Source organism: Setaria viridis, chromosome 9, assembly GCF_005286985.2.
Source record: "Setaria viridis chromosome 9, Setaria_viridis_v4.0, whole genome shotgun sequence".
NCBI classification, from domain to species: Eukaryota; Viridiplantae; Streptophyta; class Magnoliopsida; order Poales; family Poaceae; genus Setaria; species Setaria viridis.
In genome coordinates this window covers 36,054,532-36,124,290 of record NC_048271.2, presented here as the reverse complement: position 1 = coordinate 36,124,290, position 69,759 = coordinate 36,054,532, and the positions used below count along the sequence as shown (strand labels likewise).

The 69,759-nt window shown below is 47.8% G+C and overlaps 6 protein-coding genes and 1 pseudogene across 7 annotated transcripts in view; 6 read left to right on the top strand and 1 right to left on the bottom strand.

The window, feature by feature from the left end:
* LOC117838871 (uncharacterized) overlaps positions 1-3,505 on the top strand; it is a 3,677-nt gene extending 172 nt beyond the window's left edge. The window contains exons 1-6 of one of the 2 annotated variants that reach the window (XM_034719058.2): positions 1-17; positions 1,334-1,380; positions 1,498-1,636; positions 2,050-2,276; positions 2,431-2,688; positions 2,930-3,505. The exon at positions 1-17 is cut by the window's left edge and continues 172 nt beyond it. In XM_034719058.2, the coding sequence (XP_034574949.1) occupies positions 1,336-1,380; positions 1,498-1,636; positions 2,050-2,276; positions 2,431-2,688; positions 2,930-3,253 (993 nt within the window). In that variant the 5' untranslated portion in view covers positions 1-17; positions 1,334-1,335 and the 3' untranslated portion in view covers positions 3,254-3,505. Of the gene's footprint in view, positions 18-1,279; positions 1,381-1,497; positions 1,637-2,049; positions 2,277-2,430; positions 2,689-2,929 lie in introns of both variants that reach the window. The other variant, XM_034719057.2, reaches the window with a different exon arrangement.
* A 679-nt stretch (positions 3,506-4,184) lies between these two features.
* Positions 4,185-6,697, bottom strand: LOC117838870 (O-fucosyltransferase 30). Its single transcript, XM_034719056.2, has 2 exons — positions 6,132-6,697; positions 4,185-5,677 (listed from the first exon to the last, which is right to left on the bottom strand). Exons 1-2 carry the CDS (start codon positions 6,563-6,565, stop codon positions 4,609-4,611), a joined length of 1,503 nt encoding a protein of 500 aa, XP_034574947.1. The 5' UTR covers positions 6,566-6,697; the 3' UTR covers positions 4,185-4,608.
* Positions 6,698-10,193: 3,496 nt separating this feature from the next.
* Positions 10,194-12,249, top strand: LOC117837375 (GDSL esterase/lipase At4g10955). The gene is made up of 2 exons (XM_034716991.2): positions 10,194-11,126; positions 11,253-12,249. The coding sequence occupies exons 1-2, from the start codon at positions 11,062-11,064 to the stop codon at positions 11,989-11,991; spliced, it is 804 nt and encodes a 267-aa protein (XP_034572882.1). The 5' UTR covers positions 10,194-11,061; the 3' UTR covers positions 11,992-12,249.
* Positions 12,250-22,748: 10,499 nt separating this feature from the next.
* LOC117841049 (protein EFFECTOR OF TRANSCRIPTION 2) lies at positions 22,749-26,054 on the top strand. The gene is made up of 3 exons (XM_034721618.2): positions 22,749-23,026; positions 23,239-23,601; positions 24,513-26,054. Exons 1-3 carry the CDS (start codon positions 22,937-22,939, stop codon positions 25,782-25,784), a joined length of 1,725 nt encoding a protein of 574 aa, XP_034577509.1. The 5' UTR covers positions 22,749-22,936; the 3' UTR covers positions 25,785-26,054.
* Positions 26,055-26,178: 124 nt separating this feature from the next.
* Positions 26,179-27,354, top strand: LOC140221424 (uncharacterized). Its single transcript, XM_072291020.1, has one exon. The coding sequence runs from the start codon at positions 26,585-26,587 to the stop codon at positions 27,140-27,142; it is 558 nt and encodes a 185-aa protein (XP_072147121.1). The 5' UTR covers positions 26,179-26,584; the 3' UTR covers positions 27,143-27,354.
* A 21,250-nt stretch (positions 27,355-48,604) lies between these two features.
* On the top strand, positions 48,605-51,339 carry LOC117836614 (hexose carrier protein HEX6). The gene is made up of 3 exons (XM_034716081.2): positions 48,605-48,852; positions 49,519-49,838; positions 50,105-51,339. The coding sequence occupies exons 1-3, from the start codon at positions 48,717-48,719 to the stop codon at positions 51,194-51,196; spliced, it is 1,548 nt and encodes a 515-aa protein (XP_034571972.1). The 5' UTR covers positions 48,605-48,716; the 3' UTR covers positions 51,197-51,339.
* Positions 51,340-52,737: 1,398 nt separating this feature from the next.
* On the top strand, positions 52,738-56,662 carry LOC117837221 (hexose carrier protein HEX6-like; annotated as a pseudogene).
* The last annotated feature ends 13,097 nt before the right edge of the window (positions 56,663-69,759 follow it).

Genomic DNA, 69,759 nt, shown 5'->3' with positions numbered 1-69,759 from the left:
AGCACGGCGACGATCTGGTCAGTGCTCCTCCCCCTTCCATTGATTCCGTCGATTTGGTTCAAGCATCAAGTGTTGAATCATGGAATGGCCGAATGGGTAATGGAATTTACTCGTGTTGCGATTCCATATCGCCACGGCTTGCTACTGTCTCGTCTCCTCGCCGCGCATCCACCTCCTCGATGGACACGGATGCTGAGAAGAAGCCGCTCAGTCTCAGAGCACACTGGCCCGGTCTCTAGGTGTTTTTTAGTGGAGTTTTAGCGTATGATGTCCAAGTTACATTGCTAGACTAGAACTGGCCAGAAAGAGCATGCCCTCGGATTTGGTGATAACTTCGGCATAAGCACAAACCATCATTCCATCCCTCATGTTGGTTGAATGCTCGAGTTACACATTGGTGGCTATTTGGACACTCAGATGGTAACTATTTAGGTTTCTCTACAGCCAAATCCTGCAATTCAGTATTATGCTGCTTAGAAATTGGAGTTATACCTTGTTTCACACTGACGAAAGCATTGAAACAAGGTATAAATCACAACAGTGTGATAGGGTAAGATTTCAATGGGCTAGTTTTTGTCAACTATGTCAGTTCAGAACACCAATGGTGGGCTGGTGGCTCACTGTTTGTTAGGTCTGTACCGTTTACATGCCTGCAACTCTGCAAGCGACCTAGACATCAGATAATCATGATGGTTCTTAGTCGGAAAGATAGTTTTATGACATATCCTAATGCTTGGCTTTTTTATGTTAACACTAAAGCTAATATTATACGGAGTAGGAATTTCTGACTCTCAGCTTCTTGATTTTTTCACACGCAAGCAAGGCACTAAATCACTGTCAGTATAATGCTTACCTTTATAGAATTATAGGTTTAAGTATTTTTTAATTACAGTTTATTTGAATATATGACTATCATTTCAGCATATTGCTTTCTCAGGCCATAAAGGTCGTTTAGTTAATCACTTGAGAAAAGTGGTTTCTTTGAAATCATTATCGTACCATTGTTTTCCTGCGTTGAACAGTAGCTAGTTGTATTTTAACTTTTAAGTGCTGGAATATTGTGCTAAGCAATTCTGCCAATCAATGTCATCATCTTATAAAATTGCTGGCCTGAAGCAGTGTCAAGAAGTCATACAAATTGTAGCAGAAGCTCCAGACCATAAAATAAGTGATCCTTTACTAGTTTTATGAAACAACAAAAGTGTTATATATATCACACAATATGCCAGATCCATATTACCATCCTGAATACTATGCTGACACAAAATCACCAAACCAGGTCTTGGAGTTTTATTCAAGTACATGAGACTCTGTTAGTTCTGACTGTTTCCAGGGATGTGGGTGAAGGCAATAAGAGTCCACGAGCTTGGTGACCCAAAAGTAAGTGTTCTGCTAAAATATGCACCATTTAATTCCTGACTCTTGGCACTCTTGTCCCAGATCCTTGTGTAAGTGAATATTTCAGATTTAAGAGTTTTTCTCTTGATGATTTAATAGGTACTAAGTTGGGAAGAGGTTGAGATTGGGGAACCCAATGAAGGAGAAATCCGGATCAAGAACAAGGCCATTGGAGTCAACTATGTCGATATATATTACCGTACCGGATTACATCGAGCACCTCTTCCATTTATTCCTGGTACAGACTTTTCTACTAGTTTGTCTCTTGATTAGTGGTCCATATGAAACTCATTTTGGTGCTGCTATAAAACAGTTTACTTAACCCCTTAGATTCCCAAAACCAGTTCATTTTCTATAGATGGCACCTGACCTGGGTCAGCAGCAAAACTTCTCTTACTGTTCACTAATTGGAATTTTCTTTTATCACAGAATAGTCCCAGTTAAACCCCTGTAATTCCTATCTAGGATTTCTTACTTCGCAAGTGCCAATTACCAATTGCAAATGAACTCAGACCTAGTAAGATAAATATTTATGCTCCTTGAGTTGTTTGAAGTATCTGCATACTGTAATTTGTGACTGATCATCTAATATTCCTGGTCAGCATTGATCTTATGCTTACCTTCTTGAAACATGGACACCTGTTCATCCAGGCAAGGAAGCAGTTGGTGTTGTGTCTGCTGTGGGTCCTGGGGTTACTAGCTTCAAAGTCGGCGATGTTGTTGGCTATGCTGATAATCCAATGGGTTCTTATGCTGAAGAGCAGATCATCCCGGCAAGTGTGGCCATTCCTATACCCCCTGCAATAGACTACAAAACTGCAGCATCTGTTTTACTGAAGGGAATGACTGCATATGTCCTTGTGCGACAAGCCTTTAAGGTTAATTGCCTTTTTCTTTCATAAATGTCTTACTCTCTTGTCTTATGCAGAAATATAACCATGTAAACGAATACTATTTTTCTGCAACCTTGCAGAAAGCCGAAAAAAAGAGTATGCAGCTTAGAGAGACATTCTTTTTTCCTGTTTTTTGCAGGTCCAGAGAGGCCACACTGTTCTAGTTCATGCTGCTGCTGGTGGAGTTGGCTCTCTCCTCTGCCAGTGGGCAAATGCCCTTGGCGCCACCGTCATTGGCACTGTTTCAACTGAAGAGAAGGCTGCCCAAGCAACTCAAGATGGATGCCAACATGTGATAGTGTACACGATGGAAGATTTCGTTACCCGGGTTACTGAGATCACGTCAGGGTTAGGTGTTCATGTTGTCTACGATGCGGTCGGGAAGGACACATTCAAGGTACAGACAAGACCCTCTTGCAACTCTTCCCTTTTGCCGTTCTTGATGGAGCCTTGCTATGGAATCTCAGATCAACAATTGACTGTTGTTTTACATGAAGCGGAGCAGTTTCTTGCGTTCTTGCTGATGCTAAAAGTGACTACTTCTCCCTATGGAACACAATATTTCAGTCCTGCAAGAAATGAATTGTTTCCTATGAAATCATCACGTCGTAATCAGGTTCTGCAACTTTGTTGAGCAGGGGTCGTTGGCGTGCTTGATGCCACGGGGTTGCATGATCTCCTATGGCCAGTCTTCAGGCAGCAGGCCAGACCCTGTCCGGTTGAGCGATCTCGCACCAAAATCGTTGATCCTTGGCAGGCCAGGACTCATGCATTACACCACCAACCGCAACGAGCTGCTGCTGGCCGCCAGTGAAGTCTTTGCCAGTGTCATGGCTGGGGTGCTGCAGGTGCGCGCCAACCACGTGTACCTGCTGTCAGAGGCTGCCCGCGCGCACACAGATCTCGAGGCCCGGAGAACATCCGGCTCCATCGTGCTGGTACCTGACAGCCAATGGTTGTAGGAGAACGCATGTGGTAGCCGTGGCCTCTGGTTCCGCGTTGCCATATTCAGAGTTTGTGCATTATAATGTTGCTCTGGGATGCACTCTGCTAAACAGTATATGTTTAACTGTTGTGAGGTACTGTGAGATTTCATAAAATTTTACCAGATTGTCTTGGTGGATGAATTCACCATTCGATGCAACCACTCTTGTTTACCTGACATGTGACATGTTTTGCTGATAAATTACTGACGAATTCGGATGGTTTCTGGATATCATACTGAAACGAGAGGTTGTGATGAAAGAGACAAGAAAATCGATTCCAGAATGTTGTGAGAAGCTATCACTGTTCTAAATACAGAAAGCACGAGAACTTGAGGTGGGAAGATGAAAACACAGAATGATTGAGGCACAGCACACAATGATGAACTGTACCTTTCTGTATTGTATTAGAAAAAAAAAAAGGGCGACGGCTTGCCTTGATGCTCTTCAGCCCTCAGGATCAGGGACGGTGTCACGCAACACGGACGTCGAATCATCGACAACCTCGACCAGCGGTGCATCAGTATGCGTCAGGTCAGACCAGGATCCTCACCCGCACGCCGGCTGCCGGTGAAGTATTCGTGTAAATTAATTACTATGCGACTTTCGTTCAACAAAACTTTATGAGACTGTCTGGGACTCTTGGATGATGCTTGATGCATGAATCCATCATGTGATGCTACAACTACAACCTACGCTAATCTGTCAACTGACATTTTCATGCTGATGTACTACGTGAACCTCAAGGAATATCTTCTATCCGAATCCCCCGAGTACGCAGCGTGTATCATTTCATTAGACCTGAAAGAATATCATAACGGCAAAAGCTCAGAGCAATATGGTTTGCCAATCTGGTTTGTTTGGTGGAAGCAATATGTGTTCCTAGTTTTCACAAACAATGACATGCATATACAATCAGAAAGACAGAAACTAGTACAATGATATCTAGTTCCAGTACCTTATTTTCAGAAGCTATCACTTCCTTCACAAGTCAGAAGTGCGCGGATAGAGCAATAGAGGATACCCTACGAACAGGAAAATAAATGCACTACTACAAAACTCGAGAATTACATAGTCAAAATGATCCAGGGCTCCAGGCAATACAAAAATGAACCTGATCTTTCTATACAGTTAGAAAAAAAAAATGGTGCAACTGTTCACTCTACAGTCAATTCTACCCCGAAAGAGAAATGAGCTCTTGCAGGGTCATGCTTGCATGTGTGTGCAAAACATACGATGCTTCAGCCCTCTATATCATATTGGCTCCCACTCTGCTATAACACATCAATCAGCTGGTTAGGTTTTCATGCACCTACTCAAAGGATGCTGTTTGCCTACCATTTACAGACATTGTTCTTTCTCATTGTTTCTATGCTTCCTGCTATGGTTGATCCAACTGTCCCAACAAATCCTAGTGATGCGCAGCTACAAACAGATTCTTCAACATACAGCAGAATTTCTGGTAGTTGAACAGGGCCACAATCCTTGTCCGTGTTCTCTATGGCTTTTGGAAGGAATCCAGACCGTACACCATGTTCTGCAGCCATAAGCCTTTCTGCAGTCTGCGGCACTAATTCATCACTTTCCTTCAGGGTGTACAATCTGTATCGCTCATCTTTTGCAACATTTGCAAGATAGGTTTTGGTCCAGTTTGCTGGTGGAAGATCGGTCATGATGAACATGTGAACAGGACCACTATTCTTGTTTCTCTTCATTTCCAATTCAACAGCTTTCAACTTCTCTTTGAGGGCAGAAAATGTAGCTTTCCAGTGATTTTTGAATTGACCGTCTAGCAATCTTAGTTGCGCACAAAGAAATGGCTCCTTGATCTTGTTCTTAGCAAATTCCCTCCCTGCAGCCATGATCTCTGGGGCAAAAGGAAGAAACTCAATCTTCTCGAGTACAGTCTGTATTCTTTGATCTTTTGGTGACTCATGGATATCAAAATAAGACTCTGATCCCTTGTATGGTCCTGAGAAGAGTGTCCCAAATGCCAACAAGGTAGCATCCTCAGCTTGTGAACCAGGCCCTAAAGCCTTGTATATATCTCTGCGCCTCCGAACATATGAGATCTTCTTCCTTCTTTTCAACTCTTCATCTGGTTGAAACTGATCCAAGGCCCCATCATTGTTCTGTTGATACGTCCAGACTGTTGTTCTACAATCATCTTGTACAGGATACACACAGCCTTTTTCACTGCCTCCTAGACCAGACAGCAAAGCTCGGCATCTATTGTAGTCAGCTGGCATAGAGCTACCACCAGAAACAGAACAGCACAACCCAGAAAAGCAAGTCTTCCGCATGTCTACACCGCACCACAGCGAGACAAAAACCCTGAAGTCAATGGTCCCAACCATAGATTTGATTGGGGATAGATCAATTATGTCACCCATCGAAACATACCTGGAAGTTAAACAAATTAGCATTAGTAATTGATCTTCTGAATATCATGTGCACAGTCCACAATGAGTTCAGAATTCTATTATACACAATGTGAAAGTGGGTACTCTAGGTGTGCAACATAGAATACTTCTCTATATCTTCCTACTGGAAACAATTTCGCTATATTTCCATCAATAAGGAAACTGAGGAATGCAATGATAGCCTAGCACTAGCATAGAAGATGCTTCTACTGTCTTCATTGCTTTGCAGGCACTGTCAAGCATCTTAAGGGGTTCTGAACTTCTGATTAGTACATTGTGGTTGCCACAATGTTCCGAACTGCTATAATCATTTGTCATTCCACGATAAGCGAGCTGCAAGCAAAAGGTGTAGAACACATTCGAATCCAAGCAGCCTCTGCGACAGCAAAGACCAAACAAACCCGGCCAAATTGAATGCTAGGTGCCGCATTTACCTCCCCTCCCGAAGGAGCTGCATGGTGTGGTCCCAGACAGCGGCGCGCAGCGAGGCTGGGTCGGTGACCCTGAACTTGGGGCAGCTCCCGAGGACGACGGCGTGGTGGTCGAGCACGGGGGGCACGACGAGAGTGCGGTTCAGCAGCGCGGCGGCCACCGCGGCGTTCCGGAGCTCGCCCACCTGGTTGCTGAACCCGCTGTGCGGCGCGTACCAGAGGAACCTCTCTCCCTCGAGCTCCACCGAGCCCCCGCACTGGGGCACGCCGCCGGAGGCGGCGGAGTGGAAGGGGAGGAGGGCACGGAGCATGGTGGAGGAGCCGGATGAGAAGAGTAGCAAGGTCGGGAGGAGGAGCACGAGGACGGCCACGACAACGGGCAAGTGCGACCGGGCGCTCCGCCTGCGCCACCGGCCGCGGCTCGCCGGCAAGTCCATGTCGCCGCCGGCAACTGGAGATCGGATCTGACGGTTAGATCAGTGCCGCCCAGCCAGGCAGCCAATACTAGAGAATCCAGTCTCATAAGGGCCAAATTGTTGAGCCCATTTTAGTCGACTCAAAGCCTAATTCAGGTGGGCCGTTGTGAGACATCCTAATTTGGGCTTTGGCTAGTAAATCCACACAAAAATCAGGATTTGCTTTTTCATTCGTAGAGAGCCATCTTTGGCACTTACAAGTGTACTCCATCCGTCCCAAATTACTATTCGTTTTAGCTTTTCTAATATAAAAAATATCTAGACATATAAAAAAAATATTTTAATTTTTCTAGATGCATAATTTTTACTACGCATCTAGACATACATATATCTAGGTTCATAGTAAAAGTTAAGTATTTAGAAAAACTAAAACGAATAATAATTTGGGACGGATGGAGCAATTATCCATTACCTATGCAATTGAAATCATCGACGCTCTTTTATCACTATAGTTTCTTTTGTTCTCTGGTTGGTACTTATTTCATTGATTCACGTAGTTGCTTTGCTGATTTTTGGTAAACTTAATGGGTTCAATATATATGATACGCAAAATCAGTTAAACTTTACCGGTGCTCAGATTGTGTATCCCGAAAACAAAGATCGATCACTCATTGAAACAGGGGGGTAACAGCACTGAAATGGTTGCTAGTCACTACACACTAGGGGTGTGTATTGGCAAGGTAAACTTTGACAGTTTGACATGCATAATTGCTGCTGAGTAGTAAACGAAAGTGACGTTTAAAGGTCCATTAAGAAATGATAGATGGCTTACACGAGGTTCATGTGAAATTTCAAAAAGGGGTGAGCGTCGACATGTACCACTAAAGAATAAAATCCTCTCCAACAAAAATAATCAGATCTTGAGACTTGCGTAGGTCACTCGCCCGGAGAGGACTTTCAATGATATTTCAAGATGCAGTGATTTCAATACCTATGATACACAACTTCAGGGAAATTTTACTGATACTCAAATCATTTACTATAAAGTATCAATATCACGAGAGATAAATAAATAACAGAAGTAGTGAATATCATAAGAAATAGCCCCTCCAAATTTAGAAGTCCTGTACAGAGTTACGTTGCTGGTTTTTTTTAAAAAAAAAAGGGTGAGCGTTGACATGTACTCCCTCCGTTCCAAAAAGAATAACTCTCTGGGATTTTTCAGACAGATTAGGGGTAAATGAAAAAGACACATATACCCTTAGGTAGTTCAGTTTGCATATAGAAAATGGAGAAAATATGTTCCATTTAATCATGCATAAACAAGATCAGCACGCCAAATTATGCATGCATAAAATTTAAATTATAGAACGTCATATTTTTTGGGACAAATTTTGAATGCCAAAATATCATTCTTTTTAGGATAGAGTGAGTACCTACACAAAATCATTCAAGAAAAAGGATTTATCTGTATAATTCAGTTGCATCCACTTGAGACCCGGATCAACTATGGATAAAAAAACCTCAAAACACACTTGAGAGCCGGATCAAACTGTGTATTGAAAAAAAAATCAAAATACTTGGTTGTAATGAAGCTGCATGAGTGTGATATGTGATGTATGTAAATTGCGAAGTATCTTAGAAAGGTTCATTTGATAACTTGCTTGGACCGCTTTTTGCTCAAATTGTGATCGCCCAAATGAAAACTAGTCAGATCTTTTAGCTTGCCAATCGAGGTCACTAGCCCGGTGTGGACTCCGCGAATACGCACACGTCAGCACCCACCGGAATACGTGACTGTTTTAATAACAAATTAACCGGAATGCTGGACTAGCTAGCAACTAGGTCCCGTTTGGGAAAGAGCCCCGCAGCTAATTGAGTAGAATTCATTGATCCTGTTGTGCTACAGTAAATATGAGCTAATTAATTAGCTATGACTTATGAAATTAGTTTTGCAATTAGCTCATATTTAATTATTTTAATTAGCATCTAAATATCAAACTAATTTTTAGTCCGTAGTCTTCGAATGGACCATCGCCGTGGTCCGTCCGTCCGCTCCCGCTGCGCGCAGCCTGGATGCAACTACTGACTGGCGTGCGCTCACGTTGGCTTTGGCTGCCATACATCCACTGATCCTTCCGCACCAGCGCCCCGGTCCAGAGCTAGCTTTAGCTTAGCTTGCGGATCGATCGCCCGGTCCGATTCAGTCCAAGTCCTCGAACTGAAAAGGAAGGGACAGGGGTGTCTCTGCTCCGATCGCGCTTTGTTCTGGCGCGTCCGCCTTTATTCCCGGCCGATTAAAAAAATAGATCTTTACCATACACAATACTACCTTATACTAATGTTTGAAAAAGAACTTGTATGTAAGGATCCCACTGTTGAAATTAATTGTATACTACTACAACCTTAAGCTATAGTATAAGTAGTATGCATGAGTAGTATGGGTAGTATATGTTAGACTTAATCTTGTTGTACGTGTTGGTTTATATTCAGTGCATCGTTGAGTTCAAGTTAAGGCCCCGTTTGGTAGAGCTTCGGCTTCTCATAAAACGGCTTCGGCTTCGACTTTTTCGGTGGAGTGGCTTTTTTAGTGAAGCTGAAGCCGTTTTGCAAAACATTTGGTAAAACGGCTTCTCAATGGCAATATATGTAATTTTATGATCACTTAATGCTTGGAGAGGGAGGAGAAGCCGGTGAAGCCACTTTTTTCGGCTTCTCCTCTCTAGTGTAAGTCGTTTTGCGGCTTCTCCCCGACTTTGGTGGTGAAGCCGTTTTGAAATTGACCCTTTGGTAGAGCTTCACCAAAAAGTCGGTGGAGAAGCACTTTGAGAAGCCCTACCAAACGGGGCCTTAGTAGTGTTCGTGTCTGTCGTGCAGCATGGCGTAGTGGCCAGGACCTGCAAGTGCAAGCAGATCGGCAGCCATGACGTGAGTGTGAGTATGTGTTGTGGTGTGCGGCCAGGTGCCTGGTCGAGACATGGCGAGTGCTTAGGAGAAAATCAGCAGATGCATGTGTTTGTTAGTCTGATCAGTCATGCAGGCGCACGTTGGCTTGGAGTTGTGGCCAAGTCTAAGTGAACGAGTCATGGCGAGAAAAGTGGATCAGATAGCTCATGCATGTAGTCGTTAGTGGTGATCTGCATGTAGAGAGATGTGCCTTGCATGTAGGAAGGTGATTAGTGACCACGGGAGAGTTTGGTCGGGTCGTACGGCCAGACGTGGCTCAACCAGTGTGTGCGTGCGTGTTTATTTAAGTCGTTGTAATCACCGCGTTCATCAGGCTGTGGTGAAGAGAATAGAGGAGCTGTGGGCGCTGGTGTGCAGTGCCGTGAAAAAGAGACTCCTCGTGTGTGCCTCTGCTTGTGAATGTGTACGTGTTTACCATACACAGAGTGATCATAAGAGTTTCGCGAGTTCGTGAGGAGATTGATAGATTTGGTCATTTCCAACAGTACAGGGGTATAATTGAAAATATGTAAAATGGCATTGTTAGAATATATCAAATACTCCTCGTCTTAATTATCCTCATCTTCTTACCTTTCACTCCTCGTCTCTTCGTTTCCAATCGCTCGCACGCACACTGGGCTGGCGGCGGCGACTCCGTGGGGGCGGCGGCGACGCGGCGGCGACTCCGCAGCTGGAGGCGGTGAGGAAGAAGGAGGTCAGGTACGAGAAGATCCGGACCATCGAGAAGGGCCACCGGCGGCACTTCCACGACGACATCACCGTCGTCGTGCTGTTCCTCGACAGGTGCAGGTCCGGATCGGAGGACATCGACGGCACCTACGCGCCCGTCGACGTCTTCTCCTGCAGCCCCGCCGGCGACCACGAGGACCCGACCAGGCCCGTCCTGCGTTGAGGTTGGTCTCGGATTCTCGGCTGGTGCTCCTCGTGCTATCCAGAGATTGATGAACATACTGTTCTTTCTTTCTTTCGGTGCTTGATCCGATCGCTCTCTAAACGAGAGGTACACGTGAATCGAGCCGTTTCCCGTTCAAGGAGAATTTGCCTGCAAAGAAATGCTATTATCGAATCGAACATACTGTGTCGTAAACGTACTGTCATCCTTCATCAGTTCCTTCTTTCGTTTTAAGAGAATGTGAATGTTCTACTGCACTCCAACGATCCTGCTTTCTAGTATCTGTTCTTCCCGGTGTTTTTCATAGCCGCCGGCGGCGAGCTCCTTGAGACGAGTGAGCAGCGAAAATATATGTCGTGCTAATTATAATTTTACCCGTACAAAAAATAGTCTATACTCTATACTACCACCAGATAGTATTGTGCACGTAAAATAGCTCAAAAAAGGCAAAGCTTTGCCCCACTAGCTAAGCAAATTCGGCGTAATCCTGCGCCACCCCCGGGGTCGGGGGTATATATCGGGCGCCTCCCCTGCCAGACCTTCCCTACGACATCGACGGCAGCTGAAACACACAGAGGCACAGGGAGATCGATCGATCGGTGTTCAAGAGAAAGAGTCAGTGGTTGGCTTGGTTGGTTTCTGATTATTCTTGGTGGCCATGGCAATGGCACAGCAAGCGAGCTTGTCCTGCTCGACTTGGAGAGAGCTCACCAACACGAGCTGGTGAGTGCTCGATCCCAACGCGATCGATCGATCGATCGATAGATCACTTGTTAGCTGTGTTGATTCTTGATGCAGCTCGATCCAGGAATGTCTGTTCTGATCCAGATAATTGCATTCTTATCGCAGGAGGGACGACGACTACAGGCGCATGGTGATGGCGTACCTGATCGAGGCGGTGTACCTGCTGGAGCTGGAGCGGCAGGAGCGCCGGGACGCGGCGGCGGTGGCGCAGCAGTGGTGGAAGCCGTTCCAGTACCGCCTGGCGCACGAGCTGGTGGACGACCGCGACGGCGCCATCTTCGAGCGCGACCACCACGCGGACGCCGCCGGCCGGCCCAGCCCCAGCGGCGCCCCGAGCGCCGTCGTCGCGTTCCGGGGCACGCTCCTGCGCGCGCCCACCATCCGCCGCGACGTCGAGGACGAGCTCCGCCTCCTGGCCCGGAACAGCCTCCGGGGCTCCGCGCGCCTCGCGCGCGCCCTGCAGGCGCTCAGGGCCACCATCGACAGGTTCGGCTCCGAGAACGTGTGCGTCTGCGGCCACTCCCTGGGCGCCGGCTTCGCGCGCCAGGTCGGCCGGATGCTCACGGCCTCGTCGCCGCGGCACCCGCGCCAGCACCAGCAGCAGCAGCAGCAGGCGGCCGCCGCCGCCGCCGCCGCGTCGGTCGAGTTCCACCTCTTCAACGCGCCCTACCTGTCCCTGCCCATGGGTGTCAGGAGCGTGGTCAAGACGGCGGACTGCCTGCTCAAGGCGCTCCGCTCCGGCGCCGCCACCGTCGGCAGGTGGCACGGCAAGGCGCTCCGCAACGTGGCCTACGCCAACTGCATCCTCGGCTACACCAGGCTCGAGAGCAGCAGGAAGTTGTGACTTGTGAGGATCGGATGCGATGCCGATGCTGACCTGACCCCGTTGCACGAACCAAACTGTACCTACGCGATCAAGACCTGTGTGTGTGTGTATGAATCTGATCATCATCTTGTAGAAATTCAATTCTAGGAGACGAATAAGCATCTGTCCGGAGGATATGCAAGGCTTTGCATGCGTGCTTTGCTTTGTACGGCGTAAGAAAAAAAAATCGACAGTCTGAGAATTGTGAATTATTAATAGTAGCAGATATGTTCTTCATGGATGTGCCCCCAAACTGTCGTGTTTGCAAGTAAAATCGATTGCTGAAAACCGGAGGAAATCATGGGTAAACTGTGATCAGAACAAACGTAGGAGTAAAGGACTAGCGAACATGATTTCTTCTACCAAAAATTCCTTTTTGATTGGTTTGTAGAGCGATGGGCCTAACTTTTTTTTTCACAGGCACTTATTTCATTAAGAGGAAAGAAATAAGTTTACATAGAAGGACAATCTGTCATCCAGGAATGATGACATGCCCCATGTACAGGAAACATTGTTAGCTAATTACATGTGCACCATTGTGCGACCAAATTGCTACATCATTTGTGGGTGGTTCGTTCTGCATAAAAGGCAAAAGGTTTTTTATCGTCCAGCGATCCATGTCCAGGCTTCCTCCGTTATCTTGTGAACCAGCTGCGTCACTGTTCTGTCCTCTCTGTTGAAAGTCCTTGCATTTCGCTCTAGCCAGATGCACCAGGCGATCAAGATGACAGCCGAGTCCAGGGACTTTCCATCTGCTTTGTTGACCTGCTTCCTTGATGTCATCCACCAGTCTGCCAAAGTTGTATCTGCTATCAACGGTGCCCTCGAGCCAGTCCTGGATAATATGCAATACCACACCTATCTAGAATAAGAGCAACCGATGATCAGGTGGTTGATCGTCTCCGGTTCTTGTCCGCAGAGAGTGCAGGCGTCATCATCCTGTAGGTTGTGTCTCTTTCATCTTGAGGCCGTCCAGCAGCGACCATGTAGAGCGAGCCACAAGAAGAACTTACATTTGGCGGGTGCTCTCGTCTTCCAGAGTTTTCACTCTAGGGATCGCATACTGACCAATGAAAAACGCCTTATATGCTGAAGCTGTGGTGAAACATTGGTCTGCTGTCCATTTCCAGAGTACTCTGTCCTGAACATTGTCATGAAGTGTGATCCCTCTCAGTCTCCCCCAGATGTTTAGGTAATCAAGCAACACTTGGACCGTGAGATCTCCCGTGATGTCCCTGACACATCTTTGTTCTTGAAGGCCCTCATGAACAGTTCTTCGCTTCTGTAGTCTGGGCCAAACAGCTTGAAGTAAGCAAGGAGCAATTTCGGCTATTCATAGGCCATCAATCCACCTATCGACCCAAAATAGTGCTTGCTTGCCATTTCCAATTTGTGTGGTTGTGGAATAGAAGAACATACGCTATACCAGTGGTTCCACCGCCTCAGGCAAGGCAGCCCAGACTCTTGAATTATTCACCTTCTTTAACCAGAGCCATCTCATTCGGAGAGCATATCCCATAATTTGTAGGTTTGTGATCCCGAGACCGCCAATATCAAGAGGTCGGCAAACTTTTGGACAAGCTAGAAGACACTTTCCCCCTGCAACCATTTCAGTGTCGTTCCACAAGAATGCCCTTCTGCGTCTATCAATGCATTGATGGCCCATGGAGATATAGATATCACAATGGCTGTGTGCATGGGAACTGCGGACATCTTAACTTTCACCATCACTGCATGATCGGCCTTATTCATCATCTTTGCTTTCCACATTGGTAGGCCTTCGCTTACCTTGTCAATTAGGGACACAAGATCATTTTTGTGCAGGCTCTTAGGAGATAAAGGAATTCCAAGATACTTGCAAGGAAAAGCCTGTAGGCAACCAGGAAAAAACCTTAGCAACGTAGTTGTATTCGGGAGGTCACATTGGATAGGAGAGATAAGGCACTTGTCCATATTTGTACACAACCCAGACGCTGCACCAAATAGGTCCAGAACTACCCCTGTGGCCACCAGGTCTTGCTGCACTAGAGAGATGAATAGAACGACATCATCTGCGTAGAGAAAGGCTCTTTGTTGAATGCTGGTATTGCCAAGAGGTGACAGGATGCCTTCTGTATCAGTCGATGTGATCATAGAATTGAGAGCTTCCATTGCAAGAACAAACAACATGGGGGAGAGTGGGTCGCCCTATCTCAACCCCCTGGCATGACAGATCCTTCTCCCAGGCGAGCCATTTACAATAATTCTAGAACTAGCTTTGGAAAGGATCAAACTAATCCAATTTAGCCAGCGTCTTGTGAACCCCATGTGTTTCAAAATTCACAGCAAGAAGGTCCAGTTTACAGAGTCAAAAGCTTTGGAGATGTCAAGCTTGACCAAGGCACATGGTGTCTTTCGTTGATGAAGGAGCTTAGCTGATAGCTGCACCTCTCGAAAGTTGTCATGTAACAAGCGACCTTTAATGAAAGCACTTTGATTTACCCGAACTAGATCATGTAGCTTTGGTGCTAATCTGTTGGCTAGGACCTTGGTGAAGAGTTTGGAGAAACTATGTATCAACCTGATGGGGGCAGTGATCTCCAACTCGCAAAGCATCCGGCTTCTTGCGAATGAGGACCAGATAAGCCTGATTTAGAAGATGAAGGTTGCTGCTATCAAGAGTCCATAGGGCATGGAAGGCACGCATCACATCATGTTTAATGATTGGCTGGGCTGTTTTGTAGAAGAATCCCGTAAAGCTATCAAGTTCAGGGGCCTTGTCTGGTGGAAGTTCCTGAATCGTTCTCCAGACTTCTTCCTCTGAAAAATAGAAACCAGCGGTAGCCAAGTCAACCGAGGGGATGCCCAAGCATTGGAAGTCTAGAGAGACCATTGGGGTGGTGGCCATCACAAGCAGGTCATCGAAGTGCTGAAAGACAACCGCAACCTTGTCTTCTTCGTGAATCATGTCTAGATCCCCTACTTTGAAAGACTGAATGTAGCTCTTCTTGTTACGATGACATGCTTGCATGTGAAAGAACTTTGTACTTGTGTCGTCTTCTGCTATGAAAGAAATACGTGATCTTTGACGGGTGATTGTCCGTAGCAGGGAGGCAAGGCCAAGGCATTTAAGCTTCATCTTGTTGCGCAATGTTCTTTCATGAGGCGCTAGGGTTCTAGATTCCTGGGCCACATCAAATCTAAGCACCAGTTCTTTGGCAATTGCCATTTGTAGTCGGATACTCCCCACATGCTTAGCACTCCATCTCTTCAAGACGACCGTTGTGCTCCGCAGTTTATGATTTAGTGTCCGAAAAGCATCAGCTTCTAACCAGGGTAGTGGGCGCATCCATGCTTCTTCGATTGTTTGCATGTATCATTCATATCTCGGCCAGATGGATTCAAAGCGAAAGCATTTGAAGATGTTGGGGACACTATCAGTCTGCAGGAGCAATGGGGTGTGATCCGAGCACTGTGTAGAGAGGGCTCGTAGACTATGATCTGTAAAGCGCGACGCCCAATCCTCAAACACGAATACCCTATCAATTCTTTCCATGGTTGGATCTATTATTTCATTGCTCCATGTGAATAATCGACCTTATAGGTGTAGTTCTTGGAGCTCAAGATTGTCAAGAAAGCGTCTAAAACGACCCATCATTCTTCTATCCAGACGAGAGTTGTTTTTATCTTCAGCTTTATAAATAAGGTTGAAGTCTCCACACAACATCCATCTACCTGTGCAGCCATTTTTGATGTCATGAAGATCAGAGAGGAATTGTATTTTTTCTTAATCAGATTGTGGGCCATAGACACATGTGATCCACCAGTCATCATATGTTGTCAGCAACCTAACCTTTGTTGTCACTGAGTTGGGCTGAAAAATTGGACAAGACACTTCCCAGGTCTGTCATCTCCAAGCTAAAAGCACACCCCCAGAAGTATTTGTTGCAGGTAGAGCATGGAAATCAAAATCCGGTCCCAGAAGATCTAAAACCAGCGCCTCACTACAATCCTCAAGCTTAGTTTCTTGTAGGGTTACAAGGGAAACATGCTCTTGAGCAACCAGATCATGTACCACGTTTTTTCTAGCTCTTGAGTTGAGCCCACATACATTCCAGATTAACAGGTTTTCACCAATCATTTTAACAAGTTGTGCGACCAGAGGAGTTACAACCAAAAGGGCAGAGCTCATGGCTTGACCTCCGCTGCTGCCGCGCTAAAAAGTGGCCGACCATCAGGAATTAACTCATCTAACGCTTCACATTGTGAAACTAGCAGGGTGTTGGTGAAGACTTGGAGGAATTGTTCGAAGGCCGCAGCATCTAGAGGCCCTGAGGCCGATGAGATACCCAACTTCTTCATGAGAATGTTCTGCGTGTGAAGCGTTGGATTTGTCGCTCGATGCCTTGATTTCTTAGCCAACCTTTCGCTCCTCCTGATCGTTGAGGCAGGAGATTGGGATGGCATGCGGGCTTTGCGCCGCGGGGGCTGCTGCTCCAGCATGACCGGCGACCGCACCCTGCAAATGGAATTTGCGAAATCAGCGATGGCGTTTTTTACTGGTGTAGATGTGTCTGGTGGAAAGTGGAAAGGCGATGTTTGGGAGGAGCCTCTGGTGACAGTGACAAAAGTATCATGTGGTGAAGCTGGCAAATCAGGGAGCGGGGAATCATCAAACTGTATCGCTTCGAGGTTGGCACGGTCATGATCTGTTTCATTTTCAGTGATGTCCCTTGATTGCGACCCCACCTGGATAGGTGGCTGAGGAGTGCTTGAATCAACACCCATCTCATGCAGTTGCGGCATTGAATTGAGCACATCGCATGTTGGAGCACGATCAGTATTAAAAGGCCCAAGGGAGGCATCAGGTAGAGGCGTTGGTCCCCCCTATTCGGTCGCCAGCGCAGCAGGTTGCATGTGCCTGGTTAAAGCACCATGGGGCTATCGTGAGGAGGGGTCCTGGATGTCTTGCAGTCCCCCCTCTTGCGACCCAAACTGATTTTTTTGCATCGAGTGCAGGCTCACATCAGGATGTAGAATCAATTTTTCTGCATGTTTTTTAGACACAGACATTGTTTCCCACATTATCGGGTCAGAGTCAAAGCTTCTCACATAGCAATCGTTGTTCTGAACAATACAGTAGAAAGCAGTATCACTGATCTTTCCATCCAGAGCCTTTGCCTTACTATCATCATGCCTAGGCGAGGCTTAGCGGCCCTCCTTTGGCTGCAGGAATTTGCCTTCATCTTCAGAATCTAGTTCTGTGGAGGATTTCTTTTACAGCGACCAAAGCGAAGTAGAGAAGGCAGGGACCAGACCCTAGGTGGCTAGGTAGCCACCACCATGGAAAATGGTGGTCCCCACCCGGGGCCAAGGGCGAGGCCTCCACATGTGCCATCAGACGCATTTGGGAACCTTGTTTTCCTCGGCCATGGGTACTTCCTGCTGCGATGACTGAACCTCAGATAATCCTCATCTTCAGAGCTGTCAAAATTATCTGGAGGCATGCCGTCGTCTGAGGAGTCGGTGTAGTTGTTCCAATCTTGCAACTCAACAATCCAAATGGCAACTCTGTACCATAGACTATCATTGTTTGGAATGAATAAGCTCTTCTAGCTTCAGGAAAAGACCACATTCAACATATGGGGATGGTAGTTCTGGTATAAAAATTAATTTCTCTTTTGGAATGATATCTGCGTGGATACACCAGCAGGCAATGAACATGGAAGCCAGATTCTTCCCTGCTAAGTTAGCATGGGCTTCTACCAAATCAAAGCAGGCCGAGGCAAGAATGCTTTGAGCAGTGTCTATGTTGCGAGCGTGTGCTGGGATGCCTCTAAGCTCAACGAGAACTCTAAACCGCAGGGAAGCAAAACCTGTTGTTGCCTGGCGTCGCCATCATCTCCAAATTAGCTGGAAAGGCGCTTCAGGGGGGAGGTCTGAATGTAGGATTCTCTCCGCAACCATTGGTGTACTGAACTCCACCAGGAAGTCTTCTGGTTCAGTCCGGTTGATTGAGTGTTCTTCCAAAATGACATTGAGAAATTTCTCAAGCACACGACCAAGCTGCATCATTGTTACCTTTAGGCGCGCCCCCCAATCATCGCGACCAATGCACAGGATGACAGGCGAGCCTCACGGCTGTCAATCCTCTACGACCTTGGGATGACGCACATTTCAATTGCAAGCTAGTGAGATGGGTCACCAAAAGGCCTTGGTGACGGCGGAGGAGAGACTGACATGCCTTCCGGGCCTAGAGAAGGAGGTGCGCAGACTACCGGCGGAGGGGAGTCTCGGTGACCAGTAGATTGCGAGTGCGCCGATCTTGTGGCGTTTGAGCAAGTTGAGCGACCACGCCCCTGGCCAACCTGTGCTTGGGGACGACCTGGAACTGGAGGCCGCCGTTGGGGAGGTGGCGGAGTGCGCCTGCGAGGCTACGGCGGAGAGCGGCCTCGCTTGCAGTGACACAACCGGTGGCCCTCTCGCTTGCAACGGATGCATCTGGAGGGGTTTCTACAAGCCGCGGGGACGTGTTCTGTAGCAAAGCAGTTAAAACAGCGGTCGACCAAACCCGTCGGCGCCGGTCGTGAAGCTGGGGTGTCAAAGGAGCATTAGCAGGCAACCTTCTGACGCGCATTAGCAGGCGACCTTGCCAGGGAGTCTTGGCCTTCTGAGGAAGGTGAAGAAGATGCACTGTAGCGCAGCCAATCTGAGGTCCCTCCTGGCGGCGCAGCCAATCTGAGGTCCCTCCTGGCGGCGCATCCATCCGCCGCTCGTAGGGAGTGGCCAAGGGGTTGAGGAGGAGGGAGTAGGAGAATGCGGCGCTGGGGAACTTGGCGCTGGGGTGTCAAAGGTGCTTGCTGGAGGAGGGCCCTCTTCGTCGCTGAGCTCCTCTCCGGATTTGGGTGCACCGGTGGGGGGGGGGGGGGGGGGGGGGGGGGCGCCGGGTGGAGGTGGACGTCGGGACATGGCTGGCACTGGCGATTTAGGGTGGGGAAGGGGGTGGACGCCGGGGCCGGTTGGGGCGTGGGGCTTAGAGAGAGAAATTAGAGAGAGGTTTTTTCTGAGCTGTGCGATGGGCCCAACTTTGCAGCATTAATCTCAAGGCATGTCTCGACGGCATCAAGATTCAGTCCTCGATCTCCATGATGTTAAGCCTTTTGGAGTTACTAGCAGCCGGACATTCGATAATTTTTTTATATCGGACGGTCCATTGCAACACCGAAACAAACTACGTGCAACATTAGAATTTTATATTTGCAACATCAAAAGAAACATTCAAAAAATAGCTCTTTCTGTTCAGAGAAAAATTCCACCACAACATCAAGTATATGTTTCGTGCAACATTTTAAAGCAGATAACAGTCAAATTTGAGCTCATATGAGTGAAACATCAAAAAATAGAGTCTGCAACATAAGAAATCAACATTTGCAATATCAAAAATCAGCGATCGATGCATGAAACAAATCTCAAAATCATCCAAAATCGCGGCTGCAATATTGCGTAATCGGACCTGCAACATCACGAGATCAAAACCACAACATGGTGGAGGAGCATCGGTGCCAGCCGTGCAGCCGCCGCCCAATCCTTCCCCGCTCGGATCTCGCCAGGGTCGGGGAGAGGGCCACCGGATCCGGGAGCGTTGGGCGCTCCCAGTTGGTTGAGGACGCCGGAGTGGGGGGAGGGGCGCCGCCAGGGTGGGGGACGAGGTTCCCGGAGTGGAGGAGCGCGCCGCCACCGGGGTGGACGAGGAGGACGCCGTGGTAGGGGAGCGCGCCGCCGTCGGGGTGGGGGACGAGGCCACCGGGGTGCGGGACGAGCCTACCAGGGTTGGGGAGCATGCCGCCGCCGGGATGGATGAGGCATACGTCGGAATGGAAGGTTGAAGAAGAAAAGGGATGGGGAAGAAAAAAACGGTAGAAACAGATAAGGAACAGAGCGGTGGGGAGCGTCCGACCGTCCAGACGCCCTGACCATAGCGTTTTCGTAAGCCTTTTCGAATTAGAAAGATGATGCCCGTTACAAACAGATACCACACTCACACTGCCCTGATCACATTTCTATCACACGATCTCCAGATCGCTTTGAGTCCAGTCGATGTGCCTGGCAACAAGCCTCAGCATGTCGGACAAAGCTGTCGGATCTCATCGGTCGATCGGCAGACGGTCGTGGCGGGGTAGCATCCTATTGTTATGTCGCGTGAGGGTCTATTTGGCAATAAGGTGTTAAAGTTTAACACCCGTCACATCAGATGTTTGGATGCTAATTAGAAGTATTAAACATAGGCTAATTACAAAACTAATTGCACAGATGGAGTGTAATTTGCGAGACGAATCTATTAAGCCTAATTAGTCCATAATTTAACAATGTGGTGCTACAGTAACCATTTGCTATTTCAAGCAGCTATCATGGGACGGGGGCCATATGCAGACTATTATGGACCTCTCTTTTTCATTCTTGTTTTCTTTTGTTTTCCAGTTTTGCGATAATTCTTCGTTCAAATTTCCTTGAACCTTGCTTGGCTTTTCAATCTCCCAATACTCCCCTGAACACGTTTTTTGTTGTAAAAACTTGGAACGATGAAATTTCACATTTGAAACTTGGGTGAAAAATACCAAAGTATCTTTTTAGAAACTCGGCCTGAAACTTACTGTTTATCTTTTCATATTCATTTTGAAACTTCTATGAAACATGAGATTATTTCCCCTGAAACCCCAGAGTCTCAGAACTTGTCTACCTAGAACTTTCTCGAAACTTTCCGGAACGTGCCCATGGAAACTTCGGACTGAACTCAACCGCCATACCGTTGGAACGGGAGACCCGTAGTCGCCCTCACATTTGACACGAGCATTATCACCGCCAAAAGACAACACGCCTTTTAGACCGACCGGCCCCGCCTGCTGACCCCACGTCGGTGAGCACACTACGCTTGGCCTTCCACCTGAGTAAGTGGGTGGGGACACGGCGACTCCTTTTGGCTGCCAACGCGAGCTCAGTCCGGGCCTCCGGGGTCCATCGTCCATGCGCTCACATGCAGCGCACCCACGGCGCGCGACCACGAAGATGGCCGGCGAAAGCAACGACAACCCCCGCCCGCATGAGACACAGGAGGAACGTACGGAGAAGCGCGACGAAGCAACCCGCAACCGGTGGCCGTGGCCGGTGCGGGGGCAGCCGCGGGCGCACGCGGCGGGAACGCAGGCCAGGACAGCGCCGCCGGCACGAGGGGGCTCTGCTTGCTTGCCTTTTGTTGGGTCATTGGGTGATTGATCGCCTGATTGGGCGGTGGGTGCGTGTGGCGCTTGCCGCCTTGCGCGTTTCTGGGAGACAACAGGGCGTTCCTGCCTGAGATTAGATGTCATGGCTGGGCTGGCTGGCGCCGGTGGAGGACAGAACAGGACAGGAACGGGTGCGGCGGATACAGCGTAGCGGTGATGACATGGAGTGGCCAACAGCTACGAGCAACCCAAAAAGAATTTGCAGTGACAGCCGGGTGAAACGTAACGGCTTTGTTCGTGTTCGTTGCATGCAGAGCCTTCACCCTGTTTTGGGTTGCCGTTGCTGCATTGGTCAAATGGACAGTGCTTGTCTCGGAGGACCCCTCTGTCCCTCTGTCACCATCTAGAATGTCTTCTCGCTTCTGGAAATCCCACTCTGAATCTGTCCTCTCTTTCTGTTTGCCGAGAACACCCGGCGGGAGCCTGCCCACTGCCCAGCAACATGCTGCACAGGAACACCTCTCATCGCGACGGATCCCAAGGGGAAGGGCCGTCCACGTCCACGTCGCTGTGTCCACGAGCAGGTCGCCTTCCGGAAGCAGCAGTACGTGCTCTGAATCGATCGAGCCCCAACAGCATGTTTCCCATCTGCTGATCTGCGCACCCAAGTCCATTCATCTGATCCTGTAGCGTCCGTTTGCAATGTGTCCGCAAGACAGGCGGCGCCGATGACGCCTCCGTCGGCGACGGCGCCGCGCGAGCCCCCGGAGCCTCCGGCGGAAAGGCGCGGCTTCGTGGTCGGATTGTAAGGCCACAACGGAGCTACCACCACCGACCTCATTCGGATTAATTTGTTGATGCCGAGAATGAAACAAAAAAAAAATTGTGGCACTGTTATTCTGACGACGACGCCGTTTTTCTTGCCATGTGATGCACCGTCATGGCGGTGTGCTGCTGCCGCCTCGCCGACGAGATGATCATGTGACACGGGGTATCATATCTCTGTACATTTTCATCGGTGGTTGTACATAATAATTTGAATGACGGATGATCGTGTTGAAAACGTGTACGCTAGGATTAGGCTGCATTTTCCCATCGCAGCTACGTCTCGCCTGTGCTCAGAACATCTGCTAATGAAAACCAAACGACAAATCCCCAAACCATACGCATCGTCAACTTTCTCTATCTGGTCCCATTCAAACACTTTCTGATCCCACTTTTCTCATCACGCCTCTCCCTAAGACTAAGGTCAAAAGTCCAACGAAGTTGTCCAAAGACACGAATGTTGATGTCAGTCGAAGCACCCCGAGAGTTCAAATGCTGGACGGAAAGAAACAGACAGTGCTACTTGAGATTTGAGACCTCGCGGTTCTGAATGAAAAATGCCCTGTTTCCCACCGCGTTCAATCTGGACAGTGGATCGTCCATCCAACGGTGCAGGCGCCACCCAGCTGTTTGCCACGAGCACGCGGTGCCTGGAGCCGCGGAAGTCACGGAACGCGGAAACCGACAAAGCCCGGCTCGGGTCCGGAACCCACCCGGGCCCGCCCTGTGAGGTGTGAGCGCACGGCCCGCCCCGTCCCGTCCCACGAGCCCGGGATTTTCAAAACACGACACGAGCCCGCTCCCGGCGGCGATGCCGGTGGTGCGGCAGCGGCGGCGCTGAGGGGAGCCCGACCCCCAACCCACCCACCGTGGGAGCAGGTCCGGCAGGGCCCGGCCGAGCGATGCCTGGGATCACCGGCCCCGTAACTTCCAGGCTGAAGCGGGAGGACTGCCCCCGCACCAAGCACGACTCCCTCTTCTCCCCATGGAAGGTGCGCGCCCACTCTCCTCTTCCCCTCGCTATCTGCTCATGTTGCCGTCGCGAGCTGGCCAAGCGGACGATGCGCTCCGTAGGATCTGGCTCATGGCGTCCGATTGGACTGCCAATTCGCCGTCTCGCTTCTAATCCTCGTGACCAATCTGGTGTTGGGGTCTTTACACGAACCCGATCTGCTTTTCCAGCTCTCACCTCTCCCATTTCCAGGTTCTCGTGGGTCCGTCGGACTGGGAGGACCACTCCGCCGGCAAGGAGGGGGTCCAGCGCTACCGCATCCGCAACCTCCCCGACAATTTCCCCGGTCTCTACGAGCTGGGTGTCGCCGGCGCAACCGACGACGGCGTCAGGTCCCGGAGGCGTGATTCGCGAGGTGTCATTGTGGTGTACCTCGGGCAGGCCGACAGTGTCAGGGCGAGGCTGCAGCAGTATGGCCGCTCGGGGTCGCACCTGGACACTGGGAATTCGTTAGGCTCTGCTGGTAAAGCTGAGGTGAATGCGCTCGCCGCAGGGCCTGGATTGTTCAGAGAAGTGTTCTCTCGAGGCTATTCTGTTGTGTTTCGATGTGCCCAGGTGAGAGTTCTTGGTGATTCTTTCCCTTTCTATGATTTTGGGCGGCTGTACTGTAGTATTATACAAGTGTGCATCAACATGCCAATGGTGTCTGAATTCTGAATGAGAGTCTGGTCTGAAGTTTTCTGAACTGCGAGGATGGCTATGATTTAGATGTCCACAATAGTTAAGTAGCCTCTGATCCACAGTTAGCATTATGTTCTGCTGATACAATGAGATTTTATCTATAAATGTGTTCTATAATTTCTTGAAATTCTTCTGTTAAAGCTTGCGATGTTCACATCTTTTGGGGGTGACAAAGGTTATGTTTGCTCATATTCATTGTACATTGTTTCTTGCTGAATGTACACTTGGGTTCAGTTTTTAATAATAATTCTATTTCTAGTTCTACTGTTGAATTGCTGGATGGGTTTGGTGCAGATAATCTTAGCTTGTGTATATGTACAGTTAGCAATACTTCCTCCTAAAGGTTTCTGTTCTTACCTTCACTGCTTCCTGCAGTATTACGTTCAGAATTGCATTTAGCTACAGTTGACACTATCACTATGCAGTTCCACATGAGCGACTACCTAATTCCAATGCACTTGTTCGTGGAAATGTACTTGGATGTAATATTTGTATAGTGGCATTTCATGACTAGAATGGTGTAAGATTTAGGATCAAGATGATTCCTCTTCCATCACTCTAATGGATGTAGGGGAACCCCTCAATATTTCTTTAGTTGCTTTTGTAAAAACAGAAAGTGTCAGTTGTCCTTTTCACTCTAATGAATTTTCAGCTGTTCTTTTTGTTCTAATGAATTTTCATTGTCCTTTTCATCTTCAGCGTTTAACATTGTAATTTGGTTATTCTCTGAATGCATTTAACATTTTCCATTCCTATGTGTCTTTTCTTCTATTGGAAACAAACAGATGGATAATAAACAAGAAGCTGAGAAGACTGAGGCACAGCTGCTGAGAGTATTTGATTATGCATGGAACAAGCTTCAGAATGGTGCTTGTCGCCGTGAAGAAATACTGCTCAAGTTAGAACAGGGAGCAACCAGCCGTAGATCATCTCTACTTAGCAGAGTACGCCACTTGAAACAAGATATATTTGGAGTAAAAGCGGGTATAAAGATAAAAGGAAGTGGGTCAGTTAACACCCCGCCTGGTATTATGAAAAGTATGCTCCCAAGAGTTCGTACATTTGTTGGTTTCAGACCTCAGCCAGTTAACTCAGAGGACAGTGGAGGCGAGGCAACTGATATTCCCTGGAAGAAAATATCTGGCATTCCCTGTGGTAATAGACAAGCACATAGAAGGAGGTCCGGAGGGCACAGAATAAAAAAGGTCGATGTTGCAAAACGGAGAACTGTGCCGATACAAGATTCTAACTCTTTTTGTGGAGTGGTGCTAGAAGATGGTTCTTCTTGTCTGGAGCACCCAGTTGAAGGAAGAAAGAGATGCAGCTTACACAAAGGTAGAAGAGTCAAAGGCAGCCCTAAATGCTCATCTACTAGCTATCCTTGCCAAGCTGAGATTCCAATACCTTACGTAACTGAAGATTTAGACAACTCAGATCAAACACGGGAGATTATTGAATCCATACCTCGCCTAACTGAAGATTTGGACAGCTCAGATCAAACACAGGAAAGTAAAATATCGCCCAAAAATATCTCTAAAACTGTGGAGGAATCCCCAAGACAAAGCAATAACATCAAAGTAGAGGAGGTGAAAACTAGAGAAGCTCCTACAGAAGATGGAACACATGACGCCTCCAGGGATGCTTGTATCTGTGACTGTGAAGAGAAGGCTTCCCATGCTGAACCTGAGTCCCAGGAGCCGCAGCCTTCTGGGAGAATGTGGTTTGAGCTGCTCAAAGCACGGAAGAAATTGGCAAGTGCGGACTCATCAAGAGGGTCAGGATCTCAGACAAGAGATTATGCAGCGCCCATCTGTGGAGCAATGGCAGATAATGGGTCCAGCAAAATGGTGCCAAATGCTGGAAGAGAAATATGCGAGAAAGACAGTCGAATAGAGGTCGCTGGTGCTTCGTTTTCCAGAAGCTCAGGATGGCCGTGTATATGTGGTGCTCGTACAGCAGACGGTTCACCCTGTATGAATAAGCCTGTCGAAGGGAGGAAGAGATGTGCATTACACAAAGGTCAAAGAGCATCATGCACACCTACACCATCAGTTTAATACAGGACGGTTTCGTTTCTTTTTCTTTTTCATTCAGCTGCTGTTTTCGTGCTGCAGTTAGAAAATTGAAACATACAAAGCCAGCGCTTTTTGGGGTGGGGTTTATATTAAGCTGCTTCACCCCAGGATGATTCACCATTCATATTTCTTTTCTTTAAAGTTCATCATTCACATTTCTTGTGCCTCCAAAACACTACATATTTTTTGTGATTGTATTTTGATGTATTTGCACAGAGCTGAAGAATGAATATCTTATACCGATGTTCTGAACATTGCAGTTCGATGAATTTTCATGCCAAATTTTGATGTTTCGCACTTAAATCAAGGCTGCAGAAATGTACCATCGTTACCCTTTTAACCTTTTCCTTTTCTTTTGAAAGTTCACCCATGCTTTCCTGGAGCATCTACGAGCGTGGTGGAGTTCATAGTTCTGAACCAGAATCACCACTCAATGGAAAATGCATAAATAATGTTCTTTTATTCATATTCTTAGCTGTCTAAATTCCCCAAGAAGCAATCGTCTAATGATTGGCCGGATGCCCAGATCAATGCCAGATGCAGCCATGTAGGTTCTTGTAGCCCCGTTTGAAAATCAGAAAAAATCCACGAATTTTACAGAATCTAAATTGTTCCCTATAATATTCACGTGTTCGTATGGATGCAAATTTGAAAGCGTCCTCTTCCTCCCGCACCCCCTCTGCCCGATTGGAGCGTCCGCATTGGCCACCGGAAAAACACCGAGACGATTCCAGCCTTGGCCTCGCTCCACCCATCCATCGCCGCGCGCTCGCACGAGCACGATGCTCCAGCCCCAGCTCCTCGGACCCCCGCGCCTCTCCGTCGCTGACACCGTCTCCACCGCCATCAGCTGCCGCCGTGGCGCCGCCCACGGCGGCCGCCGCCGCCACCGCGGCGCGAAGCCCAAGCCAATCGCATTCCCGCCAAAGCCCGTGCGCCGCCTCCTCTCCACCTCCCTTCGCCGCCTTCTTCCCCGCCCGCGCCCCCTCACGGTCGTCGTCCCCGGCGGCGGCGGGTGGTTCAGGCTGGGTAGGAGGAGGAGGAAGACGCCAGCCGAGGACCTCGCGGCGGTCGCGCTCTCCCTGGCGCTCGGCGGGGCCAGGCTCGCGGCGCTCGCGGAGGCCTGGAACGCGTCCGGCCTCGGCCAGGCGCTCGGCATCTTGGCCGCGGTGTTGGGGAGGGGCCGGAGGACGCGAGGCGGCGGGTTCCGGCGGCTTGTGGCGTTCCTGCTCGGGGTCGCGTTCTGCGCGCTCGTCTGCCACCTGAGGGGCGCGGCGCTCTTAGACGGGCTCCAGAAGTCCGGCGGCGGCCGGAGGTTACTTCGAATTTTTCTGCATTGATGGATTTTTCTCATTTCCTGTTCGTTTGCGTGAGATGCGTTCAACAACAGAGTTTTAGGTTCTTTCATAATTCATACGGATGGATCGTGTTCCCGTTCTTGGGACGCCGATTTTGAGATGTTGAATTGTTGATGAATGGATGCCGATTTTGAGATAGTGAATTGTTCATACGATTTGATAGTTCTGGATTTACTTTGGATTCTTGTTTCCTATCGGCTATGTAGCTTGTCCTTGCCGCAGAGCTTGTACTGAATGACAGAATGGAAGAGGAAACTAATTAATGAGCTTTTATTCTCGCAAAATGACGCATCATTCTGACTTCGTCTTCCAGTAATTTGCTTTTGAATTGGTTGTAGTCTGATCTGGTGTACTAGGAGAGACATAGGAAAGACCAATCTTTTTTTCAAAAACGTGCCTAGCACATATTTCATTAGGAATTATCGACCTGTTTATCTTCCAACGAGATGCTAAAAGAATTAGACCCCGTTTGGTAGGGCTTCTCAAAGTGCTTCTCCACCGACTTTTGGTGAAGCCCTACAAAAGGTCAATTTCAAAACAGCTTTACCATCAAAATCGGGGAGAAGCCGCAAAACGGCTTACACTAGAGAGGAGAAGCCGAAAAAAGTGGCTTCACGGGCTTCTCCTCTCTCTCCAAGCATTAAGTGATCATAAAATTACATATATTGCCATTGAAAAGTTATTTTATTAAACGTTTTGCAAAACGGCTTCAGCTTCATAAAAAAGTTACTCCACCGAAGAAGCCGAAGCCGAAACCGTTTTATAAAAAGTCGAAGCTCTACCAAACGGGACTTCTTATTATGACTTCTGAAACAAGTCCAAAGTTAGAATCTCATGTCACTTGCTGCCTCACAGGCGCTACAAGATCAAAGGATTTCTTCAGACCCATAGAAATCCAGTGATCTTGCGGCACCAGTGAGGCAGCAAAGTATTGGTCCAACCTTCTTAGCGGTTTACCAGGTCACCCCTAACTGAACAAAAATCATCACTAACATAGGACCTTGGCTCATGAGATAAGTGCTATCTTGCAGCAGGCTGTCAGAAGAGCATTAGTTGCTCATGTGCCTAACCACTACAGATTACAATCCTACAGGGCAGTATCTAAGGCCAAAAAAAAGTCCCAGGCATTGTTACCGATATCTCAACATCATCAGCCTAGCACATCACCGCATAGATAAGTTACAAAAGACGTTATGATCAAATAATGTGTTAGCCGTCGGAAGTCAACAGCTGTTATCTCTGGAATGAGTTGCTATTGCAATCTCTTCTTCTTGCCTTGCATCTGGTCCTCATTGAACATAACAATGTCATCGTCCTCATCTTCAACGATTTGTGCACTACTAGAACCAATATCTGACTTATTCTGGAGGGCATCAAAATTTTCCTTTGACTCTAGTATTTCATTCAGCTTGCGCTTCATTCCAGGTTTCACTGATGCATCCTCGGCGGTGCTGTCAACATCATCTGCACTGGATGAAGACGGAACCGATCTTTTGTCACCATTACTGGTAATTTGCTTATCCACTGGACCAGACCAGCCAGCGAGAACTATTCCATCAGGCTCTTTCTCCTCATCAAACTCATCCCTGCATTGGCCATTCAATAAATGAATACAAGTCCACGTGCAATGTACAGTATTACAACTTATAGTTACAATTTCATATCTATAATACACAAAGCAATTTGTTATCCAGTACTTCATTATATATCTAGCATAGAACATTTCTATAAAAGGGTTTGTTTGGATCCAAGTGTTAATGGATAAAAGTGCTAAAGTTTAGCACCTCTATGTATTAGCCCATCCAAACGGGACGGCTAATGGGAGGGATAAACTTTAACCCACTCTCAAAAAGGTGCAAAAGCATTAACTGGTGAGGAGGAGCTAATGGGTGCTAATGGCTCGTGAAAAGATAAAAAGGGGATGTTTCCTCAAAAAAGACAAAAAGGGGGGAGAGAAAGGGAGGAGGTGAGGAGATAAAATGGCAAAAATAACTTTTCATGGACTTTAGCTCTATCCATTAGCCATATTTTCAAACGGGAGTGCTAATAGATGGAAGTACTGTGGATGGGCTAAAAGCTAAGGGCCTATTTGGTTTCACATGCTTATGCATAAGCAACTTAAAATAAGCAAATAAGTTGCTTATGAAACCAATCACTCTTGCTTATGAGGTTGCTTATGGGGTTGCTTAAAATAAGCACATAAGCAACACAAGAGCTGCTTATTTTGCTTATGAGATGCTCTTTACCCTCCTACCCTCATTTACTCCCCCTTTCTCTCCCCCCCCGTCCGCACTCTCTCACCCCAGATCCCCTTTCTCCCTCCCCCCGTCCGCACTTTCTCCCCCCAGATCCCCTTTCTCTCTCTCGTTCTCTCCCCAGAACTCGCTCCCCTGCATCCCGTGCGCCATCCCTGGCGGCGGCGCCCCTACGCCATCCCTCCGTCGGCGCCCCTGCACCATCTCTTCAACGACCGTTTCCACTCTCTCCGACCCTGCGCCATCCCTCCGTCTCGCCGGCGACAGCCCTGCCACAGCACCTTATCCGCTGCCACCCACCTCTGCATAGTCCCCACCACCGCCGCCCCCTCACTATTCAGCTTCGCCTGCCGCCGTCCCCCCTTGCGCACCCACGCCGCCGACAGGCCGTGCGCTTCGAAGCCAGTGACGGCCCATTGCGCATCCAAGGCACCGTCCCCTTCCGCATCGACGCCACCGACGGGCCCTGCACCTCCAAGCCGTCCCACCCCTTGTTCAATCTCGATCCAAGTGAATCTCCATCCGCCGCCGGCCGAGGTCCTCCAGCCACATCTCGATCCGCCGCCAGTTGAGGCCTTCCAGCCACATCTCGATCCGTCGCCGGCTGTGGTCCTCCAGCCACATCTCGATCCGCCGCCGGCCATGTTCCGCAACCTAGCCCCAAACCTGAAATCATGGATGGTTACCGTGATTTTTTTTCGTGGGGGGCTCATCCTCGGCAGGTCCATCCTTCCCTCAACCCCCTGGCGTCCCCGACCCCGATGAGTTGGAGCTCCTGTCCCAATGGCCGCAGCAACCACGGGCAGCTCCTAGTGTATCGTTGGGGAGGGTTGGGATGGAGAATCTTGATCTCAACTCGCAGCAAGAGGAATTCCCCTACATCGATGAGTACTCGGCATTACTTGATCATGGAAGAGGGCGTGGCGATGGTGGGAGACTAGGCTCGTTTCAACCTCCCCATCAAAGCACAAGTGGTGTTCCAATCGGCCGGGGAAGGAGTGCTACACGAGGTAGTCACCGTGCCCGTGGAAAGAGTGTCAGCGCTTCACATTCGCCGCCTGCAGGTTCACATTCTTTACTTCATCATGATTATGGTACGGTTCATTTGTATGGGAGACTTGTAGATATGTTGTACATGTGTTGTCCAATGCTACTATTGGGAGAATTGAAACAATTTAGACATGTTCCAATGCTACTGTCCAATGCTACTGTAGGTATGGTTAGTTGTTTGTACAAATGTTGTATATGCCATGTGTTGTGCAATTCTAATGTTGGGAGCCTTCAAACAATTTAGGCATTTGACGAGAATTTACAAACAATTCTAATTTAGTTGTTTCACTCAATTAGTTATTTGACTCAATTAGAACTTGAAACAATTAATCATAAGTAATTAATCAGAAGCAATTTAGTTATTTGACTCAATTAGAATTGCACACTCAATTAGAATTGTGTGTGCAATTTAGTTATTTGACTCAATTTAGAAACTATCAGACTTGATTGTGTGCAATTCTAATGTACATTTCTGATTTAGTTGTTTCACTCACTTAGTTATTTCTGATTTAGTTATTTGTGTGTTCAATTTAGTTATTTCACTCCATTTAGAAACAATCAGAATTGAGTGTGTGCAATTCTAATGTACAATTTTGATTAAGTTATTTGATACAATTTAGTTATTTGACTCAATTAAAAATTCAAACTTAGTCTTGATCTGATTTTTTTCCCATGAAGTGTGTGCATAAAGTGTGTGCAACATTCATGATCTATTTAACTGTGTGCTTACTGTTTGGACCATATTTTCAAAACTGTAGGTGCAAGTCCTCCCCTCCGTCCACCAGTTCGGGGAAGGTTATCTCAATTCAGTGGCTGCAGACGTGGCACATCTAATTCAGGTGCAATAAACTTTTCATCGTTCACGAACACGGTGGATGAAGAAGAGATGGATAATGAAGATGTTGACTCCTGACCTTCTGTAAGCATTCTGTTGGCGCTAGAAATCACTGATCGAATTCCCAGCGTCGGACACACGACCCGGGAGAATCTGCTTAGCTCCTATTCGGGTGATCGCCCTGGTGCGGCTCGCGCGGCGTGCCAGCCAATCTGACCTGTTGATTGGCAAGGAAATAAACGTGTCAGTTTCCAGGGGTTGCGATCGGCTAAGGTTCCGATCTTGAGAAAGCTTATCAGCGAATCGGCCGATTTGCAGTAATAAGGAAATCGGCTATGATGCAACCGATTACCAGGCAACGTTTATGAAGAAAACTACTAGAGTAATCTAAACAACGCTACAGTAGCAACACTAGGAATAGATCTAATCGGCTATGCATGAAATAGGTAAATTAAACAGCAAAGTACAAGAAAAAGCCGAGAGTATCGATTCCTAGCTGGATAACTGGTGATAAAACTAGAACAACAGGTAAAACCTAGAATTCTAGTAAGTATCGATAACTGGTGAATAAATCTAAACGAAACAACAGTGATGCGCCCGAAGCTAAAGCTTAGAAATTACTCGATAAACGGAACTTAGAAGATCGGCCGGAGGTCAAGTTGATGCAGCCCCGCCAACCCGTACGAACTCGTGAAAAGAAGAAAAGTATTGGCGAAGTCGCCTGCTCGAAAGTAAGTACGAGGAAAAAGTAATTTGTTGTATTGAGTTGATTGTATGATTACAGATCCATAAGGGTGGCTATTTATAGCCCCGTACAAACAACTTCCTATCCGACTAGAACTCTATCCCAAAGTTTAAACGGAAAACGAATATTTACAAGTATGATTTGTACTATTTTCACGCGCTTCATGGGCTGACTCCTTCTTCATCTTCATAATCTTTTTTAAGTCCACATCGACCCAACTATTCTTAACCTCCTAATCGGCCGATTACCTCTCTGGCAAGGGGGTAACCGATCAGGACCCATACGTCGAGGGCTCAGACTTATCCTGACCCTGGGGACTAAGGTCGGACGAGGCGGAGATCCTCCTTTAGAGGGTCGGGCACGTCCGATCCCGAACCTCAGGGGTCGGGCGAGGCGGAGATCCTCCTTTGGAGGGTCGGGCGCGTCCAATCCCAAACCCAGGGGTCGGGCGAGGCGGAGATCCTCCCTTGGAGGGTCGGGCGCGTCCGATCCTAAGCCTTAGGGGTCGGGCGAGGTGGAGATCCTCCCTTGGAGGGTCGGGCGTGTCCGATCCCAAACCCCAGGGGTCGGGCGAGGCGGAGATCCTCCCTTGGAGGGTCGGGCGCGTCCGATCCCAAACCCCAGGGGTCGGGCGAGGTGGAGATCCTCCCTTAGAGGGTCGGGCGCGTCCGATCCCAAGCCTTAGGGGTCGGGCGAGGCAGAACTCCAAGGATCAATCGGCCGATCCTCGACTGTAGCATCAATTGGCCGATCCTTGACTGTAGCAGCAATCGGCCGATTTCCAATCGTCGCCCTTGTATCTCGCCGCATCTTCCAATCTTTTCTTCTCCTAACGCCAATTTTACACGTGTCAAAATCTGGCGTCAACACATGCCCCCCAGTTTCGGAGTAAAACATAGTCTTTACTTCAAAATTCTTTTCAACTTCCCATCCGAAACAGACGCCACGAAAACATCCTTCCGTTTCGCGGTCTCCAACCTGATGATTGCAATCTTTTCGAAATGGGCGCCCACGACAACCACTACTCCCCAAAAACTCGAAACGCCGGCGCGGTAAAAATTCCACTTTTACCCCTTCTCAGACCTTCTTTAAATATCAGCACATCCCATACTCCTTACGAGCTCACGTCCTTCTTCTCCAGCGCACAGGCTTTCTTCTTCCTCCAACACTTTCCTCAATCCTCCAATTCTCCAGCACCTCCATCCCTTCGCATTCTCTCCTACTTTTCCAATGGCGGCACCTTCAGGCACCTCGCAAACGCGCGAAGCTCCAGAAATGGCGCCTTCGGCGGAGATTCCAGTAGCAACAACAGCGACTCCATTGACGGAAGAAGGAGCTCCATCGGCGAAAGCTGAAGCCTCATTCGAGATCCCATTGGCGGCTTCATCATCTGCAGCTGCACCGGCGACTCCGCCGATTACGAGGAGCTTCATCCCGGAGGTTATTACCGAAACCTTCCCTTATCAGTAGTGCATTTACCTTAGATCTATTTCTTACCCTCGCACCCCCTTTTCCTTTTTAGGCAGTTAGGCATCGCATCACCATTCGCCTTACAGAAAGCCTCGGCCTTATCTGCCTTGGGCCCATGGGGAACCCAGATCCAACCGACCTGATCAACTTGGAAACCCATAGGATCCCCTTCAAACAATCAACGATGGACCTAGATCACTGGTCGGGTACCTTTAGGTCTTGGCCGAACGAAACTCCTGGTTGGAGGGAATGGTACCAGCGGATAGCCGCCTCCAAGAAGGTCCAATGGGATGAGCTCCAAATTGGCTAATGCATCGACCTATCCTTGTCCCAAATGGAACGGAATGAGCCGTTAGTGATGGCAGCTTCTTACTTTTGGTCCGATGCTCTCAACGCATTCGTGTTTGGACACAGAACCATGACCCCCACATTGGCCGATGTAGTCTTGCTGACCGGCCTGGACATCTCTTCCCCGGACACCCCTTTCCGCCTTATAGCCACAACATCACATCGGCTGGACACAAGGGGAATCGGCGGGTGGAAAGGCTTCATTAGATGCAACAAAAGGGTCGGATCTGTCGAGAATAAAGAGTATACGGCCTTCCTGATGATGTGGTTAGAGAAGCACTTCTTCTGTGGGAGAGCAGCTGGTCCATCCACCAATACCCAAGCTCTGGCCGAAGCACTATCAATAGGGACTTCTGTTCCTCTTGGAAAGCACTTACTGGGAGCAGTCTACCACATGCTTCACCAAATCGGCATCAAGCTATCCCAAGGGGAGCTGATTGGAAACCCAGGTGGGCCCTGGTGGTTCATTAACTTATGGCTGAATTTATATATGAGCGAGATCTCTCAGCAGCGAGTGGAAAACATGATGTTCCCCAGCATCGAATCGGAAGAGAATCTCACTGTCCAACGCCGGTGTATGTCTTTCGGCGAGGTGGCATCGGCCTTCTCTGGTTGCTCGTACTCTGCGACCAAGGTGGCCGAATACTTCCGGTGTTTTTATAACGGCTTCAATGAAGATGCAACCATCTGGTTCCCTTATCGGAGAGATGACCCAATCTTTGAACTCCCTCCTTGCTTCGACTCAACCACCGGCTGGTTCGACGAAGATCTCACAGATGAATTGATTAAACCGGGGATCTTACCGGCCAACTTCTTCTCAGGAAAGGATGCCCCTACATATGAATTCTACAATTCCTCCATTGCAGCACGGCAATTTGGCATGGGTCAACTGCCGATTCAGGCATACTTCATCGACCGAGCAAAATTCAGAGATGAGCTCACCAAGGGTCTTGATTACAGTTGGCTGCGAGATCGGATACCAAACTCCAGTACCATAAACTTGGATGACTGGATAGTAGCCCCCTTTGCTGTTCAACAATTCAAGCTATGGTGGGCCGAATGGAAACAGTACCTGTTCTGCGCCTCCGCATCGACATACTGCAATCTCTTGGATCCAGCCAACATTGATCCGAACGTCGAGGTATTTTTCCCCTAGCCGATCTTCATTCCTTTGTTAATGCATTTAAATATGTGCACTAACATCTTGTTGTTATTCCAGTCTGAAAACCGTGTTCCCCCAACACACAGTCGGAGTGGCTGGTCGATAGAGGATCATCACCCATACACCATCTTTCCCCTTATCGGTTATGATGCCCCTTCCGTGGATGTGATTGCCGGCCGATCGAAGCAGGCGCGGAAGAAGGTCACCAAGAAGACCAGTCGCCGAGTACGCACTCGTATAGAATCGGCCGACCCTCCTATGATCACATCGGCAGAAACTTTGGCCGTATTGCCCCTTCCAGCTGCTGGAGAAGTGGATACTCAAGTCATCACACAAGCTGGGGCGGCCGCCGCATCATTACTGGTGGAGGCTATGCAGGTAAACTTGTTGTCTCATTCTGCCGATTGCCATCCTCATACTGACTCATCTCATTTTAGACTGCACAAATCACTCCTGTGGACTCGCAACAATCGGCAGCAACCCAATCGGTCATCTTTCAGGAAGCCGGCCCAAGCAAAGCACCAATCATGGCGGAATCTTCTACTCATGACGAACCAATGGAACCAGCCCCTGAATCGAGGATAACAGCCTCCCGAACGCAGCTTGAAGATATTCGTTTTAAGGAGGTAAAAGACTTATCCCCCTTACTTGGCCGATTTGCTATCATCATCGGCTGACTTATTCTTCTCCTTGTCTTGTTATTTTCCAGGAACAGGACACTCCCAACAATAGCCTTTTTCTCGTTTGCGGTCGCACTCTCCGATGACGAGGAAGTCGCCTCTCGCCAGGTCACCTTGAGCTCCGTTCCTGATGACGTCCGTGCCAAACTCGCAAGCATCCGATCCCTTCTTCAAGAGGATATCGGCCGATTGGTAGAAGACGCCTCGCCGATTCGGCAACTTTTTGGTGACGTCAGCGGGCGAGTACCGAAAGAAGCAGAAGAGGCCTTGGCGCCGGCTGCATATATCGAGTCAATGAGGATTCCGGTCTTTAGGGCCCTGCGCCACATGGCCGATCGCGCCAAGTTGACCAAGACTCGTGAAGAAGAAGACTCATACAAGCGTCAAGCTCAAGAGGTGCATCAACGGATTCACTTTCTGGAGGACTCTCGCCCGGGGATCGTCGGCACGATTGATCGCCTCAAACGCCGAAGGACGGAACTTGCCAAGGAGATGGAGCAGGTGACCAAGGCAATAGACGCCGAAGAGAAGAGGCTTCAGGAACTCCCCTCTGTCATCGCCGATCTGAAACGGGAGAGGCAGCACCTGGCTCATGAAGCCCTCAAACTCCACCGCAATACGTCAGAAGTCCCCGGATCGGCAGAAGATGACCAACGCGTCCTGGACTCTGCCGATCAGATCCGGCGCCGAGCGATCGCGGCTATCGATGCCCTTCTGGGTGGCCTGTAAAAGTACTGGCAGTTCTTGTACAAACATTTAATACCCCCTTTGACCATCCTTCGTGGCGCCCCCTTTCATTTATTACATTTTTCACTTCCGATGGGACGCGTCTTACCAAACATCCACGCCTCCCTTTCTTATAAATGCCGGCCTAGGCCCCCGTTCCGAGAGTACCCGTCTAGCTCGGCTTCATCTTCCCAACCTGCTTTCGTCGGTGCGCCTTTCAGTCATGTCTTCTTCATCCTCTTCCTCTGTTAATCAGGTGAAAGTTTTGCCTTCATCCTTTTTCTTAGTTTTGATCTTCTGAAAGGAAACACCTTTTTGATCGTTATTTTCCACAGCCACGGCGCCTTAGCCCTGAACTTGAACGAGCCATCGAACTCATGCACTCCGACGAACCGTTGTCGCAAGAAGACAAGGACTTAATCAGGGCTCATCGTGGCGAACTCCAAGAGCACGTCCCTGCTGACATCCGACGGATCTGGGATTTTCTGGACGGCAACGCCCACCGGCGACCTCAAGCCGACGGAAGTCATCTGCTTCCTCAACAAATCGTCCTTGAAGATGCAGCAGCAGGAACATCACGCCCGACAATGGACCGGAGCCACCCTCTCCCCCGTCAAGTCGAAGCGGAGGCTGCGGTGAAAGAGATAGAAGAAGAGTACATCCTTCTTCTGATAGAACTAGGTCGGGCTGAGAGAGAGCGTAAGAAAAAGCGTGATTAATTATTTGTTGTTCTAAGGGCGACTTCTACCTTGTCGGCCGTGTAACCCACCGTCCGTACCGAATGAAATACATCGGCCGATTTGGACGATTACGTGTTTTCTCTAGACGAATCCTTTTGTATCGGCTGTGTGTTGTTTATCGTGATCGATCCTTTATGCTCCGACCCATATACTAGGGTAGTACCTTTTCAAGTATCTTCCGTTCAGAGCCCTAGTAAACTCTTCTCCTTCGATCGTTTCTTGAATATAAGCGTTTCCTGGAGCACATCTGCCGATTTTATACGGCCCTTCCCATGTAGGGGACCACTTACCGAATTTAGGATCTTTCGACCCAATCGGCAATACTAACTTCCAAACCAGGTCCCCTGGAGAGAATTGTTTGACTTTGACCTTCTTATCATACCACCTGGCCACTTTCTTCATGTTTTCCTCGATGCTTATCAAAGCTCTCAATCGTTGGCCAGCCAAGTCATCAAGCTCCCTTTTCATGAGTGAGGAGTAGTCATCGGCCGTCAACTGGTCCTGGAGCGAAGTGCGTCTCGACCCCGCCCTCACTTCCCATGGTAGTACTGCATCGTGACCGTACACCAACTGATAAGGGGACAACTTGGTGGCCCCATGGCAAGCCATCCTGTATGCCCATAGGGCTTCAGTCAAACATAGATGCCACTTTTTCGGCTGCTCCTCTATCTTCCTCTTGATTAACTTTATCATTCCTTTGTGAGAGGATTCGGCCTGGCCGTTAGCTTGGGCATAATATGGAGAGGAATTTAACAATTTGATTCCCATATCGGCCGTGAACTCCTCGAATTCTCCTGATGTGAACATTGTCCCTTGATCGGTTGTGATAGTCTGGGGGATGCCTAAACGGTAGACGATGTGGTCTCTTACGAAGTCAACCATGGCAGCCGATGTTGCGGCCCTTAACGGAATTGCCTCCACCCATTTGGTGAAATAATCAGTGGCCACCAGAATGAACTTGTGCCCTTTGCTTGACGGAGGATAAATTTGGCCGATGAGATCTATTCCCCAACCTCTAAACGGCCATGGTTTGATAATGGGATTCATGGCCGATGCGGGCGCACGTTGGACATTCCCGAATTTCTGACAATCCTGGCATCCCTTATAATATTTGAAGCAATCTTCGAGGATCGTCGGCCAGTAATATACCCATTATTCCTGATCATCCATTTCATCTTATGTGCCGACTGGTGGGCTCCACGCACTCCTTCATGGATTTCTCCCATCAGAGTCTTAGCTTTCTCCGTTCCCAAACACTTGAGTAGGACGCCATCAATTGTTCGGTAGAACAAGTCGTCTTCCAGTAACACGTATTTGGTAGCATGGAAACGCACCCGCCGATCCACTTTCTTAGATGGATCTTTCAGGTAATCAGCAATCTCTTTTCGCCAGTCATCGGCCGCTAGCTCTAGAGCCATAGCGCCTTGAATCGGCCGATACCCAGATGCGTGTTGGGCGAGCTTGTTGGCATCCTCGTTGTGATTCCTTGGGATGTGTTCAATAATTGCCGATTTGAACTCTTTCAAAAGCTGCAGGCAATCTTCGTAATAAATCCTCAACACATCATCCTTGCATTCGGACTTCCCTGTTAATTGATCCACAATAAGCATGGAATCCCCAAAAACTTCAACAGAATCGGCCTTGACTTCTCTTAGCAATTGTAATCCCTTCAGTACAGTTTGGTACTCTGCTTGATTGTTAGTGGCGGTCGCTTCTATCGGCAGAGAAAAATCATAGCTTGCCCCCCGAGGCGATATGAGGACGATGCCGATTCCTAATCCGACCCCACATGACGACCCATCAAAGTATAAAGTCCAAGGTACCGGTTCCATGAAGGTAGCCTCTGGTCCGCAGTGTTGGGCGACGAAATCGGCCATGACCTGACCCTTAACGGCTTTTGCCTATTCATATCAAAGGTCAAACTCTGACAAAGCCAAGATCCATTTGCCGATTCGTCCTTTCAAAATTGGCAGTGACAGCATATATTTTACCACGTCGTCCTTGCATACGACCACACATTCCGCCGATAGCAAATAGTGCCTGAGTTTGGTACATGAGAAGTAAAGGCATAGGCACAACCGCTCCACTGGAGGATACCTTGTTTCAGCGTCCAGAAGTCTTCGACTGACATAATAAATTACCCGTTCCTTTCCTTCGAACTCCTGGACCAGAGCCGACCCAATAGCTCGTTCATCGGCTGATAAATACAGTTTAAACGGCTTACCAGTTTGAGGAGGGACCAATACCGGTGGTGAGACCAAGTACTGTTTGATATCTTCCAATGCCTTGCATTGTTCTTCCCCCCATATGAACTCCTGGTCGAGCTTCAACTTTAATAATGGTGTGAAGGCTTGGATTCACCCGGATATATTAGATATGAACCTCCTGATGAAATTCACCTTGCCGATTAGAGATTGCAGCTCAGTTTTATTCTGTGGGGCCACGATTTTGTTGATGGCCGCTATGGTCTTCTGATTGATTTCTATTCCCCGCTCGTGCACCATGAATCCTAAGAATTGTCCGGCGGATACGCCGAAGGCACACTTATTCGGGTTCATCTTCAGCCCATGTTTCTTAGTGCATTCCAACACCCATCGTAAATCGGCCAGATGCTCCTGGTGTCCTTTTGACTTGACTACGACGTCGTCGATGTAGATCTCTACTAGTATGCCGATAAGTTTGTGAAATATATAGTTCATGGCTCTCTGATACGTAGCGCCGGCGTTTTTCAAGCCGAAAGTCATTACCACCCACTCGAATAAGCCAAGGTGACCTAGGCATCTGAAGGCCGTTTTAGGTATGTCTTCTTCGGCCATAAGTATCTGATTGTACCCAGCGTTTCCATCCATGAAACTAATAACCTTGTGTCCCGCGGCGGCATCTATCAGCACATCGGCCGTTGGCATGGGGTATCCGTCCATTGGTGTGGCCTGATTAAGATTCCTGAAATCGACGCATACGCGTAGCTTTCCGTTCTTCTTGTATACCGGTACAATATTGGAGATCCATTCGGCATAACGGCATTGCCGAATAAATTTTGCTTCGATTAGCCGCGTTATTTCAGCTTTTATATCTGGTAGGATTTTAGGATTGCACCGCCGTGCAGGCTGTTGATACGGCCGATACCCTGGTTTTATGGGTAGCCGATGTTCAACGATAGATCGGTCTAATCCGGGCATCTCATGATACTCCCAAGCAAAGCAATCCTTAAATTCTCTTAACAAACATGTCAGTTTACATTTGTATTCCGGATCTAAATTTGCACTAATATATGTCGGCCTTGGTTTAGTGCCATCGCCTAAGTCTATCATCTCTAATGAATCGGCCGACGTGAACCCGTGCCCTAGCTTCCCATCTTCTCGGGCGAACTGATCCATTTAATCTGAGTCTTCGGAGCCGACTGCTCGAATCGGCTGTATGCCAAAATCGGACACCTTCAAGAAGTCAGTATCCCATACTCTCCCGGATATGCACTTGACGGTTTCGCAGCTCCACTGCTGCGTGTCGGCTGCCGCGATGCTGTATGCGGAATCGGCGGTGACCACCTCGATGTTGTCGCCGACCCATTGTACGAGACATTGATGCATTGTAGATGGAACACAGCAATTTGCATGTATCCAGTCTCGGCCGAGAAGCATGTTGTAGGACCCCTTGCCATTAATAATAAAGAAAGTAGTAGGGAGGGTCTTACTGCCGATGGTGAGGTCGACGCAGAGAGCACCGCGAGCAGGAGATACGTTGCCCTCGAAGTCCTTGAGCATCATATCTGTCTTGGTTAGGTCATCATCGCTCTTCCCAAGCTTCCGGAGCACGACGTATGGCATGATGTTGACTGCAGCCCCTCCGTCTACCAGTAATCTGGTGAGGGGTCGGCCGTTGACATGCCCTTTAAGAAACAACGCTTTCAGGTGTTGCCGTTTGTCATCTTCGAGCTTCTCGAATGTGGCTGTCCTTGGCTCCAAAGCCAATTGCGCCATCTGTTCTTCCATCGCCGATATGTCCTGTCGGTCGGCAGGAGTCATGAACTCCATCGGCAGTATGAAAACCATGCCGATGTCGGCTGCCGATTCGTCGCCTGCCGATTCGTCGCCTCCTCTGTCGTTTCTTTTGGGGCGCCATACCTGAGACCTGCCTTCCCTCTTGTCCGTCGTGTACTGTTGTTCTTCCTCGTGCTGTTCCCACTGGCGGAGACGTTGGATTCTTCGTTTTTGAGACTTGGTCAATCCATCGGGGCACCACCTGGGGTTCACTGGTTTGGTTCGTGGTCTAGCACGTTCCCATTCTGGTCCGCGTCCTAACGGGTTCTCGTCTGACATTCGAGCATCGGCCATCTCTTCAAGATGACTGTGGACGCTAACCCTGTTTTCTGGCCGGTCATGTCGATGAAATCTGCCCCCCGGCCCGTCATTGCGCCTGCCTGCCGACCGGTTATATCGGTCACTTCTGCCCCCCAGCCGATCACGTACTGGAGGGCGCCGGTCGTCTTGGTCGCGCCAGTTCCTGCTGATCGGCTCTGGTCTCCCATCTCTGGAGTGAGACCTACTGAACGGCCGATTGTTACGATACGGGCCGTTGCACTCCGGGCAATTATCGGCCGAAGGCAACCTGAGGTTGCTTTCCCAACAGTGGATGAAGAATGGGCACCTCCAGTGATCTTCATGTCTCCGCATTGCTTCTTCCCGGGATCTTGAGCGTTCATGTTGCCGCTGATATTTGTTGAGCAGGAATTGGGAAGTAATGCGTGGTTCTCCTGATCCGCCATCATCGTCCTCCATCCGCCGCTTCCCCTTGACGTCTTCAGGCGCCGCTTAATTTCTGGGATCTACGGTGCCACTCTTTTTAGCCGATTCGGATGTCAGCACCTTGGTTTGGAGCGAGTTCTTTCCTGTGTCAACCATGTTGGTGGGGAAGGGGTGCTGATCGATCTTCATCGGCTTGGCTGGTTTTGTTGGCACTTCAAATTTAAGTCTGCCCCTGCTCAATGGCCGTTTGTATCTGCTGCCGGAAGATTTTGCACTCATTAGTGTCATGGGAGGTAGCGTTGTGCCACTTGCAATATTTCATCTTCTTCAGCTGTTCGGCAGAAGAAATAGTATGGTATGGCGAGAGCTTGATCTGTCCTTCCTGGAGGAGGAGGTCGAAGATTTTATCGGCCTTTGATGTGTCAAAGCCGAACGTCTCTGGCTCCTTCTTGCCGAACGGACATGATATCAGCTTCTTCCCTTTAACCCATTCTGCAAGACCGATTTCTGCATCTTCTTCGGCCTCAACCTCTTCTAAGTATGCCACCTTCTTCTGGAAGTTTCTCCGTGGATCGAAAGAACGTACCTCTTGACCGGAATCGGTGGACGATTTGGCTCAAGCTCTCAAACTCCTGCGAGGCGTACTTTTCTTTGATGTGAGGCAGGAGACCTTGAAAGGCTATGTCAGCCAGCTGTGCATCAGTCAGAGCTAGAGAATAGCATTTGTTTCTGATTTCCCGAAACCTCTGCACATATGAGGATATCGGCTCGTCGCTTCTCTGCCTGAGGCTGGTCAAATCGGACAGCTTCATCTCGTGTACCCCGACGAAGAAGTATTTATGAAACTGCCTCTCCAGATCAGCCCATGTAATTATCGAGTTGGGCGGTAAGGTTGTGAACCACTGGAAAGCCGACCTAGACAAGGATGACGAGAAAAGTCGCACCCGTAGAGCATCTTGCGCCGCTGCCTCTCCGCATTGGATGCTGAATCTGTTCACGTGTTCGACGGTTGAGGTGTCGTCCAGCCCCGAAAATTTGGTGAAGTTAGGAACTTTATACCGATGGGGAAATGGCAGTAAGTCGTACGTAGACGGGTACGGTGTCCTATAGGTTTAGGTCTGCGCCTTCGGCTTCAAGCCGAATTGTTCCTGAATCACCTCTGCTATACGTGCCGACCAGTCCGGCTGTTGGTGGTAAACCGTCGGCTGAGGGACTGGTACGTGCTGGTATATCGGCGGCGGGATGACTTGATGCTGAGTGAAAGTATGTGGCATTTGATGTGTTATAGCCGGCTGCGTATTCAGGGTCGGCTGCTTGAATGAGCCACTCGTTTCATCATATAGTACGAGCTCTGCTGCTTTGCCCATCTCTGGTGCGACAGGCTGGTACGGCGGCATAGTTGGTCGAGTGGCTGCCTGGAAAGATGCCTGGAATTGGGGGCTTCCCTGATTGGCCGATTGATCCTGAACGGCCGTCGCTGGTGGTGCCCCCCAAGGCGCTGGATTAACCGGAGGAAACTGCGCAGAGGACAACTGAACGGGATGTGGCTGGAGGTGTTGCGTGCCAGTAAACCCCATAGGGATCGATGATGAGGAAGCGCCTGAACCCCCAACTGGAAATTGGATCGGCTGAGAAGCCGAATTCGGATAACTCTTGTTTGGTGTAATCGGCGGAGCATATGCCGGTCCCTTGTACCCTTGAGATACTCCGCTAGCCAAGGAGCTGATGACGGCATTGTACACCGTATTCGCAAGCACCGGGGATTGATCGATGAAAGCTTGATAAACGGACTACTGAACCATCTTTGACATCTTGTCCGAGTCCTCGGTGATTGTGATCTGGCGGGGAGTTGGAAACGGAGTCTTTTTGATAGTCTCCCCGCTCCTGGTGCGACTGAAGGACTGCAGGCATGCCTTCCGGTAGTATGCTGTCTGCCTCTCTAGTTCTTCCTTCTGGTCGTCCCTGAGATCTGCCTCTGTCACTTCGATGACGTTATCTTCGGAGACTTCAGCAGCTTTCGACATGGTGGCGGTTGTATTTGTCCCACCGGGCGTGCCAAAAGTGTGTTGGCGCTAGAAATCACTGATCGAATTCCCAGCGTCGGACACACGACCCGGGAGAATCTGCTTAGCTCCTATTCGAGTGATCGCCCTGGTGCGGCTCGCGCGGCGTGCCAGCCAATCTGACCTGTTGATTGGCAAGGAAATAAACGTGTCAGTTTCCAGGGGTTGCGATCGGCTAAGGTTCCGATCTTGAGAAAGCTTATCAGCGAATCGGCCGATTTGCAGTAATAAGGAAATCGGCTATGATGCAACCGATTACCAGGCAACGTTTATGAAGAAAACTACTAGAGTAATCTAAACAACGCTACAGTAGCAACACTAGGAATAGATCTAATCGGCTATGCATGAAATAGGTAAATTAAACAGCAAAGTACAAGAAAAAGCCGAGAGTATCGATTCCTAGCTGGATAACTGGTGATAAAACTAGAACAACAGGTAAAACCTAGAATTCTAGTAAGTATCGATAACTGGTGAATAAATCTAAACGAAACAACAGCGATGCGCCCGAAGCTAAAGCTTAGAAATTACTCGATAAACGGAACTTACAAGATCGGCCGGAGGTCAAGTTGATGCAGCCCCGCCAACCCGTACGAACTCGTGAAAAGAAGAAAAGTATTGGCGAAGTCGCCTGCTCGAAAGTAAGTACGAGGAAAAAGTAATTTGTTGTATTGAGTTGATTGTATGATTACAGATCCATAAGGGTGGCTATTTATAGCCCCGTACAAACAACTTCCTATCCGACTAGAACTCTATCCCTAAGTTTAAACGGAAAACGAATATTTACGAGTATGATTTGTACTATTTTCACGCGCTTCATGGGCTGACTCCTTCTTCATCTTCATAATCTTTTTTAAGTCCACATCGGCCCAACTATTCTTAACCTCCTAATCGGCCGATTACCTCTCTGGCAAGGGGGTAACCGATCAGGACCCATACATCGAGGGCTCAGACTTATCCCGACCCTGAGGACTAAGGTCGGACAAGGCGGAGATCCTCCTTTAGAGGGTCGGGCGCGTCCGATCCCAAACCTCAGGGGTCGGGCGAGGCGGAGATCCTCCTTTGGAGGGTCGGGCGCGTCCGATCCCAAACCCAGGGGTCGGGCGAGGCGGAGATCCTCCTTTGGAGGGTCGGGCGCGTCCGATCCCAAGCCTTAGGGGTCGGGCGAGGCGGAGATCCTCCCTTGGAGGGTCGGGCGCGTCCGATCCCAAACCCCAGGGGTTGGGCGAGGCGGAGATCCTCCCTTAGAGGGTCGGGCGCGTCCGATCCCAAGCCTTAGGGGTCGGGCGAGGCGGAACTCCAAGGATCAATCGGCCGATCCTCGACTGTAGCATCAATTGGCCGATCCTTGACTGTAGCAGCAATCGGCCGATTTCCAATCGTCGCCCTTGTATCTCGCCGCATCTTCCGATCTTTTCTTCTCCTAATGTCGATTTTACACGTGTCAAAATCTGGCGTCAACACATTCTTATCTTAGCTACCTTTCCATGGTCATGTGTGTTAGAAAAGAACAATTTGAGCTATATTTATCTTCCCATGTTATGTGTTAGAACAAGTATGACAAGGTAAATTGGAGCGCAAAAAACACCGGTATCTTTTGTGAACTATATGTCGAGCAAATGAGGCTAGGAAATTGCCCAGGTGGGAAGATGAATACAAAGAGTTACAAAGAAATTGTACAAAAATTCAAAGAAAGGACAAACCTGAACCATGCCCCCAAACAATTCAGAAATAGATGGACACAATGCAAGAAACTTTATGAATTCTATAAGTTTGCAATGTCACATTCAGGATTAGGTAGAAAAGAAAATGGTGCCATTATAGCTGACGAGCAGTGGTGGAAAGATAACATTAAGGTATTCTGGTTTCCTGAAGAAATTTCAGTATAAGGTTATATGTTTGTGAAAGATCTTAATTGCTATTTTCTTTTGTATTACAGAGTTCAGAGTGCATGATATTTTCAAGATATATGCCACACTATATTGATGACTTACAGGAGATGTACCAGAAGGTGGTTGTGGATGGGAATTCGTCGACTGTAGCTGGAGATGTACCAGAAGATGATCTTGACCTTGAGAAAGATGGAACTGATGTACCAGAAGATGATCTTGACCTTGAGAAAGATGGAACTGATGTCTATGCAAGCCCATTGAGTAATAGCAGTCGCAAGAGGAGTTCTAGCACAAAAGATACATCATCTAGTCCGCCAAAGAAGGGGAAAAATTAGTTCCTACACATATTCAAGGGTCTTGTCCACACCATGCAAGCTGACAGCTCTGAAGACTCAAACACAATAAGAGTTAAGATGGAGTTAAAGATGAAGCAGAGGGAAATGGAGATGGAAGTAAGGAGAAAGCAAAAGGAGATGGAGATGGAATACAGGAGGAAGGAAAAAGGAGATGGAGATGCAAGAAAGATGGAAAATTCAGGAAAGGGAAGATTATGAGATAGAACAAAGCATCAACATGGCAAGGGAATGTGGAGCATCAGATGGTACAGAAGAATTTTTCATGGCCACTGAGTTGTTTGCCACAAGATACAACCGAACTGGTTTTTCCAACATTAACACAAATGAAGCTAGGTTGACATGGCTGAAAATGAAGTGCATCAGGAACAAGTCAAGCTACTGACCACTTAGATTGAAATTGCTTGAGAGGAACCAAAAATAATGTTTGAAGTATTTGAACTATCTTGTTTTGTGAACGTGAGCAATTTTATTTTGTGAACCCATCAGACTTGTGACGTCTGTTATATTTATCATCCCATTTGTGTGGCATCTGTTATATTTATGATAATATTTATGCGTCATGTGTTGTATTTGTGAGCCATTTTAGTTATTTGTGATTTGTGTTCATGAAGTCTGATCATTTTTATTTTGTTTGTACAGATTCCTACTGATCACTCTTCATCGTCGTCTGATTCCGATGAAGAGTGGCTGAAAAGACGGAAGAGGAGGAGGAGGGCACTTGCTACTATTTGTGCAGCTGTCGGTATGTATTATTACAACACATACCTAGACAAAGCTAAATATAGGTTGCAAACCAAACTGGTTATGAATGGGTTATTACTAAACTAGAAAATAGGACATCTTGCTATAACATGTTCAAGATGAGTAGGGATGTGTTTGATAGGCTACACAATATCCTAGTCCAATCTTATGGGTTAAAGTCAACAAGGAGGATGACATCAGTAGAGTCTTTAGCTATGTTTGTGTGGATTTGTGGTGCCCCTCAAAGCATGAGGTAAGCTGAGGATCGTTTTGTTAGGTCAATTGAAACATGCAGTAGAAAGTTTGAGAAAGTATTGCATAGTGTTTGCAAGCTAGCAGGTGATATCATTAGACCATTGGACCCAACATTTAGTACCGTGCATCATAGACTGTAATCACCACGGTCCTCCCCTACTTTGATAATTGCATTGGAGCAATAGATGGAACACATGTGCCTGTTGTTGTGCGAGTGGACAAGGTTGTCCAACATACGGGACGATATGGGTACACCAGCCAAAATGTATTAGCAATATGTGATTTCGACATGAGATTTACTTTTGTTGTCGCCGGATGGCCTAGATCGGTGCATGACATGAGAGTCTTCAAAGAATTGATCAAGTATGGCGATAAGTTTCCTCATCCGTCTGAAGGTGCTTCCCTATTCTATGATCCAATACTTGTCACAATAGCTATCCATGGGTTGAATATAACACAAAAATAAATGATTGTGCATGAAAATTTTATCTGGTGGACTCTGGGTACCCAAACAGACCGAGTTATCTTTCACCATACAAAGGTACGAAATATCATATCCCAGAGTTTCGACAAGGACCACTCCCAAGAGGTAAAAAAGAGCTTTTCAATTATGCCCATTCATCACTTAGGAATGTGATTGAGAGGTCTTTTGTAGTTTTGAAAAACAAATGGTGTATTTTGCGTGATTTACCGGCATATCCAATGGCAAAGCAAAGCAACATAATTATCGCTTGCATGGCAATTCATAACTTCATTAGAGAGAGTGCACTTGCTGATGTGGACATTGAGAGGGCGGATCATGATGAATGCTATGTGGCGCCTTCGGACGCATCGTCGTCACAAAACAATGCGGATACTAGTCAACACGGGGACGAAGATCAGGACATGAACCAATTTAGGGATTGGATTGCCGATGGACTGTTCAATAGATCGTAGCTTTATTGCTTTGTAACGATGTTATTTGTAGAATGTTGAACAACATTTGATTTGAATAAAAAATTTGTCTCCCGGCACCGTGGCAGCCAAAGAAAATTCCAAAGAAAAACAGGATGCTGGCTTCCAGCACCGTGGCAGCCAACATACATACTGTAATTGGCGCCAACTGCATCTGGCGCTAAGGGCCAGGCAGCTCCTGGCGCCAACTTCATCTGGCGCCAAGGGTCAGGGTAATTATTAGAGGTATATTGAAATGGGATGGCATGTACTTATTAAGGGCAAATATGTCAATAACAGCCTCATTTAATGTAGATAAGCAATCCAAACCAAACACCTAGAGCCTCATTTAATGTAGATAAGCAATCCAAACCAAACACCTAGAGCTAAAAATAAGCAACTACAATAAGCTAAGTTGCTTATAATAAGCAACCGTACAGACCCTAGTACGAGAGCCAGTGCGGCGCTTCGGTCAATAAACCAGCTCACGAAGCCACCAACCTGCCGGCGACTAGAGGCCTAGAGGGGCAGGAGGAGCTAGAGCAGCAGCCGTGAGGGATCAATCGATGGAGATCGAGGATGCTGCTGCTCCGGCGGCCGGCCGGGTGGAGTACGGCGGCCGCGTGACGCCGTTCCTGGTGCTGTCGTGCGTCCCCGCCTGCTGCGGCGGCTTCCTCTTCGGCTACGACCTCGGCATCTCCGGTTCGTCCCGGTCGTTGCCATATTTACTTCTACTGTGTTTATCTGAAACGATGATTCGGTACTGCCATCAGTAGTAAATCGAGATGAAAGATTGTTTGATTAATTGAGATGGCTCGGTCGGGGATACGGGGCCGGCAAGCCGACGTACGAAGTCTGTTTCAGTTAAGGCTTTCTTCTTCACCAATATTGCTTGCCAACTTTGCTGCTCCTATGGTCTAGTGCATTTCATCTCTGAGAAGATAATACCCTTCTCCTCTGAGTGCTTTCCGTTGTTTCCTTTTTCGTTCACTTTAGCACATGGAAAGAAAAGGTTTCAAGGAGGAAAGTAGTACTAGTGCAGGTTATTTTATAAGCAGTAGTGCTAGGCGCTTGAGGCCTATGAAATGTGGCTTTAGTGTATGATCATCTAGCTAATATGGTACAAGTTTTGCAAACTTGTGTTCATGAAAAATTGCTTAAAGTTGGACATGTCTATCAGCTGAAGTGGACCAGAGAAACTTGCCAATATCTGTCATTTCTTCTTTTTGCATGACAAAACGGTGGAAACAATTCACAGGATTTTTTTTTCATAGAATTGGTGAACAATTGACAATATCCTAAATTCTATGCGTGTATCCCAAATTTTCCTTAAAATTCATGCCACGAGCTTCTTTGTGTGTGTAACAGGTGGTGTTACCTCAATGAACTCCTTCCTGAAGAGGTTCTTCCCGGAGGTGTACCGCCAGAAGCAGGACAGCAAAGTGAGTCACTACTGCCAGTTCAACAGCGAGCTCCTCACCCTGTTCACGTCGTCCCTGTACATAGCTGGCCTTGTGGCTACTCTGGTTGCATCATCCATCACAAGGAAGTTTGGTCGCCGAGCATCAATGCTGATTGGCGGCGCCTTCTTCATCGCAGGATCAGTGTTCGGTGGTGCAGCTGTTAATGTTCCTATGCTGCTCCTCAACCGAATTTTACTCGGAATAGGTCTCGGATTCACTAACCAGGTAACCTTGTAAGGAGTACTGAAATTAGTATAGCACATATATAGTTCAAGAAATCATAAATCAGTTATAGTAATTTTGGCAGACGTGTAGAATACTTTTGACTTGAAGGAAATCAAGGCACTCTCTTAATCAACCACATACAGTTTAAGTAACAAAGCTTTTAATTGTACAAATCATGGTCTTTTTGTTCAGGAAATAGGAACAGCAACTTCATGACAGGAATGTACTAATAACCTAATATCTTTCTATGAAAATTACATTTGCAGTCAATCCCATTGTACCTGTCAGAAATGGCGCCACCTCAATACCGTGGGGCAATCAACAATGGCTTTGAACTTTGCCTCAGCCTTGGAATTCTCTGTGCAAACATCCTCAACTATTTCGTTGTGAAAATTAAAGCAGGGTGGGGCTGGAGGATATCTCTGTCCATGGCTGCACTCCCTGCTGCATTCCTGACCATGGGTGCAATCTTCCTCCCTGAGACACCAAGCTTCATAATACAGCATGATGGTGATGCCGACAAGGCAAGGGTTCTTCTGCAAAAGCTGCGTGGAACGGAATCGGTCCAGAAGGAGCTTGATGACTTAGTCTCTGCTAGCAATCTCTCAAGGACAACCGGGTATCCATTCAGAAATATATTCAAGAGGAAGTACAGGCCACAATTGGTGATAGCACTGCTGATCCCTTTCTTCAATCAGGTCACTGGGATCAATGTGATAAACTTTTATGCTCCAGTTATGTTCAGGACAATAGGTCTCAAGGAGAACGCATCCCTCCTCTCTTCGCTGGTCACACGCCTCTGTGCAACATTTGCGAACATTGTAGCCATTATCCTGGTTGACAGGAGTGGGCGCAGGAAGCTTCTCCTCGTAGGCAATATCCAGATGATCTTGTCGCAGTTCACTGTGGGCGCAATTCTAGCTGCAAAGTTTAAGGACCATGAGGAAATGGACAAGGACTATGCATACCTAGTGTTGATCATAATGTCTGTGTTTGTTGCAGGCTATGGATGGTCTTGGGGGCCTCTCACATTCTTGATCCCTTCTGAGGTTTGTCCACTTGAGATTAGATCAGCAGGGCAGAGCATTGTAGTTGCTGTGACTTTCTTGATGACATTTGTGATCAGCCAGACATTTCTTGCGATCCTCTGTCGCATCAAGTCCGCGACGTTCTTTGTCTTTGGTGCATGGATCTGCTTGATGACTCTATTTGTTTATATGTTCCTTCCGGAGACAAAAAGGTTGCCCATGGAGCAGGTAAAGCATGTCTGGAGGAGGCACTGGTTCTGGAAGAAGATTGTGAGGGAAGAACAAGAGGAAAAGAAACAAGCAGGGACAATAGCTTTGTCGAGTTCCTAGTGTTTTCCTGAATTGAGCTGTGTTAGATCAAGCCTGCAAAGGAAACACAGTATATATGATTTTAGTTACCAGATGTAACTGCACGGTATATTTATTGTATCTAACTACTGTACTTGGCTGGTCTATTGCCGTTTTCAGTTCAACTTCCTATAGCTGGCCATTCCAATTTCCAAACCGTAAAAGCAAAGAAAGTAGTAGTCCTGCCATATATTTCATGTTCAGCTGTACAAAATGAAAAACTAGCTAATATGCTGACTATCCTGAAATCATTGATGAACACGGAGACAAATATGTTCTGGTGATAAGAGCCGCTTCAGTTCAGGGAAAACATGACAGATCTGCGATGCGGAATTATTGATCTTGCTAGCCAAACAATCTTGGCATATCCCATACTTTTCGCAGTCGGAAGTGCGCACAAAGCTCTAGATATTACCTCCGCTAGCTGCATGGAGATGGAGTGGTCCCTGAAGTTGGGTCGGATATGGAGATGTGGGCGGAGGATACGAGGAGCGGGGCTGGGAGGGCTGAGATGGACAGAGCTGCAGGGTAGGATCGGCCCTGTTCCGCTCCAGGCAGTGCCCGCAGCACGCCGGCAAGTCCATCTCGCCGGCAGTGCGGCAGCGGAGACGGCGCGGAGGATCGGATCTGACGATTGGATTGGATTGGTGCCTACTGCCTGCCCGGCCCAATCACCTTTTTGGTCCTGTTTTCAGTTTGGGCTTGGCCCAGCTAATGAGTGAGATAATCCACATGTTTATTCGGCTCAGTTATGAACCACACCCGAAAAAAGGCCCATGATAACAGAAGCTACTGAAATCTCAAAAGAAAAGGGGAGGTAACCGATTTTTTTTTTAAAGATTCTCAACCTGCGGAACCATTTCAAAATTTGTACCCTTAATTTAGCGCCATCCATGCTGGCACCAAGCGTAAGAGGGTTTGACGCTAAGGTCGTTGCGCCGTCTGTGACGTGGGTGCTGACATGGTAGGGGGCTTGACGCCAGCGTCGATTGCGCCAAGCTTGGTGTCATAGATCTTGGCGTCGAGCTGTTACCCCAGGGTTCGAACCTAGACCTTTGGGATAAGATGCGCACGTCCTAACCAGCTGAATCGTAGTGTGTGGTGCGCTCCTCGGAATAATTATACATATTTCATTCGAAACGCTACGACGCCAAGCTTGGCGTCAAGATCTACGGCGTCAAGCATGGCGCCATTGACGTTGGCGCCAAGCCCCCTACTATGTCAGCACCCATGTCACCGACAGCGCAACGATCTTGGCGCCAAATCCTCTGGTGTCGAGATGTGTAAGCTTGGCGCCAGTGTGGATGGCGCCAAGCTAAAAGTCTAGATTTTGAAATATTTCCGTCAGGTGTGAGAATCTTAAAAAAAAAACTAAAAACCAAAAAAGTCGGGGAGGTAAGCTACTGGCAAGTGGGTCCTTATACGTATACTTTTTTATTCTTTTCCCTTTTTTCCCTGTTAGTTACTCCGATCACAATCAAGAAACTTTCGCCAAAAAAAAATCGCAAACAAGAAACAAGAGAAGTCATGCCGTCAAAGCGGACTGGAGTTACTCGAAGCGGGGCAGCGGCCGGAGGCGGCGAGTGTGGACACGTCAGCACCAGCCCGAAAACGAGTAGCGCCAGTCGCCAATATTAGCCGCTACACTCCACGCCGCCGCCTGCCGAGGAGAAGCTGAAAGATGGATGGTGGTGGTGGCGGGCGATAGGAGATAGAGCAGGACGAGAGGAGATGGCGATCGGGGCGTTCGTGGAGGGCGCTCCGGCGGACAGCGGGGAAGGGTACGGCCGCGTGACGCCGTTCGTGGTGCTCTCCTGCGTCGTCGCGGGAAGCGGCGGCGTCCTCTTCGGCTACGACCTCGGCATCTCCGGTTCGTACTTTCCGCGTGACTATTTCTGTACCTGCACGCGATTTGGTAGTGCCGTTAGTCGATCAGGAAGATGCAGAGGATTTGGTGATTGATTTTGGTGATTGGGCCTGAAAGATGCATGGGCCGAAACTGATGGTTCGGCATGCCGTTGCGTTTGGCCAGTTGCGGCTACACTCCACTTCTTCAGCTTGGTTTGGCCAGTTGCCACCAACAACAAGCTCCTACTGCATTCATCGCTGTGGATGAACACGAGACAATGCCCTTTTTATATGGAGTAAAAATGGACGAGAGCTCGAGAAGGCTTCATAGAAAAAAAGTATTCGGATCACAATCCGCCCCTCATTGGTCATCACCATCCCAGAATCCTTATCGCACACTATTTTCAGTTGGAAATGTCTATAGGTTTCAGTCGAGCAGAGAAGGTAGCATACTAGCATTGCCTTTCTAGAACTGCAGGACCTGGCAACATCAAGCAGTTCCTAATTTGTCCAGTCAATTGAATTGGTGAATGTTTCATAATGTCAACGATTCTATGCATGGATTCCAAATAATTTAATTTTTCGTGAAATCACCTAAGGCTCGTGTGTCTGATAGGTGGTGTCACCTCAATGGACTCATTCCTGAAGAGGTTCTTCCCGGAGGTGTACCGTCAAAGTGAGCCACTACTGCGAGTTCAACAGCCAGCTCCTGACCTTGTTCACGTCCTCCCTGTACGTTGCTGGCCTTGTCTCAACTATGGTTGCAGCGTCCATCACAAGGAGGTATGGCCGCCGTGTGTCGATGCTCATCGGCGGCACCGTCTTCGTCACCGGATCAGTGTTCGGCAGTGCAGCTGTAAATGTCCCCATGCTGATCCTTAACCGAATTCTACTGGGAATTGGTCTGGGATTCACTAATCAGGTAAATTATGCTTGAACAATTTATTATCATGTGATATGGCGCATGTATAGTTCAAGAAATCATAAATCAGTAGTGCAGTACTTCTTTTGGCAGACTTGAAGAATAATTCAGATTTGAAGGAAACAGAGGCACTGCATGTGGTCAAGCGCGTGCAATATAAGTAAAAGAGACTTTGAATTGTTTACGACATGTTATATAGCTCAAGAAATCAGTACAACTTCGTGTCAGGCAACTTTTCTAGTATATTAGAAACATAAATGAACTGTGCAGGCCCGTACCAAAATTTTGGAGGCCTGGTGCGAAATACAAAATGAGATCCTATATTAAAAAATATGAATAACCAAAACATATTTAGATTTCATATTTCATTATATAACTCCATATGTTTTGCAATACTAAAAACTAGCATAAGCATTTCATGCTAAATGAGTAAAGAGTGAATCTTATCGACGTTCCTCTGTTGGCTCTGGGCTGTGGGCTTTGGGACATGGAAGAAGCGCATGTGGGCTTTGGAACATGGAAGAAGAACGTGGAAAGAGGTCAGCCAGCACTTAGGTGGTGATTAACTGCTCATTAGGCAGCCCTTCAATCTAGCAGGCCCGGCGCTGTCGCGCCGTTTGCACCGTATAATGTACGGGCCTGGAACTGTGCATGTATATCTTGCATGAACTCAAAAAATAATGTGTGGTTATGAAAACAGTGTCAGACTTGAAATGCAACCTTTCGTAGACAGGTCAAGTCTTTCATTGAGTTGGACTGAGTGACAAAAGACAAAGGGTTTTTGTGGGTGTAATTTGTTCCAGCTCCCAAGTTGGCAACGATTGACTGCCATAGTTGAGCAGCGACATGTTTGGCTTACGATGACATAAGTGTCATCGTTGTTGATGGATTGATCCATTAACCATAATCTGACAAGTGCCCATCTTTGTACGCATTCTTACAAACTCGTTGCTTTCTAAAGAATGTAGAACCTTTAAATTTTGGAGATAAAGTGATATGTATCAGGTGGAGATACAACACTGCTGGAAAGTAAAAGTGAGATTGCCATTTTAACTCCTAGTTTCAACTTTCTAGTTATATTTACTGGATAATAAGTAGATTAGCTAGTAGAAAAACATTGGATATTCAGAAATTCACTTTGTGCAAGAGAAAGGGAGATGAAAAGTATTAATGCAACAATAGCTTAATAGTACTGTCCTATAATCAAATATTTTTAAAGAGCACAAGGGTGATCAAGCATAGTTTCATTTTGTATTTTTGCATTAGAGGTAATATCTTCACCTGCAGCTTGTACTAGATGCATTTCTTATTTAATAATAATAGTTCCTTTTCTCACGGTGAACAAACAGAACTATACTAATATTGTACTGTGCAAATTGCCTTTGCAGTCAATCCTATTGTACTTGTCAGAAATGGCGCGACCACAATACCGTGGGGCAATCAACAATGGCTTTGAGCTTTGCATCAGCCTTGGCATTCTCTGTGCAAACATCCTCAACTATTTTGTCATAAAAATTACAGCAGGATGGGGATGGAGGATATCCCTATCCATGGCTGCCCTCCCTGCTGCATTCCTAACCATCGGCACAATCTTCCTCCCTGAGACACCAAGCTTCATAATCCAACGTGATGGTGACACTGACAAGGCAAGGATCCTGCTCCAGAAGCTGCGTGGAACAACCTCAGTCCAAAAGGAGCTTGATGACTTGGTATCTGCTAGTAACCTCTCAAGGACAATAAAGTATCCATTCGGAAAAATATGCAAGAGAAAGTACAGGCCACAGCTTGTGATAGCACTTCTGGTCCCATTCTTCAATCAGGTTACTGGGATCAATGTGATGAACTTCTATGCGCCGGTCATGTTCGGGACAATCGGTCTCAAGGAGACGGCGTCCCTCTTCTCCTCGGTGGTGACACGCCTATGCGCAACATGTGCCAACATCATAGCGATGATGGTGGTCGACAGGTTTGGGCGCAGGAAGCTCTTCATTGTAGGGGGTGTGCAGATGATCCTCTCTCAGTTCACTGTTGGTGCAATCCTGGCTGCAAAGTTCAAGGACTATGAGGACATGGACAATGAGTATGCATACCTAGTGTTGATCATAATGTGTGTGTTCGTTGCAGGCTTTGCGTGGTCATGGGGGCCCTCTCACATTCTTGGTCCCTGCTGAGGTTTGCCCACTGGAGATCAGGTCCACCGGACAGAGCATTGTTGTTGCTGTGGTTTTCTTGATGGCATTCGTGATCGGCCAGACTTTTCTTGAGGTTCTCTGTAGCATCAACTCGGCAACGTTCTTCATCTTCGGTGGGTGGATCTGCTTGATGACACTTTTTGTTTATCTGTTCTTACCGGAAACAAAGAAGCTGCCCATGGAGAAGATGGAGCAGGTCTGGAGGAGGCACTGATTCTGGAAGAAGATTGTAGGGGAGGAAGTGGACAACAAACAAGCAGAATCAGGGAAAACAGCCCTGCCAGGCTTGTAGTGCTCTTCTGAATTGGAGTGCATTTAATCCAAGCTGCAAAGAAAATATAGTATGGGATTGTGATTTAGTTATCCCCAAACTCCCAACTTTGATACTATGCAAAAAGAAGATTCCCCATCACATCAAACTTGCGGTACATGTATGGACTACTAAATGTAGATGAAATTAAAAACTAATTGCACAGTTTTGTTGTACTTTGCGAGATGAATCTTTTGAGCCTAATTAGTCAATATTTGGACAATAATTCACAAATACAAACGAAACGCTACAGTGTGCTACAGTGCTGGCACAACAATTTTGCACCTCCCATATTGGCCAACTAAACAAGGCCTTAGCATATGTAAGTGTATGGCTGTATGTAACTAGAGTAATTTACTAGTCGGTTGTCCTTGTCAGTTCCTATACCTGACTGTTTCAAATGGTGAGAATCTAGAAACATTATGGGCCCGTTTGGTTCCCTTTGCTTATTTTTAAGCAAGTGTCACATCAATGTTTAGATACTAATTAGGAGTATTAAATGTAGACTATTTACAAAACTCATTACATAAGTTGAGGCTGCCTAATTAATCCATCATTAGCAAATGTTTACTGTAGCAACACATTGTCAAATCATGGACTAATTAGGCTTAATAGATTCGTCTCGCCGTTTAGCCTACACTTATGTAATCGGTTTTGTAAATAGTCTACGTTTAATACTCCTAAATTGTATCTAAACATTCGATGTGACGGGTGCTTAAATTTAAGCAAGTGAACCAAACCAGGCCATATAACAGGAATGTTGACAGACCTGTCGTAATTTTCTTTTCTGTTCAGTTGTAGAAGGAAGAATTACCTAATATGCCGATGATGCTGACATGACTGATCAGCACGATGACAAACACACATTACTGATAAAGTCACTTCAGTAAAGAAAAAGAGATTATATGGCTCCTAGCTGTGACCTAGACTCCTGACTCCTCCTTGCTTAGAGTGTATTAGATCAAACCCGCAAGGGAAATATATAGATTGTACTTAGCTGATGTAAATAAATATAACAATTGACCACAAATAAATATAACAATTGACCACTCTGTTGTCGTTGTCGGTTGTTAATAGTGTATATGTACTGTTGCTATTTTTCCTTTTGTATATTTCCCCCTTCCTGTAGCTGTACATATTTGGATCTAGTGCCCCTATTATGAACACAAGTGCTATTCCTAACATGGTACAGAGCCAAACTAGGGTTAGGTTTCTTCTCAATCTGCCTTAGGGTTTCTTTTTTTCCTTCGCATGTTGCACTTGCGTGCCCTTCTCTACCTGCCGGATCTCCTGCCACCGCTCGTCCGGCTGTCCGCCCGCCGGATCTCCCACCACCGCTCGTCCGGTCGCCTGCGTCCGTGCACACCGCCGCCCGTCGCCTGCAGCCGCTCGTGCGGCTGTCTACCCGCCGGATCTTCTGCCCGCCTGTGCCCGTGCGTCACCGTCGCCGGATTGCCCGCCCGAGCCTCTGTTTCCGTGCCGCTGTTCTGTGCCGCCCGTGAGGCTTTGTCAAGAAAAAGAGAAAAAAAACCGCTTGCGCCGCTGTTCCTTTGCGCTCTCGCCATCGCTCGCCGCTGCTTTACTTGCGCTCTCGCCATCACCATGGCTCCTTCTTCATCTCCTTCGTCTGGTGGTGTCCCAGTGTTACGTTGTCCGGTGCTATTCAATGGCACCAACTATCGAGATTGGGTTCCTTGTCTACGGATTCATATGCGTGGTCTTCGTCTTTGGGAGTTTCTAACTAGCGAGTTACCTTGTCCACCTTGTCCCATTGCTCCTACATACCCGGTGATTCCTGAGAAGCCTGTGATTTCAGAGAAGGCTACAACTGAAAAGATGGATCAGTTACTTGCTGCTTATGATGCGGATGTGGCGAAGCTGCTTGCTGATTATGATGATGGTCTTGCATCGTATGAGTCTTAGTTTACTGCATACCGGACATGAGTTGATGAAGATGCTCGAGCTGCTTCTATTCTTGTTGCTAGCATGGAGGACAGGTTTTCGGTTGATATTGTTGAGCTTGATTTTGCACATCTCATGTGGGCCTTTCTTCGTAAGCGCTATGAGCCCACTGGTCAGTCTACCTTTCTTGCAGCCATTCATCAGGAGCAGCTTGTTCGACAGGGTGATGGTACAGTTGATGACTTCTATGCTCAGATTTCTACTATTTGGTGCCAGATTGACACTCTTGATCCTCAGTTGTCACCTAGAACTTCTCAGTCCTACCTGGGTCAGCAGCAGGCCCTTGAGCTTCGCCGCACCTACGACTTCTTGACGTGTTTTTGGGATGAGTTTGAGCCACTTCGTGCACAGCTGCTTGCTTGACATCCTTGTGTCTCTCTGATGGAGGCTCTTGCTGCTGTTCGTAATGAGGAGACTTGCCTTCTTGCTGCGATTGTTGCGGTACTCTTCAGTCTTGCCCGCCAACTCCTCCACTCGACCTACTGCTCCTTAACCTATGGTGCCTTCTTCTGAGAGTTGAGGGGGTGGAGGTCTTAAATGTGACTGGTGTGGTAAGGATAACCATGTGGAGGCATATTGTTACAAGAAGAAGAAGACTCAGTCTTGTGAGTCTCAGTCTCGCCGAGGTGGTCGTTCTTCACAGGGTACTAGTGGTACTGGTAGTTCTGGTTCTGGAGGTCCTTAGAGGAGTTCTGCTAGTTCTGAGATACAGGAGATTATCAGGTTGCTCAGTCACCTTGTCTCCTCTACGCCACCAGGAGCTGCAGGTTCTGTGACTCAGCCTTCTGCACCTACAGGTTCTGCTGCTGCTTCTCAGTCTTCCATTCTGGGACCACCTTCCACATCTACTCTAGGTACTTGTCCATGGATTCTTGATTCTGGTGCTTCATTTCACCTGTCTTTCTTCCATACGTTCTCCATCTAGTTCTCCCACTGTTCATACAGCTGATGGTTCTTCTCTTCCCGTTGTAGGACATGTCACTCTCCTATTTAATTCTTTTCACGTCTCTGATGTTTCTTATGTTCCCGATTTGACCATGCAGCTCATGTCCGCTGGCCAGCTCACCGATCATGATTGTCGTGTTATTCTTGATCCTGATTTTTGTTATGTTCAGGATCATCGCACGGGTCAGCTAGTTGGTATTGGCCCTCATCGTCGTGATTCTCAGCATCTTTGGGAGCTTGACTGGCTTCGTCTTCCTTTCGTTGCACCTGTCAGTCTAGTTGGCTTCGTTTTGGCTGCTTCGTCGACCTCGTCGTTTGATCAGTGGCATCATCGCTTGGGTCATCTATGTGGCTCTCGTCTGTCTAGTTTGATTCATCGTGGTCTTTTAGGGTCGGTTTCAGGTCATGAGTCTTTAGCTCAGTGTCAGGGTTGTAGGTTGGGCAAGCAGATTCAGTTTCCCTATCATTCTAGTGAGTCTGTGTTACAATGTCCTTTTGATCTTATTCATTCGGATGTCTGGGATCCTGCTCCCTTTGTCTCTAAAGGAGGTCATCGATACTATATTATATTCATAGATGATTTTTCTCATCATATATGGATTTATTTTATGAAACATTGTAGTGAGACCTTATCTATCTACAAGACTTTTACTGCTATGATCCGCACTCATTTTGACACCTCTATTCGTGTTTTTCGTGCTAATTCTGCAGGAGAGTATCTTTCTGTAGCTCTTAGTCAGGTTTTCTCTGAGCATGTCACTCTTGCTCAGTTTTCTTGTCCTGGCACTCATGCTCAGAATGGTGTGGCCGCCGCAAGCATCGTCATCTTCTTGAGACTACTTGTGATCTTATGCTCACTTCTTCTGTTCCGCCTCATTTTTGGGCTGGGCTGTGTCTACAACCACTTGTTTGACTAACATTCAACCTTCTTCTACTCTTCATGGTGAGATTCCTTTTGAGCGTCTTACGAATAAGACGCTTGACTATTCCAGTCTTTGTGGCGGAACCGCCCAAATTAACTTGGCTAAATCACACTTAAGTCGCCTAACACGCGACCATGTACTTTAAGCAAGTCAACTCGGTCGTCCGTCGGATTTCATCCGATAAACCACTTAACTTAGATTGAGAAAGCAAAGCTCACACGAAGGTGAGTGGTTACAGAGATTACAACAGTCCATGCAGATTAAACAAGTGCATCGAATTATTACAACATCAAGTTCGAAATTCAAACATAGGTTGTAGAGTTTTCAAGCAGCAAAAATAAATAAGCGGAAGCTAAACGTCGTTGCATGATATCATGAAGAAGCCGATCATGACATCATTGATCTCTGTCCTCGCCGTCCGGGGAGGGATCCCACTCGACCGTCCAACCCGGAGGAAGTTGGGTAGGCTAAGTACCACTTGCAGCGAACTCAAAGGTATCAACATCACCTGCAAGGATGCGCCACAAGTAAGGCTGAGCAACTATGCTCAACAAGACTTACCCGACGGGTGGTAATTACTTCCACCAACACCTAGACATGCAAGCCTTACTGGCTCTGGGGTTTATTTTTGCCAAAAGCAACTAGAGTAGGTCCTTACTTTCAATATTTTAGCCACAAATTCTACGTTTATTTACCAGTCTAAGTTAGCAACTATACTAAACAAGCATAGTTTTCCACGCAATTAATAACAAGTAACCACATTAAAATCATCATCATATTCCATTCTTACTCAGTGTAGCATGACGATCAAGTAGTCCCAAACTGTAAGAGGCAGACGAATTGATTCGAATTTCTTCACCATGCATGGCGACCTAATCCCACGACATCCGCGCACCACGAGTGGTCGCTTGATTTGTCAGCCGTTCCCGTCAATTCCCGGACCCGTGTCGGGTCCACTTCCCTTGGTACAAGGCTCCAAAGACCCGGACTACGCCGTACTATGACCGCACTTGTCACCACATGATGCACCAAGGGAAAACTAAGTTTCCAGAGATAGTGGGGCGATCCGCTCACGTCCCGGTTCAATCAGGTACTAGGCTTCCCCATCCCATACTAGGTATGAGATTAGTACTTTCAAATATTTGATCACGAACACTATGACATCTCGACCTTAGTCCAATTTCATGTAGACAGACGGGGCAATCCACCGACCACCAAAAATAGTTCATAGAGCCCTGCCTCGTCCATCGTCCTTATAGTTGCAACATAAGTAAAGCAATCAATTCCTATAATTCACGAGTGACAAGTAATCACTCGACTTTTACCGAGTCCTATTAAGCATTGCAACTATTTGACTTATCATACTAGTGTTCATGTCAAAGGGTACTAAGTTCATGCATCTAAGGTTTCAATCAACTCCTCGAAACGTAAATGCGCACTCAAAGCATCAATCATATTGCATGTATTTAAAATAGGTAATCATGCACCGGGGCTTGCCTTCACACTTGGAGTTAGCGAACTGGTCCTGGGCTTGCTCTGGCACGGGCTCGACTTCAACGTGGTGCAGATCTGCTACGACTTCTTCTTCCGACGCTAGGTGCAGCTCATACGTGCCGTCAGCAAGGTTCACTTCTACACGAAATGCAAATGCAACAAGTTCAATCTTCCATGCTTTCTCATGCAGGATGCAAAACATGAATTATTGCGAAGTGTAAATTACATTACAACCACATTCACCTAAACAAGGTTCTAAACTTTCATTATCTTCATGGTAAGGTGTGTTGTGGTATAAATCCGGGGTTGATTTTGATGGTGATTGTGTACACATTTAAGGTTCTTATAACTTAGATCTTTACAAGGAAGGTGGGGTCATTCTAGAGTTGCTCAAGGTTCATTGGGAAAGTCATCCTGTTTCAGAATGTTTTTCTGTAGCTCTTCAGAAAATTATCATTATTATTACTTAATGTTTCTTTCTTCCATTTAATTAGGTCCATCTTCCAAGTTTTATTTTATTGACCAAACAGCAAGCTATGAAGCTACAAATTTAACAACAACTCAACTTTGTATATGATAAGCTACTGTATAAATTTGAGATTTATTGGAGGTGCCTAAAAATAAATAAAATTGTTTTAGCACCCTAAGGTAGCCTGCACTTAACTATTTTTAACACGCAAACCATACTGAATTTGGGTAGGAAATTTTAACAATGAGTTATATGGGTGATACAGAGCCCTTGGTTAATTTCTCATAATTTTTGGTGAAGGACCTCTATTTCACATATATCACTCCTATTTATCTTTCTCTAAAAAGGAGAGTGGGTTTTATTTACTTCCAGATAAGGTTTCATACTTTTCTTGTGAACTATACTTCATCACTGATTTACTCCATGTGGTTTCATATTTTTCTCAGCTCTGAATTAAATATGATGCAAAAGATCATTTTTACCTTAGATTGCAATTATAAAACTAAAACAGAGACTTCAACATCTGAGCTTGGCTCCAAATTATTTTTCCAAGCTTCTATTCTCTGAGACAAGCACTTGAGAGTTGGATTTACCTTTTTAGCATTTTTCTGCGATTTACTATGATTTAAGTAGCTTAAACAAGGATTAAATCGTATAACATTAATTCTAATAGAGACATGTGCCAAAAGTATTTTTAAAGAAAACTACACATTACACTGAGTCTACCAAAATTATTTGACATTTGCCGATTTTTCTACGAATTTTGGTGCATTTTCAAAGCTAAACCTATTTTCTGCTGGGAATAAACAATAAACCGAAATAGCTTTACAACCGGGCGCTTCTAAGCTTTCAGACTCACAACCACACCCTCGCTATTTACACTTAAGCCCTTGGCCGAGTTTTGCAATCACACTTATGCCCTTATGGCGGCGCGAGGCGGTAGGGCTGCGATTCCATCGGCTCGCTGGCGATTCCAGGGCAACAAGCGCGCGGGGAGGAGTGTATGCTCACCATGGGGCTGCTGGCAAAGGCTCAGGCGTGGAGGGGGATTGGCGGCGGCGGAACGGCGAAGGGTGGCGTTGCGGCTGCGGCGGAGCTAGGCAGCGGTGTCGAGGCTTGGTGATGGCAACGGATAGCGGCTCGAGATGCACGAGGTGGTGGTGGAGCGATTTGCGGCGATAGCGAAGAGCGATGCTGCGTGGAGGTGGGCTCTCTACGGAGAGGTGGCTCGGCGGCAAGCGCGAAGCAGAGCAAAGGGAGCGCGGCGAGGTTGGGCGAGCAGGGAAGGGGCACAGGCGGGCGCAGGGCCTCCATTTATAGGGTCGGGGCAGAGCAGGCGAGTGAGGCGGAGCCATGGTTGGCAGCTGGGGCTAGAGAAGTTGCGCTCACTGCCGGTGGGCCAGCTACGATGACGGTGGTAATGGCAGACCAAGGAGGCGACTTGGCGGGCGAGCGTGCAGGCAAGGTGTGGCAGGCGAGGCACTGCAGGGGGCTTTGCCGGCACGGGCGACTGGTGAAACGGGCGCTCGAGGCATCCTGTCCCGTGCGCCGGTTGGCGAAGCGGCAGCGGTGACGCGGGGGCGCGCGCGTGCAGCAGAGCAGCGTGGCAAGGGTGCTGCAAGCGAGATGGGTCTTCACTTGTCGTGGGGCACGCGCGTCGACTCATCAATCGCGGCAGGGGATGGGGCGATAGAGCGGCGCTGCTGGACGCACGCCACGGGGCGAGTGGCGAGCGGAGCGCGGCGCATGCGGGCTCTGGGCACAAGGGATTTGCAGGATCAGGCGACGGGGTGGTTTTACCGCACGATTTACTTCAGATTCTTGAACTGCGCAACATTAACTCCCTTTACAAAAGTTGCAGACCTAATATCCAAGTTCAATTCTTGTAATTGGTTCGAGTTCAAATTCATAGCAGATTTGAATATAAAAAGCATCAAAGTTTGAGGGAACGCCTGCTTTTCAAACTGTTTGGCTGTTTTCAAGGTTTTAGTTGACTTGAGCTCCAGTTTCGAAAGGCTTTTGATGTGAATTTGGCCAGGATCTAATTGATGAAGTTATTGTGTGAACTTAGTTTTCAAACTCTTATAAAGGGTTTTGCTGGTGTTCTTGTGGCGGAACCACCTCGGATTAGCTTGATTAAGCAGGGTTAAGCCGCCTAACATGCGACACTCCTGCCTAAACCGAGTTAACACGAAGTGCCGTCGGATTTCATCCGATTTAACCACTTAAACAGGATCGAGTTTAGCAAACCCACACGAAGGTGAGTGGTTACAGAGAATACAACAAGTCCACTGAGTTAAACAAGTTTACCCATTTAGTTCGGTCACAAAAACCAACATCAAGGTTTTACAAGATTCAAAAGAAACAACAGAGAAAAACACTAGCGGAAGACTTCGTCGGGGTCGGACATCCCTGGTGAGGCCAACCGGGACATCACTGGTCCTCTCCTCGCCGTCCGAGGAAGGATCCCACTCAACCGTCCAGCCTGGCGGGAGCTGGGGCGGCCAAGCACCAACCAGAGAGGGGTCGGGCGTAGCAACCTCACCTGAAAAACAGGAGCCACAACAAGGCTGAGCTACTAAGCTCAACAAGACTTAACTGATAGGAGTAAAACTACTCCTCCTTCTAGACATGCAGGGCCTTTTGGCTGAGGGGTTTGTTTGCCAAAAGCACTAAGTAACCCTATTTTCAAGTTTTAGCTCCAGTTCTAGGTTCTTTTACCAGTCTAGGTTGTGCCACTTATTCTAAGCATTCATAGAACCAAACAAGATGTGTAGATATAACAACAAACATTGCCATCATCAGATTCCTCATTTACTCAGGGTGACATAGCGATCAAGCAATCTCAAACTGTGAGAGGCAGACGAATCGATTCGAGTTCTTTAACCATGCATGGTGAACCTAGCCTCACGACATCCGCGCACCCGGAGGTCGCTTCCTGTGTCGGCCTTCCCCATCAATCCCCTAACCCGTGTCAGGCCCATTTCCTTTGGTGCAAGGTTCCACAGACCCGGCCTCTGCCGTTCTATGACCACGCTTGCCACCACGTGCGACAACCAGCAGGGGAAACTCCGTTCCAAGAACAATGGGGCGACCGCTCACGTCTAGGTTCAATCCGGTACTAGGCTTCCTCATCCCATACTAAGTATGAGGCTAGTACTTTCAAACACTTGATCACGAACACCACCACTGTCGGGCCTTAGCAAGATTTCATAGACAGACGGGGCGACCATCCGACCACCAAAGAGTTACCACAACCCTGCCCCGTCCATCGTCCTTATAGTTATAACAGGAGAGAAAACATGCAACTCCTACAACTCGCGAGTGATAGGAAATCACTCGACTTTTACCGTCTCTTAGTTAAGCAATGCATCTACTCGGTCCAACAGCTAGTGCTCAGATCATTGGGATAACTAAGTCATGCATCTAGGGTTTCACACAACTCCTATACGTAAATGCACAAGCATGTTACAGAAGGCATGCGCAAGTCTGGCAAAACACGTAGAATTTTCATGCAACCGGGGCTTGCCTTCAAGCAAGGAGGGAGAAAACTGCTCGACTTCTGGGGCGACTTCGGCTTCGGAGGGCAGGAGCTCGGCTACAGCTTCTCCTTCTGGTGCCGGGTGAAGCTCGTAGAAGCCGTCGGCGAGGTGCAGCTCTACACGAATGCAATGCACAGGTTAGCATAGATAGTTATTTCAACAGCAACACTGACTCGCCTGAGCCCAGAAACTTGCGACAAAGAGTAGGAGGTTATGGTGGTTCAAGAGAGCTGATGATGATCAAGAGGTAAGGGTAGGAAAGGAACTTATGATCTGATCCTTGAACCAGAGGATGCGATATACTGGGGGTCCTTAGACGCAAGCGCTGAAGGGTTCCCCAGTTTTACACATACACCCTCGGGTTGAAGAAAAAGACCACAGCCGAACCCTCGGGCGAGGCGGATAAGGGTCGGCGGAACAGATAGGGTCGGGCGAGACGGGACCGGGGTCTGGTGGATAGGAGGGGTCGGGCGAGGCGGACTGGGGTCGGCAACTCACCTTCTTCCTGAAAGGAAAGCTTGGGGTCGGGAAGAAGCAGACTTGGGCGGAGGGACTAAGGTTTGAACAGAAGCTAAGACCGGCAATGCTCCGGCAGTGGCGCTGCTTCTTGCGGATCACAAGAGAGCCTTTACGCAGCTCGGAGGAGCAAGCTGTTGGGTGACTTGGAGAAAACTGAGAGAGAATCTGAGAGAAGAACTCCTCAAGAACTGGGCGGGTGGCGCTATGAGCTTGAGCAAAGAGCGAGAGAAGGCTGAAGGCAACAAGGGCGGAGGGAACTCCGGCGACGGGGGCATTCCTTTTATAGCTGCTGGAGCAGAGGAAAGGAAGCAGCGAGAGAGAGAGAGAAAAGGAAGCGGCGCGAAGGCCGGGGAGAGGCAATGGAGTGCTCTGCCAGGGCGGCGATTTAGCGAAGAGGGCGGTGGTGCAGAACTCCGGGGGTGACGCCAGCGATCATTGCGTTCTGCCGTCAGGGCGGCGTAGGAGCGGGTAGACTGGTGGTTGAGATTTGGCGGAAAGCGGGCGTCGCCGTGCGGAAGATTTGATAGAAGCGACCGGTTTAACGGCGCTAGAATCGAGGGCGCACAGGTGAGAAGACAGGCGGACGCGGGCGCGGGCGAGAGCGCGGAACAACAGATTGTCGGGCGGCTTCTGACAGAGCGGGGGAAAGGAGCTGTCGCGGCCGCGGTCGGGGTTGGCGGTGAAGGAATCGTCGTGTAGCGGCGACCGGGCGGCGCGACTGTGGCTGAAGGGACGGAAAAGACGGGCGACATCGGGCTCTGGGGCCGGGATCTGGCGGCGTGATGATGGGCGCGGGAGGCGAGGTTCTGCAGAAAGGGGTGCAGAGGGCTTCCGCTGCCATTGGGGGAGGGGGCGCAAGAACCCACTCGGTCACTTGCTAGAGACAAAACTGAGCGGCGGGCGTCGGAGAAGACGAGCCACGCGGCAGGAAGGCTCTGAAGCGGCCATGCAACTCGAGTGCGGCTGTCGCGGGGGATCTGGAAAAAGATCTTGCGGGTCCACCGGTTAGATAGAACGGACGTTTGAGGATGCTTAGCAGGATCCGACGGTGGGCGGTGCTTGCCGGGGTCGGGAGAGGAACGAAACGGAGAGGGGTCGGATCTCAGGGGTCGGGACCGGGCGAAAAGCTGAGCACTCGGCGTGGGAAAAAGCAAGGTAGATGACTAGGATCAAGGGCTCTGATCAAGACTAACTCGGGAGATTTAGGGGTCGGTCGTTACAGTTCTGTTCAAGTTTTGTGAGATAAGTTCATGCGAGGATGTGTGTTTGAACTAATTTCAGACTTAGCAAAAATTTGCAGGTTTGGGCCGAGTTGACCATTTTGGTCAACTTTGACCTGATTTTTGAAAACCTTTTGTACAGATTTTGTCCTAACTCATTTAATCCTAGTTGCTAAGGGCTCGTAACACTAATACTTTTGTATAGAGTTCAGCTTGAGTTTACATTGGAAAAATTTAAGATAAAGAGATCCAAAGTTTGGACTTCATCTGTTTTTCTTAATTTGGCACAGATTGGAAATTTTGAGTTTTTGAAGGCCTTCTGCTTAGAGTCAAACAAAACACCAAAAACAAAAGTTGTTAAGGAAGATGAGTTCTAGAACTCTTAGCTGGGTAAATTTTTAAGTTCTTATGTAAAAATTTGAATTACTGCCTAAACATTCTTTAAGCTCTTGAGGGGCAATAGCGACCTTTTACTTGTATACTCAGCTGCTAATTGCATGTTATCTTATGCTCTAATGGCCTTACTTAGGATTAAACAAGGTTTAATTAGGCTAGGTTGTTACAGTCTTTATCACTTTGGCTGTGTGTGCTATGTGCTTCTTGCACCGCGTGAGCACACGAAGCTAACTGCTCAGTCTGTTGAGTATGTTTTTCTCGGCTATAGTTCTGAGCATAAGGGATATCGTTGTTGGGATCTGGTTGGTCATAGGATGAGAATTTCTTAAGATGTTGTATTTGATGAATTTTGTCTTTCCTATCCTCGTCCTTCTTCTGTTGTTTCCCCTGCATCTTTGGTTGATCCACTATCCTTTTTGATATTACCTAATACTTCTATTGCTATTACACCTTTATTACGGTGGGTACCACCTCTAGTGGCTCCCCCTGTCGTCTCCTCGCCTGTCCATCATGCTGATGTGCTCTCTTTGGAGCCTACTCCTTTGGAGTGTCCTACCGTGGCTGCTGATTTTGCTGTGAAGCCACCAGTGACACATGTCTATACACATCGTGTTCGGACTTCTTCTGATGTGCCATCTTCGTCTGATACGCTATCTTCTCCTATTGAGGCCTCTCTTTTAGATGATTCCTCTCCTGAGCAGCTTCTTCTTCGTAGTCATTGTCTTTGTAGACATCCTGATTATTATTCTCCTTCTGCTTATGCTGCTACTGTTCTTTCAGAGCCAGCATCTTATTGTGATGCTCTTTCTCATCAGGAATGGCAGCACGCTATGACTGAGGAGATTGCAGCACTTGAGCGCACTCACACATGAGATCTTGTTCCTCGTGCTGCACATGTGCGCTCTATTACATGTAAGTGGGTTTATAAGGTGAAGACCCACTCTGATGGTTCTCTTTAGCGCTATAAGGCTCATCTTGTTGCTCGTGATTTTCAACAGGAGCATAGTCGAGACTATGATGAGACTTTTGCTCCTGTTGCTCACATGACCACTAGTTGCACTCTTCTTGCTTTGGCCTCTAATCGTGAGTGGTCCATCTCTCAGCTTGATGTGAAGAATGCCTTTCTTAATGGTGAGCTGCAAGGAGGTCTATATGCAGCCATCGCCTGGGTATTCTGTTCCTGATGGTATAGTTTGTCATCTTTGTTGTCGCTTTATGGCCTCAAATAGGCTCCTCGTGCTTGGTTTCAGCGTTGTGCCTCTGTGGTCACTGCTGCTGGTTTTTCTGCTAGTGCTCATGATCCTGCATTTTTTGTTCATACTTCACCATGTGGTCGGACACTTCTCCTTCTTTATGTTGATGATATCATCATTACTAGAGACGATCCTCAGTATATTGTCTTTGTCAAGGCCCGTCTCAGTGAGCAGTTTCTTATGTCTGATCTATGTCTGATCTTGGTCCTCTTCGTTTCTTTCTTGGGATTGAGGTTTCTTCCACATTTGAGGGCTTCTATCTGTCTCAAGAAAAGTATATTTAGGATCTTCTTGATCGTGCTTCTCTTACTAATCATTGGATTGTTGAGACTCCCATGGAACTTAATGTTCATCTTCGAGCCACTAATGGTGAGCCTCTTGAGGATCCCACTCGTTATCGTCATATTATTGGGAGTCTTGTTTGTCTTGGTGTTACTCATCCTGATACCTCCTATGCTGTGCATATCCTAAGTCAGTTTGTTTCAGCTCCCACTCATCTTCATTATAGTTATCTTCTTCATGTCTTACGTTACCTTCGTGGGACTCTTTC

Coding starts and splice junctions, on each gene's coding strand:
- LOC117838870 (XM_034719056.2), bottom strand. CDS start 6,565: ATGGACTTGCCGGCGAGCCGCGGCCGGTGGCGCAGGCGGAGCGCCCGG. Junction 5,678..6,131: donor CAGCTCCTTCGGGAGGGGAG/GTAAATGCGGCA, acceptor TTTAACTTCCAG/GTATGTTTCGATGGGTGACA.
- LOC117837375 (XM_034716991.2), top strand. CDS start 11,062: ATGGCAATGGCACAGCAAGCGAGCTTGTCCTGCTCGACTTGGAGAGAG. Junction 11,127..11,252: donor GAGCTCACCAACACGAGCTG/GTGAGTGCTCGA, acceptor TTCTTATCGCAG/GAGGGACGACGACTACAGGC.
- LOC117841049 (XM_034721618.2), top strand. CDS start 22,937: ATGCCTGGGATCACCGGCCCCGTAACTTCCAGGCTGAAGCGGGAGGAC. Junction 23,027..23,238: donor CCCTCTTCTCCCCATGGAAG/GTGCGCGCCCAC, acceptor TCCCATTTCCAG/GTTCTCGTGGGTCCGTCGGA. Junction 23,602..24,512: donor TTGTGTTTCGATGTGCCCAG/GTGAGAGTTCTT, acceptor GGAAACAAACAG/ATGGATAATAAACAAGAAGC.
- LOC140221424 (XM_072291020.1), top strand. CDS start 26,585: ATGCTCCAGCCCCAGCTCCTCGGACCCCCGCGCCTCTCCGTCGCTGAC.
- LOC117836614 (XM_034716081.2), top strand. CDS start 48,717: ATGGAGATCGAGGATGCTGCTGCTCCGGCGGCCGGCCGGGTGGAGTAC. Junction 48,853..49,518: donor CTACGACCTCGGCATCTCCG/GTTCGTCCCGGT, acceptor TGTGTGTAACAG/GTGGTGTTACCTCAATGAAC. Junction 49,839..50,104: donor GTCTCGGATTCACTAACCAG/GTAACCTTGTAA, acceptor TTACATTTGCAG/TCAATCCCATTGTACCTGTC.